Source organism: Athene noctua, chromosome Z (genome assembly GCF_965140245.1).
Source record: "Athene noctua chromosome Z, bAthNoc1.hap1.1, whole genome shotgun sequence".
Classification (NCBI taxonomy): domain Eukaryota; kingdom Metazoa; phylum Chordata; class Aves; order Strigiformes; family Strigidae; genus Athene; species Athene noctua.
In genome coordinates, this window is record NC_134077.1 from 48,533,077 (window position 1) to 48,605,165 (window position 72,089).

A 72,089-nucleotide genomic window follows, 5' to 3' on the forward strand; every position below is an offset into this window, starting at 1 on the left:
AGGTGTTTAAAAGACATGTAGATGTTGTGCTAAGGGATGTGGTTTAGTGGTGGACTTGGCAGTGTTAGGTTAACAGTTGGACTTGATCTTAAGGGTCTTTTCTAACCTAAATGATTCTATTTTATGATTTGATTTTGTTCCATGATTCTATGACTCTGCATGCTCTCCCACTACTTGTCTCAGACCTTACCTCTAGCAGCTAGATTTTCATTACACCACACAGCAACAGAAGTTCAAATGACTTCCCTGATACATCAATTCCCTGTAACTTGCTGGCTGTCCCCCAACCCAAGTGGTTGTCTTCTGAAATGTTCAGACTGTCATTGTTTCTACACAGCGGGCTATGCCACCTCTTGCCACTGCCTCTTCCAAGTCCTTCTTGGAAATCCCCATCAACAGCATCTTCGCTGCACACAAGTATCACCCCCTCTTTACTGGCTTATCATCCACCTGATAGTTCAAGAAGACTGGTAACTGTGCAAGAGTTCACACTGCCCTCAGCAAAACTCTCAGCAACCTATCCCTTATGAAAGGACCCTAAAACAATCCTATAGACTGGAAATCTACTGGTAAGATGTGTTGGCATTGCCATCAAAAGTCCCCCTCACTACTTCTTGCATATGCCAATGAACGACATGCTGTCTTCTCAGTTCCAGAGAGAAGTACTTTCCCATCTGCAAATGCTCAGTCTCATTTTCCTGCTACTACATAGTGCTTTTTCTACCTTGAAACCACTGTCTGCCATCAGTTATAACATTCACTTATGGAAATCAAATGATTCTCAGATACACTGTAAGTAACACATCCAGCATGCATGCAAAAAGTAATCTCCTCCTGGTCCCCTTTAGGAGATATTATTACAAAATACAGCAAAATACCAGACAAAGGCAGAACTCAGCTAAAACTACAGGATCACATACTGAGCACCTACTTCAGTAGGTCCTGATCACTTGATCACTACACAACATTTAAAGAGCTGTGCAACTGTAGTAACAATGCTTGTAGTAAGACTGTGATGAGGCAGCTTCTGATGCTCAAGGAGTATAAGGGAGAAAAGGCTTTCTTCCTGGAGTCCATCTGGTTTCTAGATGCCTAAAAAAGGTTGCAAATGCACAAGCAGAAGAGAGGCAATCCTTTTCTCACAGTATTTGGAGGCAGAGAACATGCTGTAATCTTTCTGACATAAGGAAGTGCTGCCTGTGGTCCCCACAGGCAGAAGGCACTTCTGTTTTGGAGTGCTCTCTGCTGCAACATCTTGCTATTTCCAAGTCTCATATATCTGACAGTGCCTAGGAAACAAAGCAATTCCTTAGCAAGCAACAATCCAAGCCACTCTATAATGTATTAATAACTTGAGAAGACAGGTGAGTTTTGACCAAAACCGCAAATGAGAACACCCATGGGATTTGCAGAAGTTCAGATGCAGATCAAATACTCTGCGGAGCTCTACAGAAGCAGGAAAAATTTTAAGTATAAATAAAATCAGTAGTAAAGTTGGTGCTGTAACATAGGATGCATACAAACTTCTGTCTGTTACTAAGAAAAAAGAACTACCAACTATTTTTACATTTACACTTCAGTGGCTGAGATCTGTATACCATCATTAACCTCTCAAACTGCAGCCCCATCCTAGGCTTCATAGACAGTAGTAGGTAACTCACTGACATTTGAAAGTGAGAAGTACAAAAGAGCAGTTTAAAATAATTCCACGGGGTTTTAATGCTATTTTTTAAAGACATTTTTGTTTATTATCTCAGTTAGTATTCACCACCAACAACTGGGTTTTGATTTAATCCATCACTTCTAAACAACCAAAATCAAGGTTCCCCCAACTCAACATAAAAACACTCCACTACAGATTATCACAAAGGGACTTAGCTCAATAACATCAAAGTCAATTAAAGTTTTGCCATCAAAGCTGTTGAATGCTTATATAATTATACACTAGTTACACTGTATTCACCTTTACATAAGGAATTTTTTCCATAGGGAGAATTTCCTGCTTTGCTAATTGTAAGCCTGAACATTGAGTACACATGGGCCAGAGGAGAGACAGTGTTTGGAGACAAAGTGCAACTGGAAAATACATTAGAAGATATTTCATCTTTGGCTACAAGAATAACAGTGTCAATGAGATCAAAGATAGCCTGAGTAAAGGTCTTCCCTCATATGACACCATGTCTACAGAGTGGTGTTAAAATGTAGAGCCTTCCAACAGAGTTTTTGCCTACTATACATACTTTTGTGGTACACCTACATATCTTGAAAAAGACAACTGGTCTATTTTATAGAAATCTCTCAGTACACTCAAAAGAGTATTGTCCTTTACTATTTTGTAATGGCTCTAGTCCCAGGATGTTTCCAGTCAATCCCAAAGACAGCCACATGTGTCTCAGGTACAAGCATGCTGGCAACTTACTCCTTCCACATGCCCAAACGAAAGAGAATTATTTTCCTGGTAGGAAGAAAGCCATCTTTGGAAGATCAGACTGCAGAGCATTTCCTAAAGTTCTTTCAAAATCCTTCTAATCTAAAGGAAGATGTAATAACCCAACAGTAAAACAGACTCCACAGTTCATGGGTGTCTCATCATTCATATCTAGCTACAGGAGCAGATGTTGTGACTATTTTCTCCAGTAGAAGAACCTTTTCTTGGAAGACAAGGCAGCCTTCCTTGGATTAGACAAACATGAACCTGTTAAACACAGTTTTAACTAGTTACAGAATTTTAAAATATACAGCTTCTTGTTTACCATTAGAACACATTTTAAGATCATTAAAAAGCAAGTCCCTCTGTAGCAGGCCAACATCTTCTTTGCAGTTGCGAAAGTAAGAAACACATAAAACAACAAAAATTAAACTGATCCATAGCCATCTATAAATAGACTTATTTCTATCTGTAAAATTGGTTTTGGGATATTATATCCCCACTTGAAAACAAAAAAATTGTCTTTAAACCGCAAAGACAATTCATTTTGGAATGTGCACATTGGAAAATATCAGCTGAAAGCCATGTTGTGTAAGAACATTAACCCTAGACATTAGAAATATTAATGCACTTGGGAACTTTCAGGAATCTTTGCACAAGATTTAGTGCTTCCAGGTGCACAGATCTTCTCATGAAGATCTTTTTTTTTTTTTTTTTTTTACAGTTTCCTCTTCCATTAAGAATAAGAACTTCCACAGCACTGTGAATGTACATGGGTATTTCTAAAACACAGAACACAGGCTCCACTCCAAAGACCTAACATTTAACAAAACAAAATTGAATACTCTTTGAGCACCTATTTTCTGTATTACAGCTTTTGGATCCTACTAAATAAATGAATTCACACAGAGTGTAAATGAATTCACACAGAGTGGGGAAAAAAAAAAAAAAAAAAAAGAAAAAATTTGAAAAAGCAGCAGCTTATCTTACTGTTTCTTCTGTTTCCACACCACCCACATGACATCAGAAAAGCCTCCAACACACAGAGCTGACCTAAAGCCAATCTCAATAGCAAACACAGGACCTGACCACCACCCCTGCAGGAGGGAAGCACAGTTTAGCAGTCTGTATGCACACTATCCTTTCTTTCTGTGGTAACGGTTTCTAGGGATAAGAACTTGCAGCAAGAAGTTCCTGGTCCACTGGCAATTTCTGGCTTCTGCAGCAGTAGTCTGCAGCACAAGAATGTGTTAAAAGCTGCAGTATCTGCATCTAAACTGGTCTAGCTTCTGCCTAAAGATGATGCATTGCAGTGACCCCAGGATTTTGTGCCTCTAAGGCATGTTTTACATTTTCTAACCAGTTATGGTTATCTTTTAGCTGCAGATTGCGATAAGCAAATGAGTCAATGGAAAAACTGTGACTCATCACAAGCAGTGAAATGAATAGACAAGGCATATAAAGGCCAAACTCAAAAGAATAACTTTGGGATATATTTTAGATACTAGTGGTAATGTCCCCAAGGACAAGATCTGGGAATTTCACAGAATCATTCCAGTATTTAACCTCTTTCATTTAGGGGAGGAAAAGCTAATCTCAAACAAACGTAATAGGCTTCAGGACCTGTCCTAAAACTGCTTCAAAAGTTTGACTACTGCATTTGAAATCTTGCAAAGCCTTACTTAATTGTTGGTTCAGTCTTTTGCAACTCTTGAATGCAAATGTCTATGTGATTGGAAGGGGTGCCATGCTAATTTATACCCTTTCATTTGTTTCTTAACCTCTCCCAAAGTCAAGATACAAAGATACATGTCTGTTAGGTAGGTAATAAAATACCTCTACTAAAAGCCTTTTACAACCTGACACTTTGTAGTTTCATTTGATGCCCTTAGAGAGTTCTGTATTATGTGGAATAGGGAAGATTCACCTGGCCTCTCTCTTATCCCCATCAGCTTTCTACTTTCTTCTTCTACAGAAGCAAGTCTGTGCCTTTGTTCATCATTGTTATATTATTAAGTTGTTGTTCAAATGTTTCCTTTTGTCTGAACTGCACACTATTCATGATATGGACTTATGGTGAAATTATACATTGACACAGTGGGAAAGGAGGAACAAAGGAGGAAAGCAGGGGTGGGGAGATAAATGCCTTGTTTAAGTGTAATTATTAAGATTTACAGTATCTTTGAATAAACATTAAATTCCATAAGCCAAAACGTCTTAATTAAAATTTATAGGCTAGATTTGAAAGTGGAATTTAGGCATTGTAATATACAGCTCCTAGATGGCTGCTGCCAAGTTTCTTTTCTGTTCCTTTTATGTCATATATAGGGAGAATTTATAGCCAAAAAAATGAGCTTTATGGAAATCAAGATATTGATTCAGTCTGCTGCTTAAATGTGTTGGGAGGAAGTGCCAGGAAAGGAATGAGACTCTAATCCCATTTGGAAAGAAATGTTAAAGGTCTAGCTTCACACTAGAGAAAGGTAGTGTCTTCTGTTTGGGAGTCATGGCTGCAAATCCATGGGTCTGTGACAAGCTGGATGGTCTCTTTCCTTTCTGAAGAATCCACTGATGCTGAATGTTGTGGATAACAAAGGCATATTAAAATCCAAAAATAAAATGGAAAAATCTATCGGTAAAAAAACTAAAATGTTTACAGTCCAAAAGCCCCAAACCATACTACTTCTAGACCAGAAAGTCTTTCATCCTCACACTGCTGGAAAAGCATATTGAGGAAGTATCACCACACTCCTACCTGCCTTTCTTAACTTTTTCATAAGCATGGCCACTTTCAGGAACAGAATATACAGGCAGCTCAGTAACAGCCTATTCCAATACTTAAAACTATAAATGTATCTTGAGAAGTTTTATAGTCTTCTTGGCTGAAGAAATGGCACTAGAAAAGAAAAATCTCAATGATGGATGAAAGATGACTTTACACACTGGGTTCTTAAAAATCATTCAGGAAACCTAGCCAGCTTGTTTAGAAATGGTTAATTAATGCAGTTTCCAAAAAGTTGGGCAAGATTTTTGGATAGAAGACACTTTGAAGAGCTACTGAAATATTAAAAGGAAATATTTATAGGAGTGAGCAGCAGAAAAATGCCAATGAGATCACAAATTGTCTATATGAAAATAAAGCAAGGCACACATACTCTAGTTCATATTTAAGTCAGAGGCTTAGGAGCACTGAGTTCAAGTTGGTTTTATTCTTTTCATAAGAATAACGAGTTGTGTGCATATCCAAATCTCTACTTGTGAAGCATCTTTTCAGAAAAACACACACAACACACACAGATCAGAACAGTTAATTTTTTCTGTCACTGGTTTTTTTTCAGTTTAATGCCTGTTAGACTCCCTACAGGATTCGATTCAGTCCTCTGCAAGGCTGTATTCTGTTTTTTATGAGCATTTGGAATTCACACCTACTTGTTGCAATACCTGCAGAAGTAAAGACTTATTAGCTAACTAAGGGCATTGAACTATTGAGTGTCATAGCATTGAGCAGCAGATTAAACAGGTTTGTAAGTGCAATCATGCCAATTTATATCAGAACCCGGTAATGACAGGGTTGTATTACTTCCATGTACTTGTTTTACTACCCAAAATTTCTGGATAAGGAGCCTAAGACCAGGGCAAAACACTCAGACTTAATTTCTTACTTGAAGTGCACTCCAATGTGACTTGCTAGCTGCAGAACAGTTAGTATGTATGCCACCGCCTCAGCAGCATGGATGAGGAGAGCACACTGACCTAAGCTGCAAGCCAGCATCACCATACAGATATGTCCAGAGCAACAAAGCCCAGATCATCTACTCCCTCTTAAAATCTCCTCCTTTGTCTCTGCCCACAAAAACTCTTAACCTATTCCATGAGGGCAGAGAGAAGAGGTAACATGCATCTTATTCTCCCTCATTTTGCATTTCTGTCAACACACAGGAGTCAGTAATTGCATGATTCATTAGTGAGCTAGAACTGCCTCAATAGAAAGCAGGTAGATCCACTTCAGTTCTCTCTGTGCCCAATTCCCTCTGTGGGAGAGGCAAACCTCTAATATATTCCCTGTCTCCTATTGATCTGGTCCCAAAAGAAGCTGCAGAGCATTGGGTTGAATTTATATCTTCCTAGATAAATTATAATGGATATTATGCAGTACTACGGCCATCTTGCAGAGCTGTGCAAATTACTGTGACTTTTACAGCCTTATTTTTTATAGTTGGTTGTCAAGAATAGTAATGATATTGTACCTCACTAGAAAGAGAAAAATTAGAATTAAAATTTGCAGATGACCATTTGTCCACAGATACAGCTATGGTGCACATGAAAGCACTACTAGCTTCATCACAAGGTGTATTGCTCCACCTACATGTAACACAAATACTGTATTTCCTTCACTTCACAAATCCATGTAAAATGTGTCCTTTATCAGTCCTGAAAACAAAATTTAAAAAAAGACCTTTCTCTTTATGCCTTTATAAACATATCTGAAAAATATTTGAGAATATCACTTCAAGGGGCTGCACATTAGTTCTCAATCAGAAATCAGAGAATCACTCACTCGTCAACCTTTGCTTTGTTAACCTTGTCCATATGAAAACAATTCTCTGAAGGTCAAATTTTTCTACATATATGGAGACATCAGTGCAGATCAGATTATCTCTGTGCTTTGTCCCATGAAATAAGGATGTCCAGAAGCCAGAAAGAAAAATTAGGTCTTCCTTACACATATCTAGCAACTCTCACCTTCACTGAGGAACTACAGTAAGCACAAGTATGTCTCCAGTATTATGCTCTTTAACACATATTTTAACTTTCTTTGCCTCCTTCCCAGCCCCTAAAAATTTTGGTTTCTATACATCCCTCTGTGAGATATATATACATTGTATAGGTACATGTCTGTATATATATGATACAGACAACTATGAAAGATCCCCTGATCATTTCAAACAGCTGAGGGCACAAGAGCTAATTCTAAAGCTGTTCCATGTGTCAAATGAAAATTAGAATTATTCTTCCATGTAATACACTTTAAAAAAGGTTTGCCTTCATTCAGACATTAGCCCCAATATGCTCTAAGATTTAATGCATTTCTTTCCTATTGAACTTTATTACTGCAGCTGGCAGCCGAGACACTTTTCACTTATTTGTGGTTTGACCGCATTATAATCAGACAAACTAGTGATCTAGAACAAATTCTGACAGGCAAGTCATAACCTCAAAATGTACAGTATATTATTGCTCCCTGAGGCAAAGGAGGAAAAAAGGCTAAGCGACACATTCTTACATACTGCCAAAATGCTGGCAAAATACATATGCAAGGACTGAGCTAACCAAAGAAATCTACATAGTGTTAGCACTATAGATCCACTCAGAAGTTCCTAGAGACTCTCCTTGGAAAATAAAATTATCTTTTCTTTTTTAAGCATAAGTGTTTCTGAGGTAAAATCACTCTGACCTTTAAAACTTCAATACAGTAAGGCACATTTCATTTTAAGTGCAGTTTATCTAAAGGCTATCCTCGATGCAGAAGTACACACATAGCTAGATCAGGACCTGCACACCGATGTCACAAGGCATAGCCACCTGAAACCTAACTGCAATTGTCCTCAACAGAAAGCAGAGTTCATCAGTTTTACCAGATATCAGAAAGAAAAAGGTCACTTAAAGAAATTTTGTCTTAAATAAGGGAAGTAAGAGCAGATGGGGCTTGAGAAAAATCAAAGTTAGATAATCAAATGAAAAAGTAAATTAAATAAGATAGAGAATTACCCAGATGCACTCCCTATGACTGGTCTTGCATAAAAGTCTTTTGCAAGGGATTAAGGCTTTAATCTAACCTGAACACTAACACTACTTTACCAGTAGTCATCTAGTCAGATAGTGACTGAGTTTCCAGGAAAAAAATCAGGCATTAATTATGGCAACATGTACAGATAGATATCATCACTCTCTTGTCCAAATGTACAAATGCATGAAGAGAGTCAGCCCCTGCTAACATGGACCTAAGAATCTCAGTCTTAGGTCTACAGAAAGGATGGTGCAAATGACTCAAAATCACACAGAAAACAAAAGGAGAGTATTAGGTTAATTCTAGTTTACCCAGCCACGTGCCCTGTCCCATCAGACAACAGTGCCACTGTCCTGACTCTTTTCAGATCAAAGTTTTGTCTTTTTTGAGAAAAAAATAAGGAACCAGGAACTTGATGTCATTTCTCCCCCTCCCCTTCTGCCATCATCCAAAAGATAACCCATTCAATGACAAAGTGACAATGAGTACACAAAATGAAAAAGAGTCTGTGAGGAATCTGCGGTTTATGAACAGCCTAACTATGCACAGTGCATCTGGCATTATGAAAACATTATGGATTCAAAGCAGTAAAATCTGTTCATGAACAACTAGAGAACAAAAGAAGAATGAGAGGCTACAATGTGTCATCTGCAACTTGCTTTAACAATAACATGTCATTTAGTGGGTCTTAATGCTAATCCAATATTTCCAGCTTCTACACAAATAGGAAATTACAAAGACTTATATAACACATATTATTTATTGTCTACACCTCAGCCAAAGGTAGCAGTGTGGTGCCACAGCACTCTCAGGCATTTTAAATCCTGAAAGAAATGGTCCTACACTCCCTTCCTGGCCCATCTTCAGACCTCTTCTGCACAGATTCTGAGTGGTAAGCCAGTGCAGGAAACAAAACCAGGAAAAAGATATATATTTTTTTAGCGGTGGCAGTAGTACAGTTTTTTAGCCTAGTCACTTCCCAGTTCATCGTGCAATGGAACCAGTCTGAGTACTGGCACAATAAGAGGGACCAGAAAGCATAAAGAGGGGCAGGTTCTAAACATGACAGCCTAGATGTGGACAGGCTTAAAGTGCTCTGGAGTTGTACTCTCAGCTGTACCAGCACATCTGAGAAGATGACTGGCATGGGGCACATGAACTGTTGATTTTGGCCAACAAATCCCACAGCTGTATGTCTAGAGGTCCTGTGTTTTTCCCAAAGTAACATAGAAGCTCTGAGCCAAAGTCAGAATGGACATCCCAGTGCCTAGATACTAGGTCATTACACCTATTTTACCAAAAAAAACCCCAAACAAACAAAAAAACCCAAACAAAAACAAAACCCAAACATCCCTTACTTTCTTCCACATTATTCTCTTGCTTAAAAGACTAATGCATTCATTTGTGCTCCTGTAGACACGAGGTTACACACTGAAAAGGTCAGTAGACTACAGACATGACAGATCCACAAAGAAATGAGTGCTAATGGAACACAAACCTTTCTGTCTTGGAAAATACCTGGAAAAAAAACATATAATTGTAAGGTTAAAAATCAGGAAAGAAATAAAGTACTTCCAACAACTACTGTATTACAAACTGAAGTGTGTCCATTGAGTCTTATCTAATTCACTGTCACAAGAAGATGCCCAACATCTTTCTTGAACTTTCTTAGAAAATTTGACTGGACAATGTTTTAGCTCCCTGTTAAAGAACATTTGTCCACAGGAACATTTAAAACACAAGCTGCAGTTTCATTCTCTCTGACTGGATGAACGGTATCCTGCGTAAGACTAGAGTGAAACTTTTTCTAGCCCCCAATAACAAAAAACAAATCAGAGAAAGCCCTAATATTCCACCACTCCTTTTGCAGAAAGCCAACTTGTTTTCTGTGTTGCAACAGTATCTCAAAGTAAGCATGAACACCATTCCTTGCCAGATTCCCTTACATTTCTGACAGGTGTTTCTCAGAAAAAGTCATACCCCTACATTTGACTGGAGGATCACAGAGCAGAGGTAGGCTCATTGAATAGATGTGGAAGAGTAACACAAAAAGTGATTCCTAAAGCAACTGTGTTCTGAGCGAGTATTCATTTCTGCATGTGTGAAATGGGTGTTGGATATTAAAGATGCACCTTAAAATCTCATGAACTTGAGTAGAACCAAGTTAATGTTAAGAAGAATCACCCCTTGACACAACTATCCAACATCCCTCACTTCCTTCTGCATAATTCTCTTGTTTTAAAGACTCTCCTTTAAATTTTGTGTTACTTAATTGGATATAGTGCAAATTTTCATGAAACACCAAAGTTTCTTAAGTTGGAAAAAAGTAGAACAGTTACAAAAAATATTTTTTTTTCCCAAACTTCTAAACACACATTTAGAACTCAGTTTATGCATAAGTACAGGAGACACATTCAAATCTTTGTAAGATATTCTATTATTTATGCTCATTTTAGGGTGTTCCATGTTAAGGGAATTTCAAATAATTTAAAGTGTGCCACCATATGTTGGATCACTACATGGTGTCAAAACATAACAGCATCCAAACAAATAAATTACTTTTTGATTTGGTCTCTTAATGAAGATCAAAAATACTCTTATTTATAATAATGCACACAATAATCTAAAATATTTTGCACAATAAACACAATTCTGTCTTACAACACAAGCCAGATGGACTGCTTCAATGGCTTAACCAACTGAAGAAAACAATAACCAAAAAATACTTGGAGAAGTCCAATATATATTGTCATCAGCACCATATCATAAAAGCAATGCACTTCATTACGCTGGATTCAATACAAATAGACAGTGTGGTCCACGGAGCCCTTATGCTAGGAACTATTCAATGCTGACAGCACAATCCAGTCAAATGCCATGTTAGAGGGATGAGAACAGCTTTTTTTTAACAGTGAATTTCAGCTGCAGGATGGTAAGAATATAGCTGAAATACTGATAAATAAATGTTAGTCTCCTTCCTGTAACACTGAAGCTTGTCTAATTATTTTGTTTATTTCCACTTTGACGATTGCACTGTGTATAAGTGATCAGAAATCAGCTGTGCTTCCTGTGGATTGATTAGTTTTCAGGAAATACTATGAACAAATTTTCATATCAGAACCATACAGTAAACCTTATCTTTAATGTTTTATTCATCACCCTTGCCTAGTACTTTCACTTGTGGCTGTAGGAAAACACCAGTCACGGTGTAGCATACAGATTGTAAGAAAAAGTATTTCCCTGAATTATGAAATTCCTTAATTTCTGCCAGCAAAGCAGATAAGAGATAAAATTCTTCCCCAGACTAAAAAACATAGTTGCCATTATTCTTACTAGGATAATCTCAGTCAGTGTCTCTTTCCTCACTACCACTGGGCTTCATTTACAGAAACTTTCTATCAGAAAGTTGCTGTCAAAACAAGTAGCAATAACACAGGCAGATACAGAGTGGCCTTAGAAACTGAGCAAGATGCAGTTCAGCTCCTCTGTTAGTAGGCATGATGCAGAATGAGCTGTCCAAAAGCAATAAATACTCTGGGAAAGGATGTTAAAATTGCTTGAGAGCATTTTGCAACCTTCCAATTCTCTGCTATTCTGCAGGGACAAAGGACTTTTTGTAAATCAGACAGTCCTTGTTCTTGTCAAAATCACAACAGCATCCCAAAGCCGCTCTAACTGCAAGTTGTCAGGTTAGAACGGAGGCTGCTTTTCACATATCTTTCCAACTCCCAATTCCACCTCTGGCTCACACCAAATATTGCTAGATGGGGTCCCCCCATAAACTGCCTTACAAGGACATCTGACAGTCTGACACAGGGTGTCCATGCTGCCCTGAGCCTTTCCATCAGCACTTCCAAGCCCAGAGGAATTAACTATCTCTTTCCATTTTTAAGCAACTACATTCCTGAATGGATGGCCAAAAAAAATTCACCTGTATCAAACAGACTGGTAAACTTTATCACTGACAATACATGGGCAGTAGTGGCAGACAGGTCAGGAACAAGGTCATTAACTATTCACTCTAATGATCAAGTATATTGTGAAGCAGCACAGGGAAGCCTGTACTAATTGTAAAAGGCAGAAGCTTTAGAAAACTCTTTTCTCTTAGCATATTATTAATAGCAGGAATAATTAATAAATAGATATTGGTTTATAGGTTTAATTAACAAAGCACAGGTTGTCTAGAAACAATACTGACAGTTTTAGCAACTTAGCCTAGGTAATGAAAAGTTAGACATAGATTAAGTATATGTTAAATAGAACATTCTGAGTCTTTTCTCAGAAGTCTAAAAGTGAATTATGATGAAGATTATTCAGAGATAAGTAACCATGATGACCAAAGACTGCATCAACGAACAGTGGCGTCCAAAGAGAAATTGGAATGGAACGATAAGAACTAGTCAAAACTGTGGAATACAATGGACTTTTGAAATTGATGATGAATTGAGAGCTGAAAGTTCCTGGAAAATCACCAAAGACTCTTTGTATTGTATGTTAGATCATATATAGAGAGGGCACTTTTTGTTAGCTGCTGCCACTCACTGAGGTGATGGCCCATCTCCGAGTTGTTAATAAAGGAAGCCTAGAGATACCCACAGTCTGGAGAAATCCTTTAACACTAATGTATTTCTTTACAAACAGCCAACCAAAATGTTTCAGTAGGCTCAGCATTCTGGTCAGCATCTCTGAAATACTCCAAACTAATTCCAATTATATAAAACAGAAATTAGCAGAGATGCACCTAGTATTAAATCACACACCTAGTTTCCATAGTAATACGTGATACTTTGGTGGATATAGATACATCAACACTGACATTAAAAGCAGTATAAAAATAAATAGAAAATAATCCATAGCTTGTGTGTGTGTATAAAAGTCCAATTTACAATAACTATCTGCTGTTTTCTGGAAATAGCTGTAATATGTGAAACACTCTTAACCCTGCTAACAGCCTCTTTATCACAAGTGCTGTAACTTCCACTTAGTAGCAAGACAAGATCTTACTAAGGTAATTGTCTGTCTCCTTTCTGATCTCAAGTAGTGCTCTGCTCATCTCCCTGCCAGGATCTGCTGTTAATAAGGTCCTGGTTATTTTCATTTATTAGCAGAGCTGAGTTCTGAATGTCTTACAAAGAATTCTTGTAAGCTCAAATCGCTTCTGAGCTGTAAGTGCACATTTGTTTGACACTCCACAAATGTAGCCTCATGAAAGCTGCCAACAGGATACAAAAGAGGAATGACTCCTATTTTCCCACAGAGACACTCTGCTTGTATCCAAATACAAAATTAACAAATCAGTTAACAGCTTACTATCAAAATTACCTCAACTGATTATAAGAAAAAGGGTTTTATATTTTAAAAGCCAAACTGAATGCAAAGACTATCCAAAGGCTGCCTAGTGCAAAACTGATTCCTGAACTTCAGTCGGTGAGAACAGCTCACCAAAACCACCTCTACTATAAAATAATTTTAGTCATTTGGGCTACTCCAAAACCCATTTCCTGTAAGAGAGTAAGGCTTGGTACAGTCCAAGCTCCTGTTTGATTCAGAGAATACCTACAAGAACAACAAGCAGCAGCAGCAGCAGTCTGGCTCAGGTCTGCATCACTGGGAGAAGAAAAGGGAGTCCAGTATCTTCAAGTATTTAGATATGAACACTGTAGCACAGTCAGTGCTTTTAAAAAATTAGGCAGAAATGATCAACAATGTGGAGACTCACACATTCCAGCAAGACGTGAAATAGAGCTGTGGCTTTCTGACTGAATTTTTCATGGGAGAGAAACCAGAAGTTTGAGAAATCATTCTTCAGGTCAGCACACACAGGCACTGCCTCACGCAACTGACCTCTTTCCAGGATTGACAGGTATCTCAAGACTGCATTGTATTTTTCTAGGTGTCCAGTGCCTTCATAATTTATTTAGAGGTTCTAGGTAGTGAAAAGTTACAGTTTTCAAATAAATGTTCCACTTTCTATCTCTCATTTGTATTTGTTCCCCATGAAAACATAAGTTTCACTGCAGCTGAACACTAAGTTTCCCTATTACACTCATCAAAAGTGTCAAAGCTAAACCAGTGAGGATTTTTGTTCTGCAGCTTGCATTTAATCAATCTAAAGTAGAAATTAAAGAAGAACATGTATTGGAGAATGGCTAGTAGAACAAGGCCATAGCTCCCTGCAGGAGCTGATCACAGCCACCTGAGGTAAACAGAGGAAAAAACCCAGGGTACAGTTATGCTAACAAGGAAGGAGATTCAAGGCTCAGTGATGCTAACAAGGACTGTTATGAGAGCAAAGAGATAAACTGAGGCCCATTATGGCCTTGGGGTGATTGAAAAACAGCCCTGGGAGAAAAAACAAGTTCAAAGGAAGAAAAGTGTTTATGCATACCTGAAATACCACAGGGGGTTGGGATATTATAATGTGACCCTTTAGATGTATCCAATGGCTGATACATTATAATGTAACCTTTTAAATGTATCCAATAGATTGGCGAGTAGTGTACTGTAGAGTGCTTATATAAGGTGTGATTTCTTTCAATAAAATCGAAGCTTGCTCTGTCATTCACATTGAATTGGCTGTTTGCTTCCTCCGCCCGTCGCAAACATGCAACCATTTTATACCTGCAGTTCATGAAACAGCTTATTACGAAATCTGTTCTTTAGTCACAGTCACAGATAGTACTTAAAATAAATTCACTTCCTGCTAGTGCTATTACAAAGCTGAGAAAACCTCAAGAGTTTACACTGTTCCAGCTAAGGCAATCACAGCCCAGATGTACTGAGCAAAATGGTGGGAACATGACTCCATTAATATTTTTGCTAATTCTGACCCTGTCTTCCTTATATCCAATCTAAATCTACCCTCTTTCAGCTTTAGAAAGTCTGTCTTTATCTTTCTGGTAAGTTGCCCCCTTTATATATTGAAAGGCCACAATAAGGTCTCCCTGGAGCCTTCTCTTCTCCAGGTTGAACAACCCCAGTTCTCCCAGTCTGTCATAATAGGAGAGGTGTTCCATCCCTCTCATCATTTTTGTGGCCCTCCTCTGGACCCACTCCATGTCCTTCTTATGTTGGGGACCCCAGATCTGGATGCACTACTGCAGGTGGGGTCACACAAGGGCAGAGCAGAGGGGCAGAATCACCTCGCTTGACCTGCTGGCCACATTTCTCTTGATGCAGCCCAGGACACAACTGGTTTTCTGGGCTCTGAGCGCTCATTGCTACCTCGTATCTAATTTTCCATCTGCCAGTATCCCCAAGTCTTTCACTGCAGGACGGCTCTCAATCCATTCACCACCCAACCTGTACTGATACTAGTGATGGCCCTAACCCAGGTGACTAACCCAACTCATGTGCAGAACCTTGCACCTCACCTTCTACTGGCTCACTTCTCCAGCCTCTCAAGGTCCCTCTGGATGGCATTCCTTCCCTCTACTATATCAACTGCACCACTCAGCTTGGTGTCATCTGCAAACTTACTGAGAGTGCACTTAAACCCACTGTCTATGCTATTAATAAAGATATTGAATAGTACTGGCCCTGGTATGGACCCTTGAGGGACACCATTTGTTACTTGTTTCCATTTGGACATTCAGTCACTGAATTAGTGACTACATCTACCAGTTCTCTTAAGACCGTGGGATGCATCTCATTGAGTCCTATTGACCTCTATATGTTCAGTTTCCTCAGATGGTCTTGAGCTTGATCTTCTCCCACAATAGGTGGGACTTCATTCTCCTAGTGCCTGCCCTGACATGAAGGGACTCAAAAGCTGGGGGAAGAGCAATTAACAGTGAAAACCCAGGCAAAGAAGTCACTGAGTACCTCAGCCATCTCCATGTCAGTTGTCTCAAGATCTCTTATGTCATTTATCCAGATGGGGAGGTAGAGTTTACAATTTCATTTGTCTTCTTTTCTGACTAAGGTACTTGTAGAAGCCATTACTATTCTTCACAGACTGCCAAATTTAGCTCCAGATGTACTTTAGATTTCATGATCCCATCCCTACACTCCCAGCAGTATCCATGTATTCTTCCCAGGATGCATTTCCCTGCTTCCACTGCCTATGTATTTCCCTTGTGTTTCAGTTTGACCAGGATGTCCTTACTCAGGCATGCTGGTCTCCTGCCTTCCTTGTCATGATTTCTTGCACATGAGAATCAAGATTTTTTTGAGTTCTGGGAAAAATGTCTTTAAATAGGTGCCAGCTCTCTTCTGCTCCTGTATCCCCGAGAGCAGTTTCTCAGAGTGCCCCCGCCACTAGCTCCTCAAAAAACTGAAAGTTCACTTTCCTAAGGTTTAAGTTCTTGACTATACTTTCCACCTGGCCCATATACCTTGAGTTCTTGAATTCCCACCAGGGCATCATGACTGCAGTTCACGCTACCACCAGTCCTGACTGCTCCAATAATTATCTCTGTGTTGGCAATCAACAGGTCCAGCAATGCATCTCCTCTGGCTGGACTTTTTATCATCTGGATTAGGTTGTTAATGCAAGTAATCATATAGTAAAACACACCTGCACAAACACTTCTACAGCTTTTACACCAAACATGAAGAGAGCTTCTGAGAATAAAAGCTGGTCTGTTTCTTCCCCTTAGCTGCTTTAATTAAATGCTAAAACCTCCCTATAACACTTCTTATTTTACTAACCACACTACTTTGTAAAGAGACACTGGCTGTTTTTGAAGCAGCTGGGTAAAATTAAAATTGTAAGATCTTACTTTGAGGCCCCAATATAGTTAAGATTTCACATTTAGTGCATTTTAAATTCACATTTTAAATCTACTGCACCAACCATGTACAAGTAGGAAATAAAAGTACACTCAGACATTAGCTTCACCAGCAGCAGCCTTTAACGGTTTACAAGAATTACAAATGGTAAGTGGAAAATACTTTTCCTGAGCTGCTGTTACACATCAAAGTTAGATGTCTTTAAGTTTTACCTATTTCCCAAGTCTTCCTTGCTTGTCACCTACCCCTCTGTGGCATTCTGAAAGCACCTGCTCTACAGAGAATAGAAGATCTTGTCCAGTGACTTAGGGTATTTAAAGCAATGCATTTTTGCATTTTCTTTTGAACTGTTAGGAGCTTTGTTGGGTGCAGGACACATGTATAAAGCAAACAGCAAGCCTGGAAGACCTTTGTAAATCAGGTCTCTGAAAAAGCTGCAAGGAGTCAACAAATTCCCACAGTGAGGGAGAGGAAGCCACAGAAGTCATTCCTGGTATTATAAACTCAAACTGTATATATCATGTTTCACTACTTTTTTGTTATTTAAAAAAAAAAAAAAAAAAAAACCAAACAAAAAAACCCAAACCTCTTAAAACAAGGGACATCTTGACAGAAGTATTCCCAAGGTATTTTGAATTAAGATTCAGAAAATATATCCTTTTCTACTTCTTTTTTACCTTTTCAAATCATTGGCATCCTAAAGCCAGACATTAGATATGCAGTGTGTTAAAAGTCTCATCCAGTTTATGATTCCATGAGTAAGTCTTATGTTGTTGGTTTTGATGTTTTAACAACAGCAATGTACAGAAATGCATATATATGCAGCAATTAGGAAAAATCACAAAGAAAACAGAATATATTTTTCTTATACACTGAAAAGGATATTTACAGATGATGAAGCAGTGTAGCCTGAAATACAACTCTTTCATTAGTTCATTAATGAAATTACTTATTGTTACAACTTTCAACTTCAGAATTACAAAGCACTTCTTCACTGTGCTTTCTACTCAAATACAGGGCTGCAGCTAACAAAGATAGCACTCCTGCATTATTTTTTCCATTAATCTGATGTAATTTATTTAGCACCACATATACTCATGATGCTCTGGCAAACAAACAGGCCCCTCTGCTTAGAAGAATATACAACTCAAGGACCTCATCTTGCAAGCTGCCCCATACTTGCAAATCTCAGTGCGAACATGAAACTTACTGAGAAAAGCAGATTAACAACTCCAAAACTTCACTGGCCAGAAACAGGTAGGTAGGTAGCAAGGGATCGTCACTAACAGTCACAACAGTCACAGACAGGATCTGACTTTATTCAGGCAGATGTTTTTCCTGTTCACAGAAGTTAAGGCCCAGCCCATGCAGCACAGAGTTCAGGGAACATTTTTTTATCATTTAGATCTTAGAAAACTAATTTGTTATAGTGAAACTTCAGAAGAAAAGAGCCAGAATGTGGTCCTTTTTTACTCTAAGCTGTAGTTTCCCAAGACAATGGGAATTTTTACAGGATAAAATAGTCTCCGCTTACTTGAGTTACTAAACCTTGGCAAAATAACAAGAATTCTAGTCAAGCCTGACTCATATCTGGTTCTAGATTCACATTCCTATTCCTGCTTTAGGCTACAGTATTTATTTGTTTTCACTTTTTCATTCTCTCTCAAAAACAAAACTGCTTTCACACAGCAGCTTTCTAAAGCTTTTTTCTTGTTCAATGCTTGTAGCCCAAAACCTTTGCATACAATCATCACTGCATAGCAGATATTGTAAATCAAATTATTTCTTCCCTCAATTAATTGAAGTGTTTGCCCATGAAATACACTGAATTTGTTCCTGTTTCAGTAAGGTTCTGAGGCATGCATGGCACCACCAGCAGTTTAAACCAAAAGATACAGAAGGAGCTAGTGAATCAGGTACCAGCGGCCCATTGCAGGGAGGGAGGGAAACCAAGCCATTAAAAGAGCCAATGAGATTCAGCGGCATTCAGTCCCTCATTTTATACTTTAATACTCCTTCTGACTGAAATGCAGCCTTCCATCTAAAGAGTGATTTGAAAAAACTTGATCAATGTTAAGTGACTGACAGCATTATTCAGTACGAGCTTTTATAATACTGTGCATAAATCCAAAGCGTTTCTGAAAGAAAGATTACACTGATATATATAATTACAGTTAAGAAGAAAACTGTAGTTAAGTGGTTGTTAGTCTACTAGTTATTACTTAGATATTTTTTATGACTCTTTCCCTATGAATGTTCTGAATAGAGTCCTAAAAATGTCATGATACACTGCAATAATCCAGTACTTGCCTGAATAATGAGGCAGCAACGGCAGCATTTCTACAGGAAAGTGTTATGTAACCACCTATGTTTTATGTGCCTGCAGTGATGATTTATTAGATGTGAAGATAAGTTTTTTTACACATTCCACCTCTAAACCATGAAACTAAGTATAATTTTGGTAGCACTTGCACTGATAATTCTTGGAAAGGACCCTCCAGAAGACATCAAGTTCATATAAACACAGTGTATTCAATAAATTCTCAAGGACAATCAATGGACAGTGCACAAGGACACCAGCAAGATTTTTGCTGAACTATCACACAGCAGCTCGTAAGGTTGCCTCAAACTAATTAAAAGCTGAAACTCTGAAAAAGGCTATCTATCAACCATGCTGAACTGATGCATGCTGTTCTGCAAGCAAGAAATTCTGTGCATCAGAGAAGAGGCCATTTAAAAAGCTGAGTCACTTTTTACCTTTGATATTACCATTCACATTGTGTTACAATGAAGTGAAAAGTCAAGGCACTCAAGGCCCCTGTTGAAACACTAGAGGCTGAATTTAACAAGAGTCTTACGCTGCCCTCAAGTGGTCCCCCCAAGGAAGTACATTTAGGAAAATTTTCTCAGAAATTTTATCTGCTGTTTTAAGGGATGATTCTTTCACTGGAAATCCAGCATGCTGATTTGTAACAAAGAGACAAGGACATTTCACCGTGGATACTTGGGTGTGGCATTTTTCATTTTACCCTCTTACAAAGTACGCATTTTTCAGTTACAGAACACACACTAGAATCGGGATGTCCCTGTTTTTCACTGGCTACCAATATGTTTTGCACTACCACAATAATTTTATGTTTCAATATGCCATGGTGTAGTCAAACAGGACACAAGGAATCTTTAGAACTGCTCAAGGAGACCTGAATGTGGTTCCACTGAAACCAGTGTGTCAAAGGCAAAAATTTGTTAAGCACATTTGAAAAATACTTCAATAAAATATACATTATACTTACTGCAATACTCTAACATCTGGACTGGAATTCAAGTTCAGTAAGCCATATTTATTTAATCTCCTATCACTCAATCTCAATTTCCCATCATCCCATTATCTGTCTTAAAATTCACCACCTTCTTTTACATTACACCACATAATTTAGAGCTGTCTCTGCCCTAGTCTTTCTTATCCCATTTTGTTCAGTTATAAACTGTTCCATTTACAATGTATTCATTTTTTATCATGTATTACTATTTTTTACCTTATTTTGTCACAACATTTCCTCTGAAACACATCAGATCCAGTTCATTTCACAAGTTTTAGCAGCTCAAGATAAACAACTAATAAAATACTTCCTTGTGAAAGACTGATTAAAAGTTATTTTGGTTTTAAATCTATCCCGGTGTTTTTCAAAATAGTAACCGCAAGAAAGTTCAGACTGATCACAATAAGTTAGAAAAATGTAGTGCTAGCCAGCAATAACTTATTTTGTTTGGGGCAAGAACAGAAGAATTTTAATGGCTGGCCACAAGTGTCTAGATTAGCCAGGGAACTGCCACAGATCAGTTCCTTCAGGACAGTGAAGAATATTTTAAACAGCTGCACCCACCAAATACTGTCATTTTTCAATTCCTTAATCCAGGTAAACTACACAGCTTCCTGAATTAGAAGTTCAAAGACAGAAAAATCCAGGTGACAGAGGAAATAATAATTTTTCCTGTTCAATTACATCACAATACCAACTAACCAAATTAACTTTGTAAATCTTTGCAGCACGATTTACAGTATTGGCAAGTATATTTACATGATGTTTCCTCTTTCTCCTAAATATAAGCAAAATAGGAGCTATCTTTTCTAAATATTCTAGATTCAAAAATACACAAGAGAACTAAGATTCAACCTGAAGTTTGCGGGTTGGAACTTGAGACTCCAATATTAACAGAAAAGCTTTTTGTCTGGCTGTAACCACTCCCAGAGAGCTTATCATTAATACAACATCAAATTCATCTGCTTTCTATCTTTTAACAGTCAAATTAAGTATATGTGCGGACATTTCATCATGCATATTTTATAGAAGTTTATTACAAAAGTATTGTGAAAAAAACCTACCCAAGAATCTACCCACATGTAGCCAGTCACTCATCATTTTTTCCAATTAAAAATTTACCATTTTGATGTCATAATATTTAAATCTATGCAGCTATGATGTAAAACAACAAAGGCTGGGACACACACACAAAAAAAACCAAAAAACCAACCACCACAAAAACAAGAATGCCAGGCAGTACATTTTAAAACTCAAACACATAAATCTGACCAAAATCTTTTCTTTCAAGATCTGCTTCTCTGGTCAGCCAGAAATTTTGACCTGACTTGGCAGCAGAAATGTTGAGGTTCTCTTCAACACAGGCAAGCTGGCAGGCAGTGCAGAACTGGTCTCTTGCTATCCAAAGAGCAATCAGCTGTTTGGGTAGCAAAATCCAGAAGTCCAGACAATACTGTATAAAGCCAAACAAGAACTCATATATATTATATTCTGCTTTACTTTTTAAGTAAAGTAACATGTGTTCATTTTACGTATACATTTTAAACCAAGCAAGCATCTGAGATGAGCACCACCTCACACAACTCTAAAAATCTTTTATAAAATGAAAATTTTAGATAGACTACAAGTTGCACCATTTTAGGTGTGTTTTTTTTTCTTTTTTCTGTCACCATCACTAATTATCTGAGCCTGATAACTTTATCAGTGTCAGCATATCAAGGTCTTTCATCTGAGAAAACGAGAGAATGCTCATTTCCAGGTAACTAGGTTGGAAATTGCACCATTGTCTGAGTTCACACGGGGATTAACAGTGGCTGACTGACATCCCAAGACAGCTGCAGTCCATCAGAGGCTGAAAAGGGGGAAGGGGACATTATCCATACTTGTCTTACCACTTATGTCCTGTAAAGAAATAAACAATCATGCATTTTTCAAGACAGAAGATTCAGTCCATTCATAACAGCTCCGATTCTTTTTTGTTCCATTTCTTTTCCTCTGGTGTTCAAAAGAAATACATTCCACATTCTGATTAATAGTTTCCAGTCACTGATTTCTAATTAATTGTGGATAACAATGAGCAGCTTAATATGGCATTTCTCCCACTCTCAAAACAAAAGGAATAAGACATGTCATAAATTCTATACAAACATATGAAGTCTTATAAATGCAAATTTTTTATACTTTCAGAATTACAGCATTTCAAATACAACTGACTCCTCTCTCACATGCTTTTTATTTCCATTCTGCAATTTTTGTTTTTTGCTTTTTTGCCTTGTGGCTTTCCTGTTGTTTCCACCGCTTTATTTTGAATCTTCTCTGAAGACATTTATGCTGCTGTTAATGCAACCATGAAACAATGTTGGAAGACTGTCTAGATCACTTTCCTGCTCAGACAAGAGCCCACTTTGAAGTCAGATTCACATTGCTCAGGGCTGTATCAAGTCAAGCTTTGAGCATCTCCAAGGATGAAGACCTTTAGAGCTTCTCTAAACAACCTGCTCCAGAATTTGACCTCACTCACTCTGAAGATTTTTAATATTTCTTCAGAATTTCTCCTGCTGCAACATCAGCCCATTGCTTCTCACTCTTTCCATCTGCACTTCCAGGAGCCTGTCTTCTCTATGACCACCCATTAGATAGCTGAAAACAGAAATTAGAAAGGTCTTGCCAAGCCATCTGTTCTTCAAGAAAAAACAACCCAGTTTCTCAGACTCTATTTGTATATCAGGGGCTCCAGCCTCCATCTCAGTGGCCCACCACTAGACTGTCTCAAGTATGTCCACATCTTTCTTGTACTGGTGAGCCTAAAACTGCACACAGCCCTCTAAATGCCACCTCACAAGTGCCGAATTGAGGGGATTAACGTATTCCTCAAATAAGATGCTGTTAATGCTGCCCAGGGCGGGCTTGGCCTTCATTGCTGCAAAAGCATGCTGCTGATTTTTGATCAACTTTTTGTCCACCAAAATTCCCAGATACCACTTTGCAAAGCAGCTTTCTAGACAGTCAGTCCCCAAGTGTACCTGTTGCATGATGCTGATCCCTTCCAAGTGTAGGGCTCTGTACCTGACTGTTGAACTTCAAAAGGTCCCCATCAGTCCACTTCTTCAACCTGCTGAAGTGCCTCTGAATATCAGCCCTGACCTTCAGCTCATCAGTCATTCACCTTCTCAGTTTGGTGTCATCTGTGGACTTCTTAAGGATGTATTCCTCCCATTTTCTAGGTAACTGATGAAGACATTAAATTCTAGCATCCTTAATACAAACCCCTGAGGAATGCCATGCCTAAGTACCCACCTGAACTCCTACTCTTTGAGACCACTGGTCCAGCCAATTTTCCACTCATCTCGTAACCTGCAAATCTAGTGCACATTTCTCCACTTTGGACAGAAAAAGGCTGTGTCAAAAGTTTTGCTCTCCCCACAACCACACTGCTAATCACAACATTGTACAAGGCAATCAGGTTGGTCAGGCACAACTTGCCCAGGTCAATCTGTGTTTGCTGTTCCTGGTCACCTTCTCCTGATGTGTCTGGAAATAGTTTCTAGGCAGATTGGCTCCACAATTCTCCTGGGGACTTTGATTAGGCTGCCTGGCTTGACATTCCCCAAATCTACCTTATCTTTCTTCAGGATAGCTGTGATGCTTGCCTTTTCCAGTCATAATGTACTTCACTCAGTCATCATGCCTTTTTGAACATGACAGAGAGAGGCTCTGCACTGACTAGTTCCCTCACCAGCATTGGATGCATCCCACTCAGTCCCATGAATTTCTGTATAAGTCTAGATTCCTTAAGAAGTCCCTGACTCAATCTTGTTTACCATGGCCCAGACTTGGCCTCTAGGCACATAGATCTAGGAGACTTGACAGCAGACCTTGCCAGTAAAGAAAGAGCAAAAAAACCTGTTGAGTAACTCAGCCTTTTCTACTTCCTTTGTCACTAGGCCCACCACCCCATTCTTTAGCGGGTCTGCATGTTCCTTAATTCACTCTTGCCACTTAGGCAGCTGTAACAGCCCTTGCCAACCTTCTCATCCATCACAAATTTCAGTTCCAGCTGAGCTTGGATCTTCTATTCCATCTGAGCAGTTTATTTCCTGCATGTAGCCCCTCCACTTCCACCTATGCACAGGTGCCTTCTGCACTTGAGTTCAGTCAGAGCTCCCCGTTCAGCCATGTGGACCTCCTGCCACATCCCCCCAGTCTGTGAATTTTAAAACAAGCAGTTTCTATGCCTGACAGAGGTTATTCTTTTCAATCTTGGACCAGTCTGTCTTGGGCCTCTTTATTCTTCACAGCTGCCTCCCATGAGCATCTACAAGCTCAGTCAAGAAGCTGAAGTCCATTCTTCTGAAGACGAGGGTCATTGTTCTGCTGCACACTTTCTCTTTTCTTGCAGTAACATCTGGGATGAACTCAGGAAATCACTTTCTTAACATACTGATTGAGAAGTGCTACTACTAATCATAAACACAGTTGAAACCAAAATCTCTTAAAGGCAAATGTACCCATATAAAGGTCTGTGTTTCATAAACATAGTTTTTTATTCCTTCGCAATAGGAAGCACATTCTTCTAATTATGCAGATGGCTTCTGTAACACATAGCCTCTCATTCCACCTTGAGGACAACAATACTAATGACAACACAGATATATAACTCACCCTTGTCCGAAAAGACCAGACCGAACACCACACTTGCCCTTAAAGTGCTTAAACGTGTAAGGAATCCTTTTGTTTTACCCAGTTACCTCCAGAAAGCTACATGTTTACCCTTTACCCACACTTTTCAAAGAGGGTGAGTGTGGAAAGCCTTCTTACAGCATACTTTATACACACTCCAACAAGATCAGGACATTTATAAAACACAGAATTATTTTTTCTTCCTTTAATTAAGAAAAGCTGTCTGAAGGAGAATTCTAATAATTACAAAATGTCTACCCTTGCATCCTATACTTTGTATTTAAAGTAGTCAGCATATCATATCCCATATGCCTTTACTATGGAACAGAGGACTTGAATTTAAAGTACAGGAGCATAATTCTACCTTCCAATTGTTCCCAGCTTCGTCTGCAAAATGGTCACATCAGCCTGACCCTCATGCTGGTGTTCAACATCTCTCATGAGACAATTTGCTAAGCTAAGCTTTACTGGATATAAATAAGTATCCTAAGCACTGGACTACAGTCACGATGCATCTTGTTTAGACACGAAGATCAAATTCCATTTTGTTTGCATGAAAATAACAGAGGAAGGCCCTAAGCTAGCTTAAGACTTAAAGATAACCACAGTCTCCAGGGAGACCGAGATGCAATCCAGAGAGGTGTGTCAGAGCAAAAAGTGAAAAGTACCATGTCTCCCACTTCACATCTTTTGATTCAAAACTTGAATGTCTCTATGTCACAGCTGGAAAAGCAAATGCATGTTGTTTGCTCTACTGTGAATAAAAGTGGAAGCAATTTTGTGGACACTGCTGAGCTGTTAAACGATATAAAAAGCACAATATGAACAATCAAATGAGGTTTTTCTAACAACAAAAAAGGCGGCGACAAGCTCATTAATTCCATCAAGCGTAAAACCAAATGTTCTTACTAAAGTGAGATCCAGGCGCAATTTACGGGGTAAAGTTTTTGGACTAAAAACTGTTAAATCCTTTTTGCAGAAATGATTGTAAAGAAAAAGAAGGAAAACCATCAGTATGAAGTAGTGTCATTTGCAACCTAATCACTGAATGCATTCCAATTAAAAGATTACAGAAAGGAAGACCTTTGGAACCTCACCTCTGTGCAAGAGTACAAAAATTTTAGAGGCAGCTGTATGAGTTCAGATACAAATCAAGGCACTGAGCCTCCCCTGGCTTGCACTGGGTTATCTGACAGAGACAGGTCCTAGCATGGACCTGAATCAGAGAGGAACAACCACTCTCCGGAACTACGCAACTTCACCTCCAGGTTTCTACACCTGTGCACTGAGCAAAGGACCCAGAGAGAACACAGGGAATACAAAAGCCCTCAGTGCCACATAAGAAAGCAGAAGGTGCCTTTCATGCCAATATCCCCCTTCCTGCCCTAACACAACATAAACAGGCACAGATTTTCACTGCAGCACCACCACATTCAATCACCACATTCAGTTTACTGTTTCTTTTTTCCATCATCTCTCCCTCTCCCTTTCCTCACAGATATTTCTCTCCTGCAATGAAGCTTCTCGAACTGTTATTCCACCCACACCACACACCCCATAGTCTGCACTTTATTATAAAAATTAAACAGAAACATAGGGATAAATAGCATTATTTCAACTCTGCAAGGGTAAATGACCTTGTAAGAGACTAAAACACTGTAGCTCCAACTGGCTGCTTCGGTGTTAGCTGCTGTGGTCTCAAACACTGATCCTACCTCCTTGCTTATGTAAAACAGCACTTAGAGACTGGCTACTCTTGGAGAAGAAAAAAAAAAAAAGTACCTGCAGCACAAATGTACATTTTACTAATGAACCGATAGAACTGTTCCCATTTTGCAAGAGGAATCAACTCTAAGACCCCTGACAGCTTTAAACAAAATAGAAGATATAAGCAAGGCAAAACACTCTCCCTCCTCCCTATTACAAGATAGTGTGTGTGTGGGGGTGTCCACATCCAGTTTTCATCTTTCAACTAACACATGCTATCAATATGATGTTTTACCAAGTTTCTAGAGAATTTGCTGTCTTCTTCACAGTAACAGAATTTTTATATTGACTAAACTTGACGGAAGCACAGCTACCACTACAATAATTGTTTTGGAGTATAGTTATTCTCAGCTGAGAGCCTCCTCTGTCATTGAAATTTCTGTTATAAAAGACTGACTGGTACTTGACCTTCAGCCAAACTAACAGTACAAATCCTTCCTGACAAAGGGGTCAGGAACTACAGCTCCAGTCTCACTTATTGTCCCCTTACCCTTCCTGAATCCCCAGGGCATTGTCTCCTCTAAGGCTATGTTTTGACCAAGTTTACCAAGACCAAGTTAATCAAACTCACATCTACTCAGTAGCATCTTTACAAGTGTTGCTGGGTTTCCAACACACAGAACATCCACAAGGCTAATACTTAAATTTTTCACCCTTTGCATGCAGGATTGCCGGTTCTTTTTCACTTTTACAAATTGAGAAGAGGTGATTTCTTCATTGTGGAACCTCTAGATGCCTTTTCTCTCAAGAGCCTTCCATTTTTCAGACAAAAAAAATTTGCTCTCTTAAAACTTCCCCCTCAAAGGGGCTGGATCCGCAGATCTTTCACAGATTTCCTGTCGCCGAAGAGTATTATTCCGAGCCCAGTCATTAAAGCAGTGACCTCTCCTTAAACCACCTATCCCCCCCTTCAACTTCTACAGAAAAGATGGCATTTTAGGCTTAGATACAAGTTTTTTTCCACCTGGCAGCCCTGTAACCAGCCCAAGTGCCAGGTGTAAGCACATTACAGTCAAATAAAGCCCACATCTCCTTTTCAACTCCTTCATGACTGGTATAGGGCATACACCTAGTGGCCAACCCTGCAGACACCTCTGCCCAGCAGTATCAGCCTAGCTTTTGATTCTTACCATTTCTTCAAGGTCAGCTACGAATTGGCTAGAGTACGCTATTACAATTTTTTAAAAGGACATAAATTCATAAATGGCAATAACAATTAAAGAAGATTACATTCTACCAAATTTATTAAAGACTTTCCCTGTCTGTTAAAACCTAAAGGATGTTCCCATGGTTGTTTTTTCATGAGTAACTGGAGAAGAAACAGACAGAATGAATAAAGAACCCTGTATTAAAATCCATAGCAAATACAGCCATAATCAGAGAAAATATTAACACAGTGATCTTGAGATCTGGTCCACAGAAATTAGTTCCAACACACATGAAAATAACAAACAAAAAGGAGAAAGTAAGACAAGTGTAGCCTAAATCAGGATGGCTTGTCCAAATCTGCAACAGTTATTGTCATGGGATGTGCTGGGTTTGTGTCTGTGGTGGGGGTTTTTGGTAGCAGGGGAGAGGGCTACAGCAGTGGCCCATGTGAGAAGCTACTATAAAGTTCCCCCGGCTTCAAGTTGGACCCGCCTTTGTCCAAGGCTGAGCCAATTATCAACGGTGCCTGTGCCTCTGCAATAAAGTATTTAAGAGGAATCTGGGATGAAGGGTGGGAATTGTGACAAGGACCCCTATGCAAACACAGAGGGCGGTGGAAGAGAAGAGGAGGAAGGTGAGGGGGCACGCCAGAGCAGAGACCCCCCTGCAGCCCGTGGTGAGAGGGCAGGCTGTGCCCCTGCCATCCATGAAGGTGCCGGTGGAGCAGATGCCCACCTGTAGCCCATGAAGGGCCCCACTCCAGAGCAGGTGACTGCACACAAAGAAGGATGGGACTCTGTGGGAAGAAATCCCTACTGTTGTAGTTTGGTTCTAGGAGGAGGGCAACACACAGGGGTGACCCATGCTGGAGCAGCACGGGAATGGCTGTGGCCTGTGGGAAGGACTCACATTGGAGAAAGTTCATGGACTGTCTCCCATGAGAGGGGATCCATACTGAAGCAGGGAAAGAAGGCAAGGAGGTCTCTTCCCACCCCAAGGAAGAAGTGGCAGGACTGACTGTAACCCCCCCTATCCCCTGCACCCTGCATCACCAGGGGAAAGGAGGTAGAGAAATCAGGAACAAAGCTGAGCCCCAGGAAGAAGGGAGGGTGGCAATGTTTTTAAAATATGGTAATGCTTCTCACTGTCCTACTCTGTTAAGTGTTGTTGTTGTTATTGTCAGTGTCTGAATTAAATTTATGTTCTTCCCCTGAGTCTGGTTTTGCCCATGACTATAATGGGCAAGCCATTCCTCTCTGTCCTTATCTTCATTCCTGAGCCTTTATCTTCTCCAATTCCTGAGGAAGAAAGGGTGAGTGAGTATCTGCATGATGCTCAACTGCCCTCTGAGCTCAGACCACGACATGGGATTTTCGAGAACTGCATGGCTACTCACAGCTTGGCTCAACAGGACCAGGCAACTCAATACCTAAAAGAATACATAATTTCATAGCTAGGAGGTGTTAGTTCAAACTCAGTGACTGACATATTAAAAAACTCACATAAATGTCACATGTAGTTCAACTCTCTCTCTCGGACACTCATCAGAGGGTTACTTGGGTCTCTGCATAATTTTAAGTCCTAGAACCAAAACAGTCTAAGTACAATAACTGGCTTTAAAGCAAAAGGAACTCTTGTAGCTCCACAGCAACCTAGCGCTACCCTTCAGTCTTCCATGGCTCTTTCAAACATCCCTGCCATTCATTCCTGAGGGAAACCACATTTTCACCTAGTTTAATTACTGAAGAACATGCAGCAGAATCTAACAAAATCTAAACACACACAGGGTTTGAACACAACCATGCTCTTGCTAGTATAACCATTACTTCAAGCTGAGTAATAATAATAAACTTGACATGCACTCGAATGTGTGAGTCTTCTGTGATGCTCTGTAAGCTGGAGACACATCCTTTAAAGTGGTCAGTTTACTCTGCATTTTTCAACTGTCCTCAGGACAACTAAGTATTTTCAGACCAAGCTCACCCTCTAAGTGTGATGCCCTCACAAAATCCAAGTCCTTCTCAGTCCATGATCTTCTGAGTTTCATACTGTACTTACTGTGTAAGCTCTGCCTCTTTTTCATACCTTTATTGCCATTCACATGGATGTCACCTTTACTACAAATACTACATTAGCAAACAGTACAGATCAATAAGAGTCAATCTGTAAAGCTGAGATTAACACCCCTACTACATAGACTTCAGAATTTTTGGTTTTGTTCTTTTGTCAAGCTCTAGTCTGGACACACAGACTCAAAGCCTGTTCATGGCTGGATTGTATGTAGTCCATCCTGGCATGCATGTTCCAGTTCATTCAAGAAGAACCCAATGCACACAGCCCAATATCACTCCAAAACCACAAACTAAAACACAGCCAAATTCACTTTGAAAGAAGAGTTCCAATACAAACTAAAATACCAAAGTATTCATATCTTTTCATTACTGTTTTTGGAATCCTTAAAAATTGTAACATAAACACATGATACATAAGCTTTCTCTACCAGTAATTTTCCCTACCAAGCTCTTTTTTTCAGTGGATTATTTCTTAATGTCCATTTGTTGACTTTCATTTGAAACTATGTAACAGTGGTATTACCTGCAAGATGAGACATAAATTACACCAGAGACCACTAAACCACTAATAATCTAGTCTTCCTGAATTTATAAACCATATCTAGCTTCTTCAAAATTCCCCCTATTACTTCCCAACACATTCCCAGCTCCATCCCTACCTCTGAAAAACAGGAGCACCTTCCAGATAGAGGGAGTTTGCATTGACATAACAATAGATGTTGCCTAGTTCAATCATCCAGTTAACTGGACGCAAAGACTACAGCAATTCCATTTCAGACCATACATCAGCTTCTACCTACTTCAGGTAAAACACTTCCACCTTCTGCCCATGAAGATTAAATAAAGATGGGTTACTTACAAACTTTTACCATCTAACTGTATTTGATTACTTGGAGAAACAGAAGAGACCAAGACATCTTCCAGTGGGTTTCTCAGATCTGTCAGTAAAGAGCTATGTAGCATAACCCTACTTTCCCATATCCATCCCCCTGTTTTTTATAACATCTAAGATGAAGTTCGCTGTCTCCCTGTGATGCAGTTAACATATCTCACTTCGCAACGTCTTAGAAATTACAGGTCAGAGTAGCTGTACCAGATCTGATTACCTAGCCACAAAAGCAACAGACTGCAACTAAAGTGGAAGGAAATCAATGGCAAGGAGTCTGAGTCTACCTTTTAGCAACAACCTGATGGATGCTTTAAGGAGCTGGAAGAGCTAACTAATACTAATACCCAGTTCTCCCATTTCCTGAAGGTTCAGTGGTATCTTAAGAGCCACAAATTAGGGAAAATAGTCTTCTTCCAATTATATCTTTTCCACATTGTGGTCACCATTGTCTGACAAGTGTCTACTACTCATTTGAGCATTGGTCTTTGGTTTTCAAGGTACTGCAGAACACTCATCTGAAACTGAAGCACAACTAAACCAGTTAGCAAGCTCACCTCGTGGCTACCCTTGCACAACTCCATGGTTCTGCCTCCACTTGGAAGTCTTCTTACCTTCCTGAAACACATACATCTGCAACTCACACTCCAAGTAAAGCAACAAAAGCTTTACTGGGTTACTTTCACACAGGGTGTGAAAGGGTTCAACAGTTATACAATTAACTTCATGAGTCATGAATCCACATATGCCAATGTTGGTATAAAGCATACACATAAAACAGAAATTAGAAGCACGAAAATAGTACACACATCACATGCCCTTTCCCACATTTAGGTGCCAATGGTTAAACTCAATATCCTGAAGTGTCTTTCATGAACTGGTTCCAATAGGAGCCTTCCCAGCCATAAACCTTTACTGTAGCCCCACTGTATCTGCTAGTGATAACTCATTCTTGTGATACACATTCAGCTGTCTGCTCAGGGACGTCACACCTCTGGGGGCTGGGTGGCCGCCTTCACTTCTGTGCAGGAGGACATCCAGGAGAACAGCTGCCAGGCTACCACTACAGGGTCACCTTCTTCCTAACTCAGCTATACACCAGCTGCCTTCAGAAGCACTAGCTGATTTTCCAGTTTAAGTCATGTCTTAGGGTAAAAACTCTGAAGGTTCAGAACCTTCAGAAGTACTTAAAGAATACTGTAAGTTAAATAAATTCAACTGCCTTTACCAAACTTACAAGTTTTTATCTGAATACAAATCACAACTTACAGCCTTTACCTGTCCACTTTCTACACTCCCACATGTCTTTCTCTAACACCTTTGTTGTGAAAATTGCACGGTGAAGAAGTGCTCACAACTACCCGTTTTTCTTCAGGCATCTGCCTAAAGGCTTCCAACTATCTTCCGCTGGGGTCTCTTAACTTCTCATGCGGGATCAGGAACAACACAACACCTATATGATGATCAGATCTTTCGTTTATTCTCTGATTCTGGTTACATTTATAGTACACTAAGTTCCATACGCGGGCTTGTCTGTCCTCTAATAGGCTGCATGCTATCTACATGCACTGTCCACGTGCTTCTACAAGCATTTGCATTCATTAATTGTAATTACGTATATAAAGCCCAAACCTTGCTAAAACTTCATTATCTTATATCTTGCTTTGTTCAAACTGGTGTGCTTTTGCTAACCACAGCTATTTCTGCTTTTGCTGACCACAGGTGTTCATTCTTTTGCTATCTGTACAGCTACTCCTTCTACTGCTAGCTTTGCCTTCGGCCTTGAATCCTCCTGTCTGCATTAACTCCCATCTAATGCAGCCCAGACTCCTACAATCTTCCATCATAAAAAATGGTTATCTGGGACTTCCCAATTATTAACAAAAAGAAGAGTTGCTTTATACTTACACTGGCAGACACATCCGTAACCCTTAACTTCAGGAAAATTCCTTGTCTTGGAAGATTCGATGACAGCATTGCATGAACAACTGTATGCAGCAACATAAACCACTATCCACTGAATGACAAAATCTGCCCAATAACATCTAGAATCTGAAGTGTATACATACTACATCATGCTGCTTATGTGCCAAGATGAAATGCCCTGAACATCTTACAAGGCCCTACAGACACAACTCAATATTTTCATTTCAACTCCACAATTCCATCAAAATCATGACACAGAAGTAAATACCAGTGTGCTATGGAACTATCACAGCTGCTTGTTTTACCTCTTCTCATCAGAAAGATGAGGCCTTATAAAGCAACCACTAGCAAAGGGTTCCAACAGGAGCTGTATGTTTCCAGCACATTGCACTATACTGACACAGCCCTTGAATGGCATGTTCGAAATTTCTCATATAACACTTTTTCAAAAAAGTTTTGGCAGAAGCCTACATTGGCTTTATGAATATTTACATACCACATTCAAAAAGCTTAGATGTTTTATTCACAAAAGACATGAAAGACTGCGAAGAAGTTGCACCTTCAGGTTTCAAATGTCTCAGCAAATCACTCTCTACAAAAGATTGGTAACAGCAGACTGAAACACGCTACATACTTGAAAGTATTTTAACTTGCAGAATTGTTTCCACCAGTAAGGCACACCAGACAGAGATGATTTCCACATGCTAAAATCTTTATTGTGCGAATGTTGTTCACAGCATTTATTATTCTTTGTAGACACGCATTAAAAAAAAAATACATTAACAGTGGCTAGATTGATGGGCAACATATTACATCTATTTGGTGGTAATTCGTATGCATGCAGTTAACTCTTGCGGTGTGAAAATCTTAGCCAGGAGGCCAGCCCAACTGACGACCACCCAGAACATGGAGATGTACGTGATAGACAGACTGCCCACCCTCAGGCCCTTCATTCACAACCATCCGGAATCCATTGGTCAGGCCCAGGTTAGCAGCACACTTCTTGCCAACAATCATTAAATGCCCAAGAAGCTGGAGGAGAAAAAATAAACAACAAAAAACCGGAACAGAAAACACACAAAAAGGAAAGAGGGCAGGAAGGGAAAGAATGAGAGTAGAGAACTATTCAGATAAGCCAGTAAACTCATTCTTAGAAAATCAGCCCCTGTTCTTCAAACTGTTGTCTGCCTGCAACTGACACTTTCCAAGAAAAGCTATAAAGACTGACTAAAATTAGGGGGAAAAAGGGCTATAGATTTTTTTCAAGCTAGACTGTAACACACTAAAAAGTGTCACAAAAGCTAAGTTTATCTCATTGTTGTTAAAGCCCCCATTACGTCTTTAGGCAACATATAATTCTGGTGGAAGAGAAACTTTACCTTACCATGTAAAGGTTTACAAAATATTTGAACTTGAAGTTTATAGTTACAAATTAAATATTCAGCATCTCTCAGCTAACTTTTCCTTTCTTCATCTCTGACCTGCCAAAAACCCCAAGCCCCTATTAAAGCACTACTGCCTGTAAACCAAGAAAAAAGACATCCAAAATAACAATTCATTTTGCACTACAAATACATATCCCAGAAATACACTTTGATTTATATCACTAATTTTACTGGAAAACTTTAACTCAATTCCCAGTCTAAGCTAGATGAAAAGGACTGTAGTACTGGAAAACTACTTTACTTCTTTGAAATGTCAAGAGGATAAGAGTCTAATAAATTATGAAGTATTAGAGGTACAGTTTGGTGTACAGAACATTTCTAGAGTACTTACAGATTCATCAGAATCTTCTGCTTCAGATAACCTGACAATTGGTTTCTTAGGAATCACTAGGAAATGTGTTGGAGCTTGGGGTGAAATATCATAGAACGCAAGGCACTGGAGGAAGAGCAAACATAACTTGCTTCAGTGAAAGGTAAAAGTTTAAGTAAATCCATATACCCCACTAAATACACACTTAAGCAGATTATCAGATCCCCCAAATATAAGCAAAGATATTTATTTTTCTCGAGTGATATATTATTCCAAGTCCTCTAATTTCTAAACACAAAACACCTACTTACCAAGACCTGTTGGTATGAAGAAAAAAAATCATTATTTTGTGTTAAATATTATTTAAAAGCTACAGTCTTCTCAGCAAGTTAATAGGCAATTAGGTTCATGATTTATTATTTCCACATATACATAACTAACAGAGCTGATGGCATGCACGCCTGTAAAAAGTACATTTATGCCTAGTTTGCTTTTCTATTAACATCCCGTTTAATAAAAAAAATGGCAAACTGTTGCTAATCATCTTTCAGTTATGTATGAATCGTCTTGGTCAATGATAGCAAGGCAATTTCAAAGAACCTTAAGCTATGTGATTGAGGCCATACTACATTTCTGTTCTCAACAGCACCACATTATTTCAGAAAAAGACTATTTCAAAACAATGTATTATGGCTGGCTCTACTTCAGACATTCTCAAACTGAGGAAAAGGCATCACTTTTGAAATATGAACTATTTGTAGTACGCAGTTGATTCCCAACTAATTTTATGCAATTACCAAAATTACTATCAATCAGAAACTGGTTGAATTATGCCACAAAGAGTCCACACTTACAAAGACATATCTTATATTCTTCAAAATATATATTTCCTAGATGCTTTCACTTATTTCTGAATCAATGAAGTAAATTTTCTAGGTGACTATGCTGCTTTTTGATTCTACTGAGAGGAACTGTGGCTTCTGCCAAGCATAAAGGTGGTGAGAAGCCTGAACTTACATTACTTGCATTAACAATGCTTTATCTTGTATACCTCCAACCTGTCCTTTCTTAAACTAGCTTTGAGAAGATAATGCCCAGTTTCAAATCTCTCATGAATTGCTTGTTTCTTCCAGAGAAGGGTGGTAAGCACAGAATGTAAGAATATAACTAATTTGCACCTAGGTAAATAAATCTTACTTTGAGTTAAACATTTTGTAAGCAGTTTTTCTATCCTGTATGGTCCACATAAAGGCAGAATGCAAATGGCCAAACCGAGTCAAAGATTTTAATGAGCAAAAGACCAATAGGAAGAAATTTTCTACAGAACACAGACCAGAAGTGGTATCGAACAAAAGCACAATCACAGAAAGTCCATGACTGCATGGTAAAATTAAGCTTCATTTCAGCAACTTTAAACTAAAACAACAGTGATAAGGTTTAATTCCACAGCGACTTTTGACTTTTTAATATCTTTTCTCTGCACGTCAATTGATGATTAAAAGCCTTCCTTACATTTCTCCTTGTAACATTTCCAGCCACCTCTAAAGAGACCTTCACAGGGTCATCAAAATGCATTAAAGATCATCCACTATTATCAACTAAAGTCTAAAAGAAGTTCTACATTTCTGTGTAGTTTAAGGTAAAAATCAACCGAGACCCTGCAGGTAATTATTCTTCCAGAAGCTACTGTGCACTAATGGCAGTCTGAGTAGATTATATGCTCTCAAATCACTTATCAGTCAGTGGCTAATTCTCAATCAAGCACAGTGCTCAGGTTACACGGCTGTACACAGCCGAGGAAAAACCTCCACCAGCTTTGACCCGGATAAAGAAAGGACGCCCACAAACACACACAAACGCAAAGCATCAACGTAAGCCTGACTTTCGGAAAGCACTGAAAATTTCCAGTATTCTCGGGAGTAGATGGCAGCTGCAACATCTGTGTATCTATTAAGAAAACGCTGTTCCAACCTATGCATAATTTTTACGATCACAAATCAGACAAACTGAAGTGAGTCTACACTGCAGATAATCTATTTCAAAAGCAAAAGCCCCTGTTAACGTTCAGCATTTCAATATTAAAAAAAAAAAAAAACCAAAACAAAACAAAAAAAACTTATACCGGATATTAGTTTAGTTTACATCTTCGATATAACAGCTGCATTTTTGCATAAACTAACCATTTCACTTAGCTCCTAGCATGCTGTGGCATGCCAGCATCACTGAATGCCATCAGTCCCACCTCACCACAGAAACCGATTTTTTCAGCCTGCGGTAAGACCAGTTCAACTTCTGTGAAGAGCAGAAAAAGCTGTAATTCTCTATAAATCTTTAATAATCCCCCTCAGAGGTTCATAACCAAAGTGTGGCAGGCACAGTTGTATTATCTCCATGATGCTATTGAGAGGCACATCAAGACCTGCATTTGTGGCGTGCGGAAACAGCTAGTTATGGTGTTTAGATACACACGCCTGGAACCCACAAGGAGACTGCCTGCCGGCCGTCCATCTACGGTTTCGCGACCACCGTCCTACACCAGGAGCGAGAGCCCCAGTCCTTGGCAGCACAGCCCGCAGGGCCTGCAGTGCCGTAAGGCTGCGACACGGCGAATGCCAGCGGCCGCCGGGAGCTGCGTGGGCGCCAGGGGCCCTCCTCCACACACAGGCCGGTGACACAGCGCGGCTGGGGCCAAGCAGCACCTGCAGCCCTGCACCCGCCCGGGCACCCGCCGGGCCGGGCCGCGCACCGAAGAAGACCGATTCTTTAGGGACACTGCAGGAGGGTGCGGAGAGGCCCCGTCCGTCCCGTCCGCCCCGCCGCGCTCCCGAGCGCTTCAGCGGCACCCGCCGACACGGGCGGCTGCGAGCGAGCGGCCGCCGCGTAGCGCCCGCACCTGCTCGTCCTCATAGATGATATTGGCGGGGATCTCCTTGCGGATGATCTTCCCGAAGATGGTGTCGCCGCCGGGACGCGCGGCCTGCGCCTTACTGATCTCGTCAGCCATGGCGGCTGCCTCCGCGCGCGCCCGCCCGCCGCCTCGCGATTCCTCCCGCGGCCACGCCCCCCGCGGCGCTCATTGGGTCGACAGATCACTGCCTGCCCGATCCACCTCGCGATTGGTAGCGTCGCCTGTCTTTTTGGATTGTCCCCGCCCATACGGCTGGCTCGCCCTCTCTGACCCGGAGTGATGCGGTGAGGGTGCGCGGAGGGATGGCGGAAGCGGGGGGTTCGCCTTGTGGTACCTTCCGCGGAGGATTTCAACGCTGTGAACTGGTTTGGCGCTGCCGGAAAGGTCATGTGGTGCCAGGAGAGGCCGTTGCAGCCAGAAATGCGTTCTCCCTTCCTTCCTCCAGAATTATCTTTCCTCAGGATTTTTGACATGAGGCAGATATATTGCAAGGGCTTAAACCCATAAATTTCGGATTAAACTGTGATGCATGAAAGTTTTGCTTGTGATTGTTTCCCAAAGACTCCTCTATTGTTTTCCCGCGGCCTCTTTGCCTGTCTAGACAAAGGTAAAACGTTCCCTATATAACTCACTGATAGCAGACTCGATGCCTTCAACGGGCACTTGGGCAAACTAAGATGAGAGGAACTTGAACAAAAGGACACAGAAATACCGTCTAGGGAGGATAATCTCGCAGATTTAGGAAGAAGACACCTGGATTTTACTTCACAGCACATGCCTTGGAAAGAGTGGATACCGTGGAGAAGACCCCGTATTTTTTCCTTCTACCACCGAAGACGCTCACCCCATTTCTAGTATGCATGCTCAGACTATGTAAATTAATTCCAGGAACTCGTAAGACACCCCTTTCCAGGAAATCTGATGAATATGTATGATTTGTGTGTATGTAAACTGATGTCCTTTGCTAGTTCGTGGGAGCCCTTATGGTGGAGACTCCCCGGGGCTATGCCAGCACTGCTAAAAAAGAGTACCTGCTTAACAGTTACATTGGATTCTGACTGTTGTGTTAATTTCTTAGTTATATATTGGTTGACATACTTTTGTCTCACCATGTAATTGTCAAATTCTGTATCATTTTGAATATAACAAGGCCTTTTCAAAGAATTTAATTAATTCACAACTGCAGTAATTATTCCTGCAAACAGATCTATGAATAAGGATCATTTCTCCTGCAAACAGATCAAGTTTCTTTATGAGGTACATAGTCCAAAATACATGCAATTAGGGAATTTGAAATATTAAAAATAATTAGTAATAGTGTAGTGTTCCCACACTTGAATTAGCTTTGAATGTAATTGCAATTAAGCAATGAAATAGACTATATTGAAGCTAGAGGTCTAGCCTTTAGTTAATGCTGGATGATGTCTTATTGAATATAAGCTTGTTTGGCTGGTTTTCTAGAGAAAGGCAGCTGAGTTTTAAAGTACTAGACACAGCCTTAGGATGGCCAGGCAGAGGCTGGGCTGTGGTCGGTTAGGCTGTGGGCAAGGCAAGGCAGGGCTGTAGGGAGCTTGTGAGCAGCCAAAAAGGTGACCTGGCTAGAAAGAGAAAATGACTGAAGAGAAGAGAATGTCTGTTGAAGAACACCAGCAGAGAAAATGGCTGCCAGCCTGGAAACCATAAGCCTGGGAAACAGTCTTACTGTAAAGCCAGTCTCAAAACAACTCTTTAAGTCTTAGTTTGAAGTTTTAGAAGGCAGGCATTCTTTATTGCAGCACTGGATGCACGGGGAATCACTCTACCTAATGTGCATACACAAAACCAAAAGTTCATCCTTTATGTACCTTAAAGACATGAATATTCATACATTTTCCAAGAAGTCTCCACCTTTCTGCCTGTCTACTACATGCACATAATGCTGGCACTGCAAAACTACACCACACATGCACAGGAGTCCCGGGTGGTCATCAGTGGTCGTTGGCGGAGTTATCCCCCTACTCCTTTTTCCATTTTATGGTCACGAGTCTTTTGAGGACAACTGCTTCTCCTTGGATGTTTCACAACTCTGTTGTCTGGCCAAACTGTTCTTTCTTATCCATCTTGTTTGAACATTTCTGCAGGATCTATTCTCAAGGTTAGGATATCTTTTCTGTACACTTTAATTGATCAGGCCCTGTTAAATATGAAGTTAAGCATTGTTTGGTAAAAGAATTTCTTAATATTTGATGTGCAGAAACAAACTCTACAACTCAGAGAGAGTTATAAAGCAGGTATGTTTATTCCGGCACCGGGGTGCAAGGGGATCTCTCCACAAAGTTTGCACACCCACTGCACATTTTACCAGAAATGTATAGAGTGTGAATATCCATATTCATTGGATTACATAACACAAACATACACATGCATAAATGAGGCTGGATTAGTTCAAAAGGCCGGTGACAGCAGTTTATGTTCTCTTTGCGCCTGCGCATTGCCTCCTGGTGGGCGTCTTCGGAGGTCTTTAGGAGGAAGGCTCACAGTCTTTCTCACCTTGTACTTTTCCTTGGGGCATGCACAGATTCTTAGTCAGTTTCTTGAACAGTACGAGGGGTTCCAGCTGGTTTACCACCTCTATCTTATCTAAAACCTCTATCTGATTAGTTTCTACTGTCCGTATATAGTCTACAAAGATTCAACTTGTTGGAACCCATCTGCTTTCCAAGGACATGTCTCTTATTTTTCCTGCCCATAGCAATTCTTGGTAAGTTTCCACAGAAAACTGTTTTGTTTTGATGAGCACTGTAGCCCTTGGTAAGCTTCCACAGAACAGTAAGGGCAAGGAGGGTTATTAAGCAATATTCAGAAACCATTATAAATTGCAATGAGTAAATAAGTTGCAAAGGAGGTGATTGTTTCCTTGTATCAATTTCCCACTTTGAGACTTCCAGGTATACACAAGTGGGTACAACGTGACAGCGTAAGGTATAATAGAATGGTTCTCTTACCACTAATTGTTACAGGTCTCAACTTGCAGGCACCAACTGCTTGGAGGCAGCAGCTAGCACGCATCAATAGGTACACTTGCTAGTGGTGAATTTTGCAGTAGTACACTTGGGTAGTGGTGATTATTCTGTGGTAATCTGTAACAAATAGAGAAATGTCGAGGATGAAGCCTCCCTGTCTCTGGGTATTACAGAACTATGCAAGCCCGCAGTCACGATCTCCGTACACCCGCAGGCCGAGCCACCCTTCACGCCGAGACAGGGCAGGGCAGAGCTGCCCGGAACAATGACGACCGCGAGTCGTGCTCGGCGGGGCAGCATTGGCGGGGCACCGGCAGCACCGCGGGGCGGGGCGGGGCGGGGCGGGCGCGGACCGCGTTCGATCGTCACTTCCGCCTCAGCCCTTCCCGCTCTTCCGGACCGGAACAGGACGGCGGTCACCATGGCGAGGCGCGCACAGGTGAGTGTGGCGCGCATGCGCGGCCGCACGGGCGCGAGGCGGCGGGGAGAGGGCGCCAGCGGCCGGCGCTGCCCGCGGAGGGGGTGCTTGGCTTCTCTCGGTCAGGCCCCAGCCCGGCCGCGTCCTCTGAGGTTGCTGGCGGGGATGGGTGTCCCCTCCCCGGTACTCGGGGATTGCCTGGAGTGACCTGGAGCTGGGGCCGGTGGGAGGGGCCAGGGAGCGCCCGCGGTGGGTCGGCCCCGTGTGAGGCGGCCGCCGCACCCTCTTTTCTCCGTCTCCGGCCGACGGCGGGGCCGCCCGTGCCCTTCTCCGTTTGGCCTGCGCCCTCCGCGCGGCCGCGGTCACTCGTGCTTGACAGAGTGCCGCAGCCGTTGGTGGGAAGAGCTGCGGCCCACCGGGTATTGCGGCCGTGCGCCGGCCGCGTCCGGCGTTTTTGTCCTTGGTGTGGTAGTGCCTGCAGCACCGAAAAACCGTGCTATGTTCCCCCTCAAATTTGCGGCCTTAGGCTGTGGATGGTAGCTAGACACAAATTATATACTATGGGGAGCTTTTTCTTCTGTGTCACTGAAGGGTAGTAACGTGTAACGTTTCTTCTAGCAGTTCCTAACAGCATCAATAGGCAGAGGCTTTCAGGGCAAGGAGGACACAAACCTAGGTAATAGAAAGTAGAGTTTTGCATGCAAAAACCGTTGTACAAAAAGGAAAAGAGATTACAAGTAGAAGTTAAAATACATCAAGAGAATGGATCATGATGGGAAGATGAAGAAAAGCAAAGACAGAAGGATTATTTAAACCGTTCATTTTTAGAGTATAGAGTAATTTTAGTGGTAGTTGAGTCCCTGTTTCAGAAATGTTCTGAAGCCTAGAATTAGGGGTACTAATACACTGGGGCATTACGTGGCGTTTCATTAGGTGACCAGAGCTCAAAAAAGTGTGCATTAATATATTTTTCTTCAAAGTTATCTAATGTATGTACTCTCTGGTTGGTGTGCTGACGAACTTTCGAAGAGGGGTTTGCAGAAATAGGCAAATAGCAGAGGAAGGTGCCTGAAAGTTCTTGATCAAAGAGTTTGGAATAACCATAAAACACTTCTTCAGGTTTCACTATACAAGTCTTTGACTCAAAACCATTTGTAATGTTAACTTTACTATTTGCAAAGATGGCAAAAAATATGATGGGGTAGAAATATTTCAGGATATCCTGTCCAAATAATTTAGTCAAATCTAAACTGCACCTACATAACAAGAAATGTATTTGCTGGCTTTTAATTCTGTTGGTTTACTTTCCACAGGTTCATCCATCTAGGGAATGCTAGATTAATCAATTAATTGCCAATTAAAGGCAACAGGGTTCTGTTCAAGTTACTAATTATGAAGGACACAAGCTGAAAAGGAGTTAGCAGGCTCCACATTCTCTTTTAAATGCCTCTGATTGTTTTAATTGATTGTCAGGTCGTATACTAATTCTTGTAAAAGTGACAAAAGCTTTTTACTTAAACATTTGTGAGACCCTTATTCAGTTGAGAATGCGCTAGTTTGTCCTCATTACAGAAAGATCTGTAATGCAGTGTAATACACTCAACAGGATGCTAAATCATAAATTACAGTAGAAATTACAACATGGTCTAATCCACACGGTGAAGCGAGATTTGGATTTGTTTCTATTTCTCGATTGTCCCTTAATAGCACTGAAGTTATGGTAGTATTATCTTAAAGAAGCACTAGTGAGCTGGAAAATTGCCTGTTCTTACTGGTTTATGTCTTCTTCCTTTTCCTCAAAACTGCCTTTTTGTGTGTGTACACTTCTGGATGAATTATCTTAAGATGTGGCCAAGTGACCAGCTGAGCAGAGGGTGAGAACTTAGGTTGGAAATCTAAAAATATATCTATGTCTGTTGGAAGTAATAGCTTTCAGAGAAGCTTACTGTTTCTCTGTCATTGGCAGATCTAAAGCAGAGGCAACCCTTTTTTTTTTCAGGGCCCCACCAGCATGCTTTTATTGGCCTTTTAGGGGACAGTCTTCTTTGCATCTCCAGCTCACAGGCACAGAGCATACTGATAAAGAAGATGATAATTTCTCAGTTACAGCCCTGTGTTTCCCCTGCGTCTTTCCAAGAAATTTTTTTAACATTGATCGTGAGAAAACAATTCATCATCATGAGGTACTTGAAACTATGCTTTCTAGAGATGCCAAAACACACTAGGAAGTACTAGAAATAACTTCGAAAGGTATCTCATTATCAAGAACTCTTTTAAATTGTTTTTTGGATGCTTGTCAGAAATTCTTGTCAATCTCTGAAAACCAGCAAAAAATCTGATGAGGATTTGAGGATTTTTTTAATCAATTACAGTATCTGTGAATAAACAGCCAAAACCACATGACTGTGAGCTGTGATTTTGGTTTGTGGGTTGGTTTTTTTTACATACATATTGAGGTGTGTCATCTCTACATTGTAAATCCTAATTTTTTTAAGTGCTTGCTTTTACTGAAGTTTTTATTTGCTGATCTGGCAGTTATATTTAGGGAAGGACTTTGCTTTATGTTGGGTTTGCCACGTCACCTGTAGAAGATTATGCCCATGTATTAGAGACATAAAGAATAACTGTTGAATTAGTTAATAAACAGTTTGAGAACCTTTTGAAATTCAGTTTTCTTGACATTGTCACTTGACATTGGCTTGTAAGTGTGAGAATACTTTAGCCATTTATATAACCTTTTTTTCATAATCAGAGAATATCCAGTGATCTACCCTTGATAGTCCCTTCAGGTGACTTGACTTTTAGAGTTACTCTGATTCTGTTGGGTTTATTTGATATTGGCATAATAAATACATTTGCATCAATGTATTTTAAGGATTATATTCCTGTCATGCCAAATAATTATTTAGGTGTGTAGTGCTAGTACTCTCTAACATCTTGGATTAATTTGAAACATCTAGAACTGTGCAGGATTTTGATTTCCTCACATCTGCTCTGGCTGCAAGTTATTTGATCAGGAATTGAGATAAAGCATCTTAGATACAGATTCCATACTTTACTAATTGAAAAGAACATAAAAGGTCAATCAGAACACTCCTAATTGCAACTTGTTCATTTTAACTAAGAATCCTGCTAGAAACAAGCTAATTCTATTGATGTTGTATCATCAGGTTCTGAAGGTTTTTAAATTATTACACAGAACCCGGCAAGAAGTTTTCAAAAATGATACCAGAGCCCTTGAAGGTGAGATTCTTGGTTTTTTGGTGTGGTGCATGCTTACCTATATTTCTGTGGAACGTCCTTTTCTGGATACACAGAAAGAGAACTCTTAACATAATCTTCCTTTAAATTATTCCCTTCCATATTTTATAAGTAATCATTGGGAAAACTTGTATGTCCATAACCAGACATCCTTTAATTTGAAACAAAAAACTAATTGTTAGACTCGAACACTCAAGCCATATTTCATATGGAAAGCATCTCTTTGGAACCTCAGTGATCTTCATGGGATTTTTTTAAAAATTATGTTGAACTGCACTAAGCATTTGAGTTGATTCTCTTTATGTACAATTGATCCTCAGGGGATAAATACTTCTTTTTTAATAAACCACCTTGTACCAGTCAACTTGAAATAAGACATCACCTGAATTCTGTGGGAATCTTCTAGTCAAATACTTCAGGCAGAATGCATCAGAAACATGCTGTAAAGGACTTAGGATTCTGAGCTTTGAGGCAGCGACAAAGACAATATACAGTTTTTTGTTCACACTTCAGTTTTCTTGTTTATTTAGCTGCAAGACAAAAGATAAATGAAGAATTCAAAACCAACCAAGATGAAACATCTGAAGAGAAGATAAATGAGGTACTTTCTTGTTTTCATTGGTTTTTTCCACTTTGCATAACAGTACTTATATAGGCAGTTTTTACTTAAAGGATCTCTAAACCAATTTAAGTACTCACTGAGACATTGTGAGAGCCAGGTGAGTTCAAAAAGGCTTTTTCATGGATCTTTGTTTATAAATATATTGATACCTCCATTGGTATTAATAGTACATTATAAAATTTTGCACATACAAAAATGCATAAGGAGAAGGTATCTTATGGTAGTTCAATATGCTTATTTTGAAACATAGTAAAACTATGAAAAAAATGTTTTATGTTGGTATGTTCATGTAAATATGTTGTATACTTTGCTCATAATATCTGAGCTGTGATCACTTAAGTTTACCTGGTCTTCATTATATAGACAAGCACAGAAAGATACAGAGAAATTATATAATCTGCTCAGTTACTGGTGGACATGAGAAGTTATTTTGATTCCTGATCACAAATAAGGCAGCTTTTTTTATGGGATGCAAAAACCAGCCAAATGATTATGACTATTGTAATGTATAGGTATTAATTACACTACTGGGTTCTTCTGCTTCTTTGTTCCTCATGGTGCATTAAAAGGAATAGAAAATTCTGTTAACTCACTGTGTAAGTTACCTTTGCTCAGTTGTTATCTTAACAATTTTTACTGAGCCATTTTTCTGAAACTTAATGAGGTCTGAAATGAAACTTCTGTATTTTAGGTATTTTTAGTTCTTAACATTCATAGAGAGTGAATAATTTAGTCCTTGTCATTCAGCCTGTTAACAGACTGTATTTAGACTATCACTGGGCACTAGTTGGAAGAAAGTGCCTCCATCTGCCCTTTACAGAAGTAAATCTAAACCTTTGCATCATACTAGCCACTAGACTAACATAAATAGATCTGAGCATTTAGTTAGGACTTCCTAGTATTTCTGCTTGTTACCAGACCCCTATAGTAATACTTACATATTTGTGTTCCTGGTGTCTGATCTGTTAAATTGTATGTTCTTTTTATTACAGATGTACAGGAAAAACTTGCTGTAATTTTAAAATCTATATTTGTTAGGAATGTCAACCTACAAAATACACATGTAACTTTTTAATATGGTTTAATTGATATCTTTATTCAGTGTGTCAGTGGAAAAAATTCTAGACTTTAATCAGAACTACAGAAGCCTAGAACATCATAGAGGCTGTCATTTATTGTATGTACTTATCAATATATATACTGAATAGACTTGGTTGCAGAAGAACTGAATCAAATGATATACAGGACTTGTGAGAATCTGGGCGCTTGCTTGGATAAACATGGGGATGTTAGTGTTCAGGTTTGGACAGCAGCTAAAAAAATTAATACTGACCAAGCAAATGTGCATTACTTTGCCAGACTAGAACACTGCAATGTCTTCTAATGTGACATCAAATACTTAGTTGCTCCTGCTTCCTTAGGTCACTACATAACAATCTGCAGTATTAGAATGTGAGATATGGCAGCTGAATCTACTGCAGTATTATAGTTCAGATCAGGAGTGCACTTCTGAAGTTACCTTGGTTATCTCCAATTCCTCTGAGTTGGCTTATTTTATGAAGCTGTCTCAGAGCAAATGGCAGAACTCCTTTAAGATGAATCTGAAGGGGAAGGTGGGCTTCCAGAGCATGCAGCCTAGTTGCTGATGAACATTCAGTAGGGTTACTGAAGGATACCTAGTCTAAACCCTTAAAAGGGAAAGGGGGGAGGAGAAATTCAGTGCAGATCTCAAATCTTGAGCTCTAACTCTTGCAAAGATCCACTTCTGTTGGTACACACTACTTCCTAGTGTAAGCATATCTTCCGAAGTGTCTCAGTTGTGCAATTTCATTTATTTCTGACACAGGTATCATACAAGCAAGTATTAGGCTTCTCTTAATCGCTCAGCAAAACTAGCAAGGATGCTTCTGCTTATCCTCTTAATGAGGGAAGGAATTCTAGGCCTTTTGCCAAATATTAATGTTCCTACTAATCTTTAGGTAGTGCCTTGTTCCTGTACTGCTTTTCTGTGAAACCTCAGTGTTCCTAATTCTTGTCATGTTTTGTCCTAATCTTTGCCTCCTTATTTCAAGAGGAGAAACATTAAAAGCACGAATTGCCCTTTCGCTAAATGTTACTGAGGCATTCACCAGTGTCTTTGATCACTGAAAGCTAGTTACTTGTTTTGGTCGCTGCATTCTACCTTTGCCATTTTAATTGCCTATATAGATTTTATACTGCTTTATGTTACTGAGCAGAAGTTTCATTTCTCTCGTGCTGTATGTCTAGGTAACTTATATATCAACCTGTAAATTATTCCAGGATCCCAAAAGTAAAAGCTATGTATATATAGTGCATAACTAACTGAATAATAGAACTGACTGTCCTTATTATTGGAATAGCTGCCTAGTATGGAAAATACCTCCAGAATAATCACATATAATTTAAATTACTTTGTTGTGTTGTTTGTGTTGGGTTTTTTTCCTTTTTCTAGCTTCTGAAAATAGCTTCAGATGTTGAAGTGATTCTCAGAACTTCTGTTATTCAGGCAGTTCACACAGATTCCGACAAAATATGTGAGTAAAGCTGCATGCTAATAAGATGTTTAAAAATGTTGTTTACTAAATAACTATAAAATTTGAAAAGTAAGTAAAGAGATAGAGAGGGCAAAAATCTGCCTATCTGTCACTTCTCTGCACAAACCCTTAATTTAAGCCCATTTTCTAATGACGCTACCTAGGACAGGTGGACATTTCAAAGGTACAAAGTTTTCACACCAATACTTTTAAATACAGAGGGTCGTAGAAAAGAGGCAGTGACTGCATTTAATGCCCTAATTGAGATAAGTTATAGCTTGGTACCTTAAATATGAGGAGTAACAGCAATTAGGTAGCAAGTCAGCATGCGGGTGGTGGCTAGTCAGTGAGTGTATGTCTAAACGAAGTAGCCACAGTACCTGTAGGTGCTTGTTTTACCAAATAGGTAGAAGCTGTCTGAGGACAAATAGCAAATGCAGTATGTATGCTGTCCACAGAGTAGCTTTTTCTTTGAGGATTGGTTACTTTTTTCCAAATCTCTGTTCTGACAATTTAAATTTCAGATTGTGCCTTTGAAAATTTGTGACACAATGATGGCCTTGATGCAAAACCTATCAAATTCTGAAATTTTGGTTCCTGGTTTTAGAAGTTCTTTCCTCTTACAGTCAAAAACAAGATAAGTAGTAGGTTCACTGTGCAACTGTGTGGTAGACGGTAGGAGAAATCTTCAGCTGTGTACATTGTTTCCTTTCACTTCTGTTTAATGGTGTATGTAAAGCTTTGTAACTATTTTCAGCTTTAGGTTTGGTAAGGCATTTAACTTTAGAACAGCCATTATGATTATGGCTGAAGGTATGTGTAGACAAGTGTTGAGTCTTCCCCAGTGATCCTAGCCAAATGACAGAGGAGTAGGAACACAGCAAGTGAACTTTGACATTTTCCGGCCATTTATACCTGGCAGCACTTCCTGAGTGAGGGTTGGTTTCTGGTTTAGTTATCCTCGGCGTGTTTCTCTCTAATGAACTTGTCAACCTAGGCAAATTTCTTGCATCCAAAGACCTTTGACAAATAATTTTTTTGAAGAATTGCTTGCTGTAGTTTTGAATCTAGTCTTACTCATCAATTACTATCTATTTTCACCAAGCTGTTCATGAGTTTTTAAGCCCCTTATTGCTCCTCTTTTGGTTTTTTCTCCCACTATAGAACAGCTTCTCTGTGAAACAACAAGCAAATGCCTGTGGTCGTTCTGTTGCTCTTCACTCTTTTCAATTCTACTGTCTCTCTCTTGAGATGATAAAGAGCTTGCTCTCTCAATCAGAGCTGAGCACAGTCATCAAGCTATGGGCAAATCAGGCATTTATACACACAGTGATGGCACAATGATGTTTTGTCTTTCATTCTCAATTAGTTTCCTAGTCTTTCCTAATTCTGAATTTCATTTTTGGCTGCTGTGCATCCATATATTTTTTGGTTTTACAAAATTATCTTGTATTCATTATACCCATCTGAATGGTCGTAGTCAGTTTTGAACCTATGACTTCATTTGTGAAATCAGTATGGTTTTTTTGACCTGTATGCTTTGCATGTCTCTACAGGTAATTTCATCTGTCATTTTACTTGTTACTCAGTCAAGTTTTAAGCTCATCCTGCAATTCTTCACAGTAAGCCATTCTCTTAAAGAACTTATGCAGGATGGTATCATTAAAATCCATTCTTTTCCCAGTTACTTACAAATATATTGAACAGCACAGATGCCAACAAAAATACCTGTAGAACTCCACTTTTGACATTCTTCTATTGGGAGACCTGGTCATTTATTGTTCACTTCCTCTGGTTTAACCAGTGACTTATCTATGTAAGATGTTCTATCATAATAAGGCTCTTGTTTTCTGTAAAGCATTTGCTGAGGGACTTTTGAGAATCCCCAAGCATGTTGTGGAGCTGTTCAGAGAACTCCCATCAGGGACTGTAAGTCAGAACTCCCCTTGCAAAAGCCACATGAAATTATGTTCAAATACTAATTTATATTCTAATACTCTGTGTGTAGGGATGGGGTTAGAACAGCCAAAGCCCACCTGGAGTTGATCTTGGCAAGGAGTGTGAAGGATGGCAAGAATAGCAGCTACAGGTATATGGGCAACAAAAGGAAGAGGTGGGAAAATGTGAGCCCACTGCTGAATAGGTGGGGGACCTGGTAACAAAGGACATGGAAGAGACTGAGGTACTCGCTACCTTCTTCACCTCAGTCTTTATTGCTAAGGTTTGCCTTCAGGAGTCATGGGCCTCAGACCCCAGGGAGGACCTGGAGTGAGGCTCTTAGTTTTGGTAGAGGAAAAGGCTAGGGAGCATTTGAACAGATGAGTACATACACAAATCCATGGGACCTCATGCGCTGCACCCATGGGTGGCAAGGGAGCTGGCTGATGTCGTTGTGAGGCCACTCTCAAATCAACTTTGAAAGGTCATGGTGATTAGGGCAGTTGCCTGAGGATTGGAAGAAAGCAAATGTCACTCCTCTTTCCAAGAAGGGCAAGAGAGAGTATCTGGGAAGCTGGTCAGCCTCACCTTGATCCCTGGGAAGGTGGTTGAGCCAATCCTGGAAGCTGTTTCCAAACATTCTAAGAACAGAATGGGGACTGGGAGTAGTCACCATGAATTCATGAGGGGGAGACCTTCTCTGACCATTCTGATACCCTTTTACAGTGGAATAACTTGACTCAGCAGACAAAGGGAGAGTAGTGGTGATTGTCTCTTTTGACTGTAGCAGAGCTTGAATGCTGTCTCCTTTAAAATTTCCATAAACAAAAAGTGATAGAAGTGCTCCCACCTAATTTTACAGACTTCTTAGAGAAATGGTAGCGATGGGTTTTGTGCGGAAGAAGGAGGTCTTTCAGAGTCTAGTACTGTCCAGAAAAACTGTCCTGCAGCAAAAAATCTGGAGTGCATCTATACACAGGGTGCATTTGATCTGTTTATGAATGCAAAGGATGTCATTATGCAGTCTCTTGCCCATTTTTTTATTTTTTCTATATCTGTTTTGAATATGTTTAAGCTTTGCTTTTCACTCTGTAATTGATCTTACTGCAGTAAGAACAAAACAATTGTCTTGAAACAGCCATCAGAGTTCAAGAGCTGTCCGTTTTGTGTGTGTTTGGAATATTTAGTCTTGACAATGTAGTGAGTCACCAATTAAAGGATCAAGAATTCTTAGAAAAGAAATACAGAGAATCATGATAGAAGGTCAAAGAATAAGAATGAACAGTATAAAAAAATGTACAGAATGGATAGATATTCTTGCTTGTCCTGGTATAATTAAAATGTAAAGAGCATTCAGTGGATTTGGAATTTACATTCAAAGCTAATAAAAAAAAAAAGCATTTTTATTTTGCACAATAAATAATTCTTAAAGGTCATAGCAATGAAAAATCTTTGTGGCGAGGAGGAAAGTTATTATTCAAAAATACAAAAAAGCAGATCAGACTTGAAGCTTAGCTTGATCTCATAGTAAAAGAGTAAAAACAATTCTCCTTATAGAAAGAATATACAGACCTTTATACTGTGGTAAATTGGTAAGTAACAGAACAGTATGCTTAAGTGCCATCTTTTGAGCAGGCTTCTAAGTGTGTTTGCACCTTTCCTAAGAATCCAGCTTTGATTCGTCAGCACTCTGAACTAGGCAATTCTGATATAGCTTTTGTTACACTGTTAATGTCACTAGTAGCACAGAGTATACTATTAGAAAATACTAAACCAGAAATTAAGAATTTTTAGGGGTTTGAGATAATTGTCACCGTATTTTGATAGTAGTTTATACTGAATAGCATGGTCAGTACGTTGTCTGAAATTGTACCTGTAAATGGGTGTGGTTTCCATTGCTGCTCCATTGTGTTGAATATCTTACTGTATTATTTCCATCCTTTCCTATTTGTAAAGAAAAGTTGTCTGAGATTAAAAAGAGGAAAAAAGTTGGAAGTGGGACTTCAGCTATGGCTAGGCGTTGTCATGGTTTAACCCGAGCCAGCAACTAAGCCCCACACAGCCACGTGCTCACTTCCTCCCAACTGGGACGGGGGAAAGAGTCAAAAGGGTAGAAGTAAGAAAACTTGTGGGTTTAATAGGTAGAGTGAAAGCCATGTGTGCGAGCAAAGCAGAGTAAGGAATTAATTCAGTACTTCCCATCAGCAGTCAGGTGTTCAGCCATCTCCAGGAAAAGCAGGACTCCATCATTTGTAATGTTTACTTGGGAAGATAAATGCTGTAACTCTGAACATCCCTGTTTCCTCCTTTTTCCAGCTTTATTGCTGAGCATGATGTCAAATGGTATGGAATATCCCTTTGGTGACTTGGGGTCAGCTGTCCTGGCTGTGTATCCTCCAAAGGTGTTGTGCATTTATATGATGAAAATACCAAGTGGATCTTCTCACTCCCCTTTGTTTTTTTGTCTCCTAGGAGCCATTCTGATGGAAAGTTTGTTATAGGAAGGGCCTCTGTGTGTGTGTGTGTGTCTATGAGTCTACTTTTAGGTAGCACATTGAATGAGTATTCAATTCCAGTACAGCTTTGATTAAAGAAGTTTTAGCAGAACAAAATCAACCTTTTTGATCCTAAATCTGTGGTAATTATAGTGCCAGTAGAATTGCAGTTAGCTCCCTCATTGCTTTTATGGTATCATCTTGTATTAAACGAGAGGCTTGGGACATATTTATTAACAAAAAAAAAAAAAAAGAAAAAGTGGAAAGGCAGCTCTAAGGTGGCTGCTTGAGTTGGCAAATAAAAATAAGCAACCTCAGTGGAAAAGTTTACTTTTCATAGTGCTTCATCTTTGGTGCTACAGGTTTGGTTTGGAAACTTTGTAGATGAAGGTTTACTTTTCAGTAATAGAAATCATATTGGCCTATTTGTAAAAAAAGAAAATGTTGTAAAATACTTACATTTGGTCTGTATTTAAATTAGTATTATGATTTTTTTAAGTGATCAGTTGCTATATTGTAGGAAAGAAGAGCCGGGGGTGGGGGGGGCAGGTGCTGAGAGCAGGTAAAGAAACTAGGTACAATGTTTCAGAAACCTGTTCCCGCAGGTGCTTTCCTCCAGTTACTGTCAAAATCTTTTGGCTCTAACTTTTCATATTATAGCTGGCAATACACACAATTTAGATACACTTGGTGTTTTTCTTTTTTTTTTTCCTTCAATCCTGCATTTCTAAAATAATTATTTAATAACTGAATAGAAAAATCCAAAGACTTGTCTTAGACAGTGAGAGTAAATAGTGGTAAGGGGAATGTTTTCCCTAATCAAATGAAATCATTCTGTGCTGTCATAGAAGCAGTGCACAGGGCAGCATTATTCTTTAAAAAGAATTTGAGATGCCGTGGTGTATGCTCATGTTGGGATTCACTGGTAAATCTTTAAAATAAGAAAAAAAAAGAAATTAGGCTGATTTTCTTATTAAAGAGAAGACAATTTAAATTAGGAGCTTGTTAGACAATTTTTCTAATTTTTTTTAATGTTTCAGTCTGAATTATGTTAGTATACAAATGTCTTGGTTCTATTCATTTCACTTCAATTTCAGATTAAGCTGATACAAGTAGAGCTTACATTTTTGTCATGTACATGCAGTGTGTTCTGATGATTTTGATCTGGTGCTTTGGCAGTGTTTGCTCAAAACTTAGCTTTGAAAAGGAAGGTTAAAAATTATTCTTTCAATCTTTGTTTGGGCTCTTGTTTTTCATTACATGCATTTCTGTTTTCTTTGGTATTTCTGTTTCATGTACCTATTCTAGGTGTCTAGATCAACATGTTTTGTTGATCACAAGTATTGATCAACAAAGTGAGTTGTAAAAAAAGACAAAATATCTGTGAGTAAACAAGTATAAGAGAAATGCAATTGAAATTTTAGTTAAAGCTCTTAGAAACTTATTAAATGTGTCAGTATCAATACACAGATGCAAAAGGAACATACCTTCAAGGGAATCTGTTTTCTTGTAACATATGGGATATCAGTGCACTTTGTACAGAATGTTACTCATTACACACATGTGCACACAAACACACAGAGTTTTACAGGTTTACTCTACCTTTTGCAGCTGTCTGACCTAGTCAAAGTAAAGCATGATTTCAGGTGCTTGTGCCTTAGTTTTTTACTGCTGGAGCAAATCTGACATGACACAACTCCTTGCCTTCATGAAGAAAGGACGAGCTGATTTCTGAAGGTCTAGAAGGCAAGAACTTAGAGTCAGGAAGAGGTTAAAATGATGTATAATTAGACAAACTCTAACACACCACACTTCTGTGATGATATAGTGGCCATAATTTTCATTTGATGCTTTCTTTTCCTATTGGCCTTTAAAACAGGTGTAACAATGAATATTACAGATCAGATTCCAGGATGTTGAGGGAAAAGACTAAATCAGATTAAGTATTAATTTGTGGAGCTGTTGAACTAAACATAGTCTGATTTAGGCATGATAAAATTTCCATTCTTTCTGGCTAAAAGTTACAGCAACACTTTACCATTTTTTATGGATTCTTAATGCTATTAATATATTTTCAGTGCTTCAGGAAAAAGGGAAAGGCAATATTCTGTCCAAGAGAAAGTAAAAATCTTAATATAATTTTGTCTTGGGTAGATACCATGATGCTGCTTGTATGCTTACCAGAAGTTCAGGTTCTCATTTTAGTAACCTGATTTTTTTGTAGTAACCCGTTTCTTTGTTTGTAAATGTAAAAACAACTTTAGAATTTTAAATAGTATTTTCCATAAGATTATATTCTTACAGTTTGTTTTTTTTCTGTTACAGTGCTCATACCCAGGAAAGATCTGCTACAAGACAATACTCCTTACTTTGATAAACCAACATAAAAGCATGATTCCTGAGGAAAATATGCACCTCCCCCCAGAAGGTTAATATCCTGTAATGAGATCTCTGAAAGCCAGTAGTAGATACCTGTTTTAAAGCTAATTTTTAAAAACAGTTAAATATTGTTATCAGGAAAACGTAACTGAGTCTCCAGTTTTATTGTGTGCTGTGACACCGTCATGGACTTCTTCTGTGGAAGATACTAATACTTCCACAGAAACTCAAGACACACAGTTCTATTAAAAATAAACTGCTGAATTGTGTTACTTCAGCCAGGAGTGTTTGTAATTATGACAGCTGTCAGACAGGTTTCATAGCAATCCAGAGTTTAAAAAAATAAATACAAATTAAATGCGGTTCTTAATCCTGGTAACACTTTTTTGTAAGTTTGTCAACCATATGCTGCTTTGAAGTAATGAAAAACAATCTTGTGGCACTTACCATAAAATTTATGCTTTGAACCAGAAGCACGATTTCTGAAGTTGTCATTAATTGTACACTAATATACTGTGGTGTTTGAGAGAGTTCTTGAGATTTATCTGAATAATTTATTCAGGTTTTACAGATGGGAGAGTGTGTGTGTGGTGTTTTTCTTCTCCCTCACACCTTTGAACAAGCAGGAGTGGCAGGGTTTGAGTTCTTCTGACAGTGGAACAAGACAACTCAGCCACAACCTAACGTAAAGATGTTGATTTAGATCATATGGTTTATGAATTTAAGTTTCTATTTTATCTTATGATTATAGAGTGACTTACTGAGGCATTTTCCAAAGAGGCTTGTTGTTTAGTTGCAAGTGATCAGACATGGAATTCATCACAATGATCTGTTCACTTGCATTTTCATTGGAACCAGAGACAACTGTGGTGATATAAAGAATCTTCTCTGTGAAGTTGGTAACAGCCACCATACTAGGATCTAAACACCTCACACAGGGGCGAAGTAGTCCAGAGTCATGGTTTCAGCCCAGAGGGCAACTGAGCACCATGCAGCCGGTTCACTCACCCCTTACCCCCACCGCTGGGGAAGTGAAAATGAATTAAAAGGCTCAGGAATAGAGATAAGGATAGGGAGGAGTGGCTCACCCATTAACAATCATGAGCAAAAGAGAGGTAATTAAAAAAAAAAAAACACCAATTCAAACACTAATGAAAGCAACACTTAACAAACAGAGTGGGACAGTGAGAAGCATTACCACATTTTCAAAATACCTCCCTCCACCCCTTCCTGCTTCCTGGGCTCAGTTTTGTTCCCAATATCTCTGCCTCCTCCCCTCAGCAGTGCAGGGACAGAGAATGGGGGATTTTCAGCCAGTCCACTGCTTCTTACTCCAAGGTTGGGGGGAAACACTCCTCTGCATTCTTCCCTGCTTCAGCACGGTGCTCTCATAGGAAAAAGTCCTCCACAAATGTTCTTGTCATGAGTCCTCCCCATGGGATGTGTTCTTCTTGAGATGCTGTGGCGTGGGTCACCCCTACATGTTGCAGTCCTCCCAGTACCAAACTACAACAGCAGGTGCTGCTTCTACCCACAGAGCAGGACTCTGCTCCTCCGATGACCTCCATGGACTACAGGAAGACAGCCCTGCTGTCTCACCGCGGGATACAGGGGGACTCTCAGCTCCGGCACACCTCTTCTCCTTCCTCCTCAATCCTTCCACTGACCTCGGTGTTCACATAGGTGTCCTTCTGGTAGTTCCTCCTCACCAGTTCCAAGTCTCTCTGATTCCCTTTCTTAAATGCATTATTGCAGAGGCAAAGCCACTGGCTCAGCCTTGGCCAGAGGCGAGTCTGACTTGGAGCTGGGAGAGCTTTTGAGAAGCTTCTCACAGGGGATACTGCTATAGCCCTCTCCCCTGCTACCAAAACTCCACCACATAAACTCAGCACACTCAGTAATAGCTCTCAGGTCTATTTCAGGTCCAAGTGATCTTGCTTATTTTGAATAAGCCTCCAAGATGTCAATATTGCATATTTGGGTTCTGAGATGGTTTCAGTGACTGACTAAAATGGAAAACTAGTGCCTGCATCCAGTCTCTTTTCTTCACAGAGCATGTCAGTGCGGTAAGTTCTCCTTTCTTTGAAACTAGTACTTCTGGCTGCCATGGGCAGGGTAACCAGCAGAGAATATGTTGTGAGTATCCCTCTTTCAGTTGCACTGGTAGTCCCTACATTGTAGCTAGAAGGCAGCAGGCAAATGATAGCGTGTAGAATGAAATGAGTGCAGTTCTTGCTATTTGTTGTGGTCAAGCAGCTCCACTAGTCATGTCTGTCTGTAGGGGATTTGCTGTTCTAGGCCTCTTGTGTTGTTTATTTCCCTAAAGACAAGGCGTATTCTATGTCTGGTTTCCCACCATTCTGCAGCTTGCCTACATTGAATTTTTTTTTTCATAAGTAGCTTAAGAAAGAGGTAGGCAAGGAAGGGAAAATAGAAGGTAGTTGCTGCTGCAAAGAGACAAAACAGACCATTACCTCAAGTGAAATGACTGATTTAATAGTCAGCAGAAATAATTAAACAGAGGTCTGGCAAGAATCATAAATTGTACAACCATTAAGGTCAATACACCATGGCACACTGTAATTGGGGGGAATTCATCTCTCATAGACCCATTGCTTTAGGCTATGGGAGTAGTGTATCAGTGATTTTATCCTTGAGATTGATTTCATAGAACTGAGGCTTGGTAGATCTTCGGTCTTGGTACTGATGTAAATTAGTATTGCCTGTTATCATGCAAAATATGTATTAAAATACTTAGTGATGTTGACAGTAGATGGCAGTCTTTTGTACGATGTTTGAGGAAACAGCAAGTGGAGAAAATATTTTCATGTGACTATTGCTTCAGTATTGTTCTGCTGTCATGTGTTTTAGGTTGTTATTTTTAACAAGAATTAACACTTTAATAGATAGTATGGAAATGTCAGCTGACAGGATCATCCTTGGGATTTGACAGGCATTGTGTGCTTCATCTTACCTACGTCTTGAATACTCATAGTAAGAATACAGAATGAGTCACCCAGATAACATACACAACTGCTAATATAAAGGACATGATAAAAAAAAGTTGGTAGAATTTAATGGCCTCCAGAACAATTCTCCTTACACTCCTATGCAGTATGTTTGTGGTCTGTGCATTAACATTCCATGTTCCTGCTGTCTTTGTGCACTCCTGGGCAGCAAAGACAAACTGAATTTTGCAGTAGTGAGATAAGTAAAATCAAGCTGATAGGCAAAAGTCTGCTAATGTAACAGACTGACGGTCTTATTTATTACTCCTGTTTCAACGTGATCTTAAATAGGGATTGAGGGGCTATCCAGACCAGGATAAATAGGAATTCCAAATAAGGAATTGAGCCTATAAGTATCTCAGAGTTGGTCACTGTCTGGGCCCAGCAGGTGTTTGCTTTCTGCAAATCTAACCTTCCAGCCTTGAAAGACTCACAAACCTGCTTAATGAGCAGCTGGTAATCAAAGGCTTCTCTGTGCTAGCTGGTGGTAGTGATTGTTCCTCTTCCCCTTATTCCATGCTTACCTGTTGGCTCATGTTTCAGTACCCAGTCATCTCCCCAGCTTCTGTTTCCATTTTCATTTCACTCTGCATATAAATTCTGTTCTTGATACTACTGGCTTCGTGATCATGTATACCTGTATTTCCTTAATTAATATCAGTAGTAAATAATGTTAAAAATACGGGAAGTATTGCTGCATTCCCTCTGCAAAGTTTGAAGTGCTATCTGAAACTGCTTAAAACACTACAGGGAATTTCACTTAATGACTTGGGAGGAGAAAAGGTTGATTCTTTACAAGAGAAACTGTAATTTAATAGGCTCACAATAACACGATTCAATTACATTCAACTTTTTCATCTGGAACTGCAGATTTTTTTCTTTCAGACTATGCATCATCAGTCTTAAAAGATAAGCCTTAAAGGTAATAGTTCTTTAAACTGTAATTTAACTATGCCTTAAATCAAAAAAATCTGTAGAGATCTTTTGGAGGCAAGCGGGAAATGTTGCTGAAAAGGGCTCACTGCTTGTTCAGATCTGCTACAATTCAGCTGCTATAGCCAAGAGATCAGTATGGTCTAACTGCTGGGTGTCTGGAGGTCCCTTCATGACCTGTACAGAACACTAACAGTGATGCTTAGCAGGACCTCGTGTTTTAAAAGTGAGTTTCAGCTCTACTTGAGGTAGTCACATGCTTACACAGAGTTTGGCAGAACAGGTGTCACCTCAATGATCACACGTAAAAAAATTCTAAGCACATCAGCTTTTGACATCATCATCTGATGTGTCTGTTAGAGCCTTCTGCCCTGATATTCTTCATAAAGTTTTGACATGGTGTACACTGTAGCTTTAATTAAGGCATTAAATTCAGCCAAGGAGTATTTCCTGTTTAAATTTTAAGTTTTGGTTTTGTTCTAATCACCTTTCCCTCTCCTTTATTTAACAGTTTCAAAATAAAAGGTTTCTTCATTTTTTCTCTGCAAGCGGTAGCCTAGGTTAGGGATCAAGTACGGTATTAGTAGATAGTGATATATATATATATATATATATATATATAGTGCTATAACCTCATGTTCATAAAACCCAGGTGACAGATTTAATCTATGAATTGATTTTGTTTGCATGGTGTGCTAGTTTGAAAACAAACTAGTGGGAGACACCAAGTCAGAATAACAATTTCATAGGGAAATTAAAAAAAAATATATATAAAAAAATTATAAAGGCAGATAACACTGGGTTAAACTAACAGAGTCAGGATACAACCTGACACCCTGTTAATCAGGGTGGTGGTAGCAGTCCGGTAGAATGGTGGCTGCAGTCCCCCCGAAGCGGTGATCCTGTAGAGAGAAGGTCTGCTCTTCCTCAGAAAAGTCCAGTGGTGGCTAAGTAGCTCCTGTCCTCTGGAAATCCAGTGGAAAAGTGAGCCTCTCTGGTACTCAGAATCTCAGGTTATATCCAGGATGGAATGCTGGTTTTCTCCCTCTGGGTGGAGCATCTCACAATGGGATAATGAGTCATGCTGCATGGCATTGATGGGCCATTAACAGAAAGATAGTCTGGAGGGGGTGGGGGGGGAGGCAAGGAAACACTGCCCCACCTGATTTCAACAGCTCATGAGGATGGTTATAGAATACACTGCAACCCAGGACATAATCCACCCCTTATTCTATTATCATCTACATCATCCCAAATCAATACCTTCCGTAAACTCTACACCACCACCACCACCACCCATATATATACAGTGAAACCCTACACACAGTTCTTAGCTAAGATTAGGTCTCCTTGTGGTACACCAGGGGTTTCCCCGTCTTTCTGCATTACCCGCCAAGTGTAACCAGGTCCTTGAGCAAAGACAGTCCCACAGATGGGTTTGCCTTTACCTGAGGTGGGATTAATCCAAACAGTCTTGCCGAAAATACCTCTCAGGTGTACCACAGGGACTCTATCTCCATCCACTGTGTGCAAGGGTTCAGACTCGGCGGGACCAGCTCGATTGATGGACCCTCGGGTATTGACTATCCAGGTGGCCTTTGTTAAGTTCACTTCCCAATTTTTGAAGGTCCCCCCACCAAGTGCCTTTAGGGTGGTTTTAAGTAGTCCATTGCAGCGTTCAATGTTCCCGGCAGCTGGTGCATGATAAGGGATATGATATATCCATTCGATACTGTGTTCTCTGGCCCAGGTGTTGATGAGGCTGTTCTTAAAATGAGTCCCGTTGTCTGACTCGATCCTCTCAGGGGTACCATGTCTCCACAGGACTTGCTTTTCCAGGCCCAGGATGGTGTTCCGGGCAGTAGCATGAGGCACAGGGTAGGCGCAGGGTAGGTCTCCAGCCATCCATGGTCAACACGTAGCACTTGCCTTGGCGGGTTTGGGGAAGGGTGATGTAGTCAACTTGCCAGGCTTCCCCATACCTGTACTTTGACCATCGTCCACCGTACCACAGAGTCTTCACCCGCTTGGCCTGTTTGATTGCAGCACAGGTTTCACAACTGTGGATGACCTGTGAGATGCTGTCCATGGTAAGGTCCACCCCTCGGTCATGGGCCCATTGGTAGGTTGCATCTCTCCCCTGATGACCAGAGGCATCATGGGCCCAGCAAGCTAGGAATAATTCTCCCTTGTGCTGCCAGTCCAGATCCACCTGAGATACTTTCACCTTGGCAGCTTGGTCCACCTCCTCATTGTTGCAATGCTCTTCATTCTCCCGACTCTTGGGTACGTGCGCATCCACGTGTCGAACCTTCACAGTCAGCTTCTCTACTCAGGTGGTGATGTCCTGCCAAATCTCAGCGGCCCAGATGGGTTTCATTCTGCGTTGCCAGTTGGCCTTTCTCCAGCGATCCAGCCATCCCCACAGAGCATTAGCTACCATCCACAAGTCGGTGTAGAGATAGAGCCTTGGCCACTTCTCTCGTTCAGCAATATCCAAAGCCAGCTGGACGGCTTTACGCTCTGCAACCTGACTCGATCCACCTTGTCCCTCAGTAGCTTGTGCAACTCGTCGTGTGGGCCTCCATATTGCAGCTTTCCACTTCCGGTTAGCACCTACAATTCGGCAGGAACCATCAGTGAAGAGGGCATAACATCTTTCAGTCTCCGGTAGCTCACTATATAGTGGGGCTTCCTCAGCACGAGTCACTTGCTCTTCTTCTTCAGATGATCCAAAAGTCTCACCTTCAGGCCAGTTCATTATAATTTCCAGAATCCCAGGGTGATTCAGGTTTCCAATATGGGCATGCTGTGTGATGAGAGCAATCCATTTGCTCCATGTGGTGTCAGTGAGGTGATGCATGGAAGGAACCTTTCCCTTGAACATCCAACCCAGCACCGGTAGTTGGGGTGCCAGGAGGGGTTTTGCTTCTGTGCCAATTACCTCTGAGGCAGCTTGAACTCCTTCATAGGTGGCCAAGATTTCCTTCTCTGTGGGAGTGTAGTTGGCTTCAGACCCTCTGTAGCTTCGGCTCCAGAATCCCGGTGGTTGACCCCGAGTCTCACCAGGCACCTTCTGCCAGAGGCTCCAGGACGGACCATTGTTCCCGGCTGCAGAGTAGAGCACGTTCTTCACCTCTGGTCCTGTCCTGACTGGGCCAAGGGCTACTGCATGAGCAATTTCCTGCTTGATCTGAGTGAAGGCTTGCTGCTGTTCAGGGCCCCAGTGGAAATTGTTCTTCTTGCAGGTAACCAGGTAGAGAGGGCTCACGATCTGGCTATACTCAGGAATGTGCATTCTCCAAGAACCTATGGCGCCTAGGAAAGCTTGTGTTTCCTTCTTTCTGGTCGGTGGAGACATCGCAGTGATCTTATTGATGACCTCAGTGGGAATCTGATGTCGTCCATCTTGCCACTTTACTCCCAGGAACTGGATCTCTCTGGCAGGTCCCTTGACTTTGCTCCTTTTGATGGCAAAGCCGGCTTCCAGGAGAATCTGGATGATTCTCTGTCCTTTCTCAAATACTTCCTTTGCTGTGTTTCCCCACATGATGATGTCGTTGATGTATTGCAGATGTTCTGGAGCCTCCCCCTTTTCCAGTGCAGTCTGGATCAGTCCATGGCAAATGTTGGGACTGTGCTTCCACCCCTGGGGCAGTCGGTTCCAGGTGTATGGCACACCCCTCCAGGTGAAAGCAAACCGGGGCCTGCATTCTGCTGCCAAAGGAATGGAGAAGAAGGCATTGGCAATGTCAGTAGGGGAGTGCCACTTCGCTACTTTAGACTCCAGGTCGTACTGAAGTTCCAACATGTCTGGCACGGCAGCGCTCAATGGTGGCGTGATCTCATTCAGGCCACGGTAATCCACCGTCAGTCTCCATTCTCCACTGGACTAACGCACAGGCCATATAGGGCTGTTGAAAGGTGAACGGGCCTTGCTGACCACCCCTTGGCTCTCCAGTGTGGATCCAATGGCCTGGCACATCTGACCCACAAAAATACATGGCTTTGGTTGACACCGGTGCTCAATGTACTCTGATACCATCAAGGTATGTGGGAGCAGAACCAATTTCTATTTCTGGGGTAACAGTAATTTCTGGGTAAAATGATGGTTCCATACGAATCATCTCATGGACAGGAACCACAGAGTCTCTGTTGGTACGGTATTGCCGATGGTGCACTGTTGCTGTGGCGATTGGCACCTGTTGTTCTTCAACTCTTAGCAGTCCCACGGCAGAGGGGTCATCTGAGAGGCCAGGCAATGTGCTCAGTTGTCTGATATCTTCTGTCTCCACAGCACCTATCCCAAAAGCCCAATGATGTCCTTTTGGGTCTTTGAAATATCTATTTCTGAGATAGTCTGTGCCGAGAATGCATGTGTCACCGAAATCTGGGATAAAATAACTTATTGACACCAATGTGATGCAGATAAGCAGACACTTCTTTATTGACGGCCGGACATGTAAGGGAGTGCTCTCACCAACAACACGTGCCAGGCACCAGAATCATACACCTTATATAGAACTTACTCCTACATATTCATTAAGTATTCATACATAAACATACAACTTCCAAGAAATCATTAACATATTCTCCTCCTATTTCCGATTCTGCACAGTAGAGGTTAGAAATGTCTAGAAATGGCTCTGGGGTGTAACGTGAGTAGGTGGTCCATGAGTCGGTGGTCGCGATCTCTCCCTGCCGGAATTACCTTCTGCGTAAGGACACAGTTTTCTTGGCAGGTACCTGCAAGCTGTTACGGTGACTTCCCTCAATTCCCATTAATCTTGGACCTTGACAGCTACTTGCATTCTACTAGTCCTGTGTATGTATTATAAATCAGTTTACAAATCACCTCGTGTTTTGTTACCTAGGTTCTAACTGTTCCTACTAAACAATTATGACCAATCCCTTCGGCCTCGGTACAGGGCTGTACAGGGGATTTTAGAGTAGCAGTCAGTTGCTAGATTCAAAATACAATAAATGTAAAATAAATGATTCTTACTAAAATATCTCTTAGCTCTATACTTATATTAAAATCAAAACACAAACACAATTTGGTCAGTTGATAATAAAATCAGTAACACATGGGGCCTCTGGGCCAGTCATGATGGGGTGTTTCTGCCACTCATTCCCAGTTAAACTCACTTCAGCTTCCAGTACAGTCAGCTGCTGGGATCCTCCTGTTACCCCAGAAATAGAAATTGGTTCTGCTCCCACATACCTTGATGGTATCAGAGTACATTGAGCACCGGTGTCAACCAAAGCCATGTATTTTTGTGGGTCAGATGTGCCAGGCCATTGGATCCACACAGTCCAAAATATCCGATTATCCCTTTCCTCTACGTGGCTAGAGGCAGGGCCCCTCTATTCCTGGTCATGGTACATGTTGCTTCCCTCCAGTGAATATGCTCCTGAGGTCCCTTCAAGAGGATCGGTCATATTATCATTCCTATACTGTCTGGAATTCTGTGCGCGAGAGACTAGAGCAGCGTTGACTCTAGATGAGCTTCTTGTGGTAGTTGTCCCTCTTTTTAGTTCACATACCCGGGCTGCTAAAGAGGACGTGGGTTTTCCATCTCACTTACTCATGTCTTCTCCATGTTCCTGAAGGAAAAACCAGAGATTACCTCATGGGGTGTATACTCTCTCCCTGGTTGGGGGACGCCTGCTCCTAATGGCAGAGACTCTTGTTGGTTCTGGCGAGATGTGGTAAATCTCTTCCTTAAGTTCCTTTTTCAGTTTCTGATGGCCCTCTTCAATCAAGCTTTGGACTTGCTCAGCCAGCCTTGTTTCTCCGGACGAGACATGAGTGCGAAATGGGGCTGTGACAGCGTCCTCGTAAGTTCTCAGTTTGTTGACCAAGACGCCCACCCTGTCCTCGCCTTCCCTCCATTGCAGCGTTGCCAGGTAACGGGAGTACATCTCTGGTCCAAGGCGTGCGAACCTCAGCCACATCTGTGACATGCACTGGACACCATCCGGGCTCTTAGGAAATCTCTCGTTGTCTGAGAAAATTATTTCCAGCACAGCCGATTCCCTCAGGCACTGGATACCTTGTTCCATTGTGCTCCATTTTCCTTGGTGCACCTGGAGGTCTTCTTTACAAAGGTACCTGTCCCTTACACTTGTCAGCAGTCGCTGCCAGAGGCTGAGAGTTTCTTGGGTTCTCCCGATCCCCGGTCAATGACCACATCCCGGGACAAAGATCCCAGTTGTCTGGCCTCACTTCCATCCAGAATGGTGTCATTGGCTGCAGCGTCCCAGATGCGGAGCAGCCAGGTCAGGATAGACTCGTTTGTCTGGCGGGTGAATTCCCTCCACAGGTCACGCAGCTCACCCAGGGAAAGTGACCGAGTGATGATCTCTGGCTCTGCCTCTTCTGCTGGGTGCAAAGGTCCTGTTGCATCCTTGTCAGTCACTATGAGGACTGATTTGCTTTTTGATTTCTTCTTCTGCACGGGGGCAAATGCAATCAGTTTAGGCTGTTCTGGTTCAGTGATGGTTTGTGTGGAGATGCTTTCAGTGCCTTTGGTTTTTTCCTCCTCTGTGTCAGTCTGCGTAGACATGAATGCTGTTGTCTTGCATCTGGTTTCTTTCTCCTCTGTGACAGTCTGTGTAGACATGGTGCTTGTTGCTCTGCTCTTTTTTTCCCTCTCATCCTGAAGATGCTGTGCCATAGCTCTGATCCTAAGCATGGTGTACACAGTGCAGGTCATAAAGAAAAAAGAAAAAAGAACTGACAAGAAGATTACGCCATCCTTAACATCCACAGAGAACTCAATATTTCCAAAAACTGCTGTGTCCGGCCTGAAAAGCTGGAAAAAAACGCTCTTTAATCCTCCCCCCAGGGTATGGGTATGATTGTTGAGGCCCCAGGTGTAGCACCCTAAAGTAGGACATGCAGACAAAGTTGAGTATATATTCCGAATTATGTTCACTGTCTTGGAGGTTATCATGCAGCAGGCATAATAGACTAATAAAGCAAATTTTGGTAAAGGAAGCATTTAGTTGCTATTTTTACAGGGGGTGCTGTTGTACACCACAAAGTGACTCCACAAAGAGCTGATCTGAAGTAGCATTAAAAGGTTAATCTGGAAGTGTGGCCCATACCTTCCTCAAGGTGCCAAGTTATCAGGCAGTTTTTTAAGGTAATATGATATGAACAAACCTGTGGCAACTTCAGTGACTAAATCTAGCATTAGCATTTATTCTGTTTCTCAGAGGTCATGCCAGCTGAAGGAGCTGAACTAGTCCAAATGCTGCATAGCATCATCAGTCCTGTTTGTATCATACTGGACCTGTAAATAAAGTAATTTAGCTTCAAGTACTGGCAGTTCTTTACACTTCCTTTACAAAAGGGGAAAAAAATATTGTCAATTGAAAACTAAAAATAAAGCCTGACCAACTCACAGGAAGAGCTGAGTCTTAGTACTTCCCTGCCTTAGGTAACTCTTTCCAAACTACTTGGCAACTATTTAATCCTAAACTATGGAGTTCATCGGGCTGTCAAATCTCTGATCTTTAGCTTTATGGAAAATTAATTACTTAAAGCACAAATTGCAACATGAATTCAGTATTAAGGCTGCTATATCTACAGATGTTTGATGTTTTGATTAGTAGAAATCCATTCATCTTTGAGGGTAAAATATATGTTGCTTGTATGGGGTGGATCTCTGGTGTAGATAGCCAGATCTCTCTAATTCCGTTGAAAGACTTCACTAGTGAAGCTTTTATAATTTTATTCAGTTTTTTAAAAGTTTAGCTTTCCTGTGACTTTTTTTTTCTGTCCGCAAGAATAAATCTGAGGAGAGGAAAAGAGAGGAAGGGCACATCTTTATACTTTGATAAATAGCAATAAATTTAAATACTTTGCTTTTCTTATAAGCAAATATTTCCATTTCATTAGTACTTCAAAAATCTGGTTTGCATCAGATGGAGGAGTAAAAGAATCTTCCTTTCAAATTATGCTCTCCTTTTTCTCACAGTACATGCTTCAGCTTTCCATTTCATCTACCCGAGAGCCCATGGCTTGAGTCCAGGATTAGTCAGGATTAAATAAACAGGCAGCGAAACTATGGTCTGTAGAAGCTGGGAAGGAGGATGGCATACTCTAGTTTAGGCCATAAAAATGAGAACAGTTTTACTGTTTCACCTGCTGCTTTATTAGCAGCAGCCCCGTTCTCTGAGGTCAGTGGTTATGTGTGAAGGTTGATTCAGCTGCCCCTGAAATGCCTTTTCCAGCTGAAAGACATCTCCGTAGCTGAGCATGGGAATTTTGTCATTCTACTCTCTGTGCAGTAGAACTGTGGGAGTGAAAGCAAGCAGGCAGTGACCCATACAATATTCTGCACTCTTTCCAGTCAGTTTGTAAAGGAAAAATTGAAAAGGTCATTACAATGCTTCCTTCCCTCTCTAAGTATGTATTTAATATAAAAATCTTTGGTCCATTGCTGTCTGCCTGCACTTAAGCCAGCACTGATGTTTCTGTGATAATTATATAGATAGTTATCAGTCCATCTATTCATACATTTTCTGTTCAGGACGGCTGCTGTCCTCTGCTTCAGATTTCTTCCTGAGATTTGCAGCCTGAAGTCAGTTTCTTGGAGAATTTTTGGAGACTCAGCACAAACTCGGCCCTCAAAAAACAAGTGCTTTTAGGGAGGAGGAACAAACCTGCATTTTTCACAGTTAGCTATGAAAAGCTATGTCACAACACAAAGAGTATGACTTTCAGGATGTAATTCCTCTGGATATGATTTCAAAGGCTAAATAAATATACAGTAAACTTTCTGTAGCAGTTTGGCCAACATGTTATACTGGATCAGCAGGGAAGAGATCTCCTATATACAACATAGTACTGAGAAAGGATAAAGAAGGAATTGTTACCTGGCTGGAAATAGTCCTTGATTGGATTTCCCTTTAATGTTAAGAAAATGACAGATTTTTTTTTTTTTGTCACTAATATTTAATTACGCATGTGGTTTCCTCAGAAAATTTCCTCTGAACATGCTTAGGGGAAACACAAGAAGACAGGTGGTCTCACTGGACCCTGCAGTGTTGTCCAAGAGTAGCTGAGGTGAGCCTGGCCCCTGTGAAAAAGATAAATGAAATGCAAAATGAATGAGCATATGAATGAGGATGAGAGCATTAAAATTTATACAAGGAAGATCAAATTAAATAAAGGGATATTAAGGACAGCTTTTGCACTAGTGAAATAATAATGTCAGTGTACTAAATGGTTCTTCAAACAATTTTCCACTATAAATAAATGTTATGATTTCATTGCTTAGTTATAGTCTGCAGTGCAAACTGGAGGTGAAAGGAAGACTGATTCTATGTGGACTGAAAAGAAAGAGAGGATTGAATAGAGAAATCATAAAGGCAAAGAATTTATTTAATTTGCACTTGATTAATCTTCATTGCAGTCATAATTAGGACTGCAGCATGTGCAGAAAGTAACTGAACAGAAAGATTTAGGGTCAATTACATGTTTTGCAGCTATTTTTCTGTACGATTTTGCCTTAGTTTTTGCTCTATTTCGGTTGCATTCAGTGGGACTTGATAAATAAATACTCAGCTGCAATGACTTGCAGAGACTTCTGTCTGTATTTTTATTCCTTATGGAGAATGAAGGAAGATAATTTCCCCTGTAAGGGAACCATAAAATTCTTAAATTTTATAATGAGAATCATATAAGAACTTCAAATTGTATCCCTACTACTTTCTGGTAACACTGTAGATATGCATACTTTAGGTACTAAGCTTGAAGCTTCTCACAGCTTCATCAAAATATGGAACTAAATAGATTATAAGCTTGTTAGGTACGAGAAAATTAAGCATGACAACAATGTCATATTAACAATACAAATACTTTCTTGAAAAGAAAAAGGACTAGAAATTGTGAGGTTCATTTTGCAGTGCCTCTAGTATGTGTTTAGAGAATAAGCCTTGGAGAATGGCCCCAACCGGGCAGAACTGTGGCAGGTATGCTCTTCAGTACTGCTTTGCTTTAGCTACCGTGTGAAAGACAGAATTTTGTAGATTTATGGCCCCAAGGACAAAGGACCTGAGACACAGTTGTGAACCTGCCTTTGTTAGATGGGAAATGTGTTATGATGCACTAGTTACATCAAATGACGAATCACACTTCAGATGCTGTTTGATGTACTTCCTGTTCCCCTACAACAGATTCATAGTTTGAAATTCTGCTTTAAGACGCACGTTGGGATTTCTCTCACTATTTTTTTTAATCACGTTTCAACGAATGTTTGAAACTACAAACACTCAAAATGGAGAAAAAGTATGCAAATGCTGGCACATGCATTCTATCAGCATTTCAGGGCAGAAGACCCCAAATACACAAGAGAAAAGGAGTGTAAACCCCCCAACACCACCACCAAAACAGGGAACAAAGTATACAACATAGTTTCTGTGATGAAGACATCCAGTAAACCTTGCTGCAGATTTCATCACCTTGTTCTTGTACAGTTCCATTTATTTAAAACTTAATTTTCTAGCAGAGGAAGTAGAATCATAGAATCATAGAATGGTTTGGGTTCAAGGGACCTCAGAGATCATCTAGTTCCAACCCCCCTGCTATGGCACGGACACCTCCCACTAGATCAGGTTGCTCAAGGCTCCATCCAACCTGGCTCTAAACACTTCCAGGGATGGAGCATCCACAACTTCTCTGGGCAGCCTGTTCCAGTGCCTCACCACCCTCACAGTAAAAACTTCTTCCTTATATTTAGTCTAAACCTCCCCTCCCTCAGCTTCCACCCATTACCCCTCATCCTATCACTACAGTCCCTTGTAAAATGTCCCTCCCCAGCCTTCTTGTAGGTGCCCTTCAGGTACTGGAAGGCCACTATGAGGTCTCCTCAGTGCCTTCTCTTTTCCAGGCTGAACAAGCCCAACTCTCTCAGCCTGTCCTCATAGGAGAGATGTTCCAGACCTCTGATCATCTTGGTAGCTCTCCTCTGGACTAATTCTAACAGTTCCATATCCTTCTTGTATTGGGGGCTCCAGAGATGGACATAGTGTTCCAGGTGGGGGTCTCACGAGGGCAGAGTAGAGGGGCAGAATCACCTCCCTCAACCTACTGACCACAATTCTTTTGATGCAGCCCAGAATCTGGTTGGCTTTTTGGGCTGCAAACACACACTGTTGGCTCATGATCTTATCATCCACCAACACGCCCACATCCTTCTCCCCAAGACTGTTCTCAATCCACTCATCGCCCAGCCTGTGTTTGTGCTTGGGACTGCCCCAGCTCAGGTGCAGGACCTTGCACTTGGCCTTGTTGAACTTCATGAGGTTGGCCTGGGCCCACTTCTCCAGCCTGTCCAGCTCCCTCTGGATGGCACATCCCTTCCCTCCAGCGTGTTCAACCGCACCACACAGCTTGGTGTCATCACCAAACTTGCTGAGTGTGCACTCAACCCCACTGTCCATGTCACAACAAAGATATTAAACTGTACTGGTCCCCATACCGATCCTTGAGGGAGACCAGTTGTTACCGGTCTCCACTTGGACATTGAACCATTGACTACAACCCTTTGAGTGCGGTGTTCCAACCAATTCCTCACCCACTGAGTGGTTCATCCATCAAATCCATCTCTTTCCAACTTGGAGACCGGGATGTCATGCAGGACAGTATCAAAGGCCCTGCACAAATCCAGGGAAATCACATCCGTTTCTCTTCCCTTACCTATTATGCTGTCCCTCCATCATAAAAGGCCACCAAATTTGTCAGGCAGGATTTTCCCTTGGTGAAGCCATGTTGGTTGCCACCAATCTCCTTCACATTATCCGTGTGCCCTAGCAGAGCCTCATAGTTACGTAAGTAGTTACCTAAGTAATTTATTCAAATATACAGTAACTCAAACCACAGAAGTTAAGTCAGGTGATTTCTCAGGGGTTTCTCGTAAGTGCCATTTCTTGTACTCCATGTCAAAGAAAGAAAAGAAATAGGGAAAGCTAAAACTGTAAAGAAATAAAAAAGTACAAAAGCATCTGAACCGAAGTACTTGTAACATCTGGCACAGTTTTGAAACTGAAATCTCACTGAATCCTAGAAAAACAACCTCTGTGGAAGTAACGGGACTCTGTAAATTTTAGCAAGAAGAAAAGAAATATTAATAATTTTCTTATTTTATTGTAACTATGTTATTTATTTCATAATTATAACTGATTGTGTTATTTTATGTTACCAAGCTGAGTGGTGCAGTCAACATGCTGGAGGGAAGGGATGTGCCATCCAGAGGGAGCTGGACAGGCTGGAGAGGTGGGACTGTGCAAACAGCATGAAGTTCAACAAGGCCAAGTGCAAGGTCCTGCACATGGGTCAGGGCAATCCCAAGCACAAATACAGGCTGGGCGATGAGTGTTGAGAGCAGGCCTGCAGAGAAGGACTTGGGGGTAGTAGTGGGTGGAAATCTGACTGTGAGCCAGCAATGTGCACTCACAGCCCAGAAAGCCAGCTGTGTCCTGGGCTGCATCCAGAGAAGTGTGGCCAGCAGGTCGAGGGAGTGATTCTCCCCCTCTACCCCGCTCTCGTGAGACCCCACCTGGAGTAATGTGTTCAGCTCTGGGGCCCCAACATAAGAAGAATTTAGGCCTGCTCAAGCATGTCCAGAGGAGTGTCACAGTGGTCGTCAGGGGGCTGGTGCACCTCCCTCATGAGGACATGCTGAGAGAGTTGTGGCTCTTCAGCTCTGGGGAGACCTTATAGTGGTCTTCCATTATTTAAAGGGGGCCAACAGGAAAGATGGGGAGGGACTCTTTTGTCAGGGAGCACAGTGATGAGTGGTAACAGTTTTAAACCGTTTTTACCCTGAAAGAGGGTAGATTTAGATTAGATATAAGGAAGAAATTCTTTACTGGAGAGTGATGAGGCACTGGCACAGGTTGCCCAGAGAAGCTGTGGCTGCCCCTCCCTGGCAGTGTTCAAGGCCAGGTTGGACAGAGCTTTGAGCAACTTGGTCTAGTGACAGGTGTCTAGTGACAGGGGTTGGAACTAGTTCCTCTTAAAGGTCCCTTCCAAACCAAACCATTTTATGATTCTATGATTATTTAGAGGACTGTTTCATACATGAAAATTACTAAAGGTTACTAAACAGAGGTGCAAGAAGGTACCATAATATTTATTAAAACAGATCAAGAAAGAATGCTTTATATCCATTCTAATGTGAAGTTAGGAATAAACTAAGATTAGCTAAACAGTAATCTCCAAGGAAGAATCCATACACGTAAGGAAATTAAGAGGAATGAACCGTAGTTCTGGCTGGTGTAAAACAGCACACTTTGGCAATATGATTACCCTTCAAATGTATGCCCTCAGAAGGTAGGGTAAGGCTGCAACGGTTTGACAGCCTGCAATGGACTAAGAGGAAGTGAGGAAAACATAGGCTGAATATCAAGAAAAGCATGAAGTGCAGTTCTCACTGATGTCAGTTAGGCTCCACTCAGTGTTTTCTCTTAGTGAAGTATTGCCTTCAGGAAGGTAGACACCCTTTTTGTTAGGATGTTTGAAGTCTTACCTCCCACAATACTAAAGCATACGCAGTAGATACATTAAAATGAGTAGGAATGAGGACTCAGCTGGGTGCTGGGAAAATAATGAGTTTTGCCAGCTATATTATATGTATGTTAAAGCAATTTGAAAGCAATGTACTCAACCACACCAAAGGCAGCAGAAGCTGAAAGGAAAAGAGATTCTTATGCCTCCTCCATTGCTTACCAGAAAATTAGGAGACAAGGAGAAAGATAGTACAAAAAATGATGTGCTGCGCTTGGTTCAGTGGCATAGGCTCACAGTCTCTATGGCAGGAAGTCTTCCTGCTAGGTGTTTTAGGATGAAAATTGTATGAGCTGCTGGTCTGCTTTTTTTGTCTTAATAGTTTATGTATGAACACTGCACATTTGACGACTTCTGCTCATCACCTTCAGGAACTATCTGCAGAGCCAGTTTCCCCAATGTTGTTGAGTACTAACTGTTAACAATGAGTATGGGTTATTTAATCCTTAGCCAGCAGATGGGTTCTGAATATTCTACCCCTGAA

The 72,089-nt window shown here is 40.6% G+C and overlaps 2 protein-coding genes across 3 annotated transcripts; one reads left to right on the forward strand and one right to left on the reverse strand.

Moving 5' to 3' along the window:
* Positions 1–33,440: 33,440 nt before the first annotated feature.
* Positions 33,441–37,564, reverse strand: HINT1 (histidine triad nucleotide binding protein 1). Its single transcript, XM_074932564.1, has 3 exons — positions 37,398–37,564; positions 34,526–34,630; positions 33,441–33,781 (listed from the first exon to the last, which is right to left on the reverse strand). Exons 1-3 carry the CDS (start codon positions 37,506–37,508, stop codon positions 33,617–33,619), a joined length of 381 nt encoding a protein of 126 aa, XP_074788665.1. The 5' UTR covers positions 37,509–37,564; the 3' UTR covers positions 33,441–33,616.
* A 3,408-nt stretch (positions 37,565–40,972) lies between these two features.
* On the forward strand, positions 40,973–54,558 carry LYRM7 (LYR motif containing 7). Of its 2 annotated transcripts, XM_074932003.1 has the most exons (7): positions 40,990–41,508; positions 42,678–42,706; positions 42,832–43,015; positions 44,003–44,075; positions 44,624–44,694; positions 47,189–47,270; positions 54,029–54,558. In XM_074932003.1, the coding sequence occupies exons 2-7, from the start codon at positions 42,678–42,680 to the stop codon at positions 54,088–54,090; spliced, it is 501 nt and encodes a 166-aa protein (XP_074788104.1). In that variant the 5' UTR covers positions 40,990–41,508; the 3' UTR covers positions 54,091–54,558. The 2 variants fall into 2 exon arrangements, with proteins under 2 accessions (XP_074788105.1, XP_074788104.1); XM_074932004.1 differs by lacking the exon at positions 47,189–47,270 and having other exon boundaries at positions 40,973–41,508.
* Positions 54,559–72,089: the final 17,531 nt, after the last annotated feature.

Bases quoted from the DNA above. Each gene is read 5' to 3' on its own strand.
- HINT1 (XM_074932564.1), bottom strand. From the start codon at position 37,508: ATGGCTGACGAGATCAGTAAGGCGCAGGCCGCGCGTCCCGGCGGCGAC. The intron at 34,631-37,397 runs GTGCGGGCGCTA...CTCTTCCTCCAG, and splicing joins TCATCTATGAGGACGAGCAG to TGCCTTGCGTTCTATGATAT. The intron at 33,782-34,525 runs GTAAGTACTCTA...TTTCTCCTCCAG, and splicing joins CAGAAGATTCTGATGAATCT to CTTCTTGGGCATTTAATGAT.
- LYRM7 (XM_074932003.1), top strand. From the start codon at position 42,678: ATGTGGCCAAGTGACCAGCTGAGCAGAGG. The intron at 42,707-42,831 runs GTGAGAACTTAG...TTTTTTTTTCAG, and splicing joins AGTGACCAGCTGAGCAGAGG to GGCCCCACCAGCATGCTTTT. The intron at 43,016-44,002 runs GTACTTGAAACT...TTGTATCATCAG, and splicing joins AAACAATTCATCATCATGAG to GTTCTGAAGGTTTTTAAATT.